The 72,089-nt window shown below is 42.7% G+C and overlaps 1 protein-coding gene across 1 annotated transcript; it reads left to right on the top strand.

The window, feature by feature from the left end:
* Positions 1-46,815: 46,815 nt before the first annotated feature.
* On the top strand, positions 46,816-70,463 carry LOC139158848 (vomeronasal type-2 receptor 116-like). Its single transcript, XM_070736189.1, has 4 exons — positions 46,816-47,344; positions 52,046-52,102; positions 53,484-53,702; positions 70,431-70,463. Exons 1-4 carry the CDS (start codon positions 46,856-46,858, stop codon positions 70,461-70,463), a joined length of 798 nt encoding a protein of 265 aa, XP_070592290.1. The 5' UTR covers positions 46,816-46,855.
* Positions 70,464-72,089: the final 1,626 nt, after the last annotated feature.

Below are 72,089 nucleotides of genomic sequence, written 5' to 3'. Positions count from 1 at the left end.
TGGTGATGATGATGATGATGATGATGATGATGTATTAGATTTCTATGCTGCTCCTCTCCGAAGACTCGGGGCGGCTCCCAACAGGATGGGGGTCAAGAGGCTCAAACGCAACCACAACAAGACTCAGTGACTGTAGGTCCTGTCTCTCAAGGACCAGTCCATCTGTCCATTTATTACTTTGGAGGGGGGAATTCTGCAACTTGGGAGTTCTCCTGGATCTGCAGCTGAGGTTAGAACATGATCTTTTAGTTGTGGCTAGGAGGACTTTCGTATAGCTTCTCCTGCCAGTTGTGGCCCTATTTGGTTAGGGAGTCTCTGCTCACAGTCTCTCATGCCCTCATGACCTCGAGGCTCAATTACTGCAATGCGCTCTACATAGGGCTACCCTTGATGAACGTTTGGAGAATTCAACTTATCCAGAATGCAGCCATGTGAACAATTAAAATTTATAAAATTAAATTAAATTAAATTAAAATTATGGGTGGGCATTCATGTATCTCAATCATTCTGTGAGCTACACCAGCTTCCAATTGGTCTCCGAACACAATTCAAGGTATTGGTTATTACCTATAAAGCCCTACATGGCTTAGGACCCGATTACCTGCTAAACCATTGGCCTTTTGAAGGGTCCCTAAAACATGGTTCTGTCGATAGGCCTGTGGCCGTTGATCATCATACTCTGCTCCGGCCTGCTCCTATGAATGTATGAAGAATGAATGTTTATTATTGGGGTTTTATACTATATATTATTATTGTATTTTATTATTGTGTTTTTTTACCCATGTAAGCTGCCCGGAGTCTGCTTGGAGAAGGGCAGCCTATAAATTTAATAAATAAATAAGTAAGTAAATAAACAAAAAAACAAAAAAACAAAAAAACTTCTGGGGCAGGTTCTTCTACTGCAGGGTTCACAAATTTCTAACGGCAGTTTATCCCAGCATTTTCTCAAATAGCTTTGCCAATCACTAACTTCAGAAAACAAAGGGAGGGCAAGCCAAAACCAAGTGGGCCACTGCAGTGGACAATGGCATGTCAGGAAGCTTTTGAAAAGCTAAAGAGACTGTTTCGGGTGAGCCCATCCTCAAACATCCAGACTTGGAGTGTCCGTTTGTGGTCAAAGTTGACGCTAGTGATTTGGCCATGGGAGCAATATTGCTACAAGGAGACAAGGAACAGGGCCTCCACCCCTGCGCGTACACTTCTAGGTAATTAACTGAGACTGAGCCCAGGTGGGCAGTGTGGGACAAAGAGGCATTACCAGTGCATTGGGCCCTGCTAACTTGGAGATTTTATTTATTTATTTATTTATTATTTAGATTTGTATGCCGCCCCTCTCTGCGGAGATATTTTCTGAAGGTGGCTAACCAACCTTTTGAGGTGTGGACTGATCACAAAAATTTTGAGGCATTGCAAATCCCCCGGAAGCTGTCCCCCAAGCAACCTTGGTGGTCGCAGCATTTTGGCTGGTTCAATTTTTCACTGCAGTACATCCCTGGGGGAAGGAATTTTATGGCCAATGCCCTTTCATGTTTACCTCAATATAATAGTGCAAGGGCAGAGGTAATCCAGTCAGTTATTCCAGCCCAACAGTGAGCGTGCCCTGCAGTGACCAGAGAGCAAAAATCCAGGGCAGCAGACTTACTGGAGAACTTGAACACGAGAATAAAAGTGGCCCTAAAAACAGATGACTGGTTCCTGGCTCATCAGGTGGAGTGCACTCGGCGAGATGAGCTAGCATGGATAGGGTCCAGGTTGTATGTCCCAGCCTCCTTAAAAATGACAATATTGGAAAGGAGCCATGATTCTAAAGTGATGGAACATTTTGGTTTCCTGAAAAATCTGCACACCTTGAGAAGGCAGTTTTGGTGGCCTTCCATGAAAAAGGACATTGAGACTTAAGTGGTCAGTTGCCCATCTGTGCTGCAGCGAAACGACTCCCTGGCCGCCCACAAGGACTGTTGCAAAATGTGACAAGACCCGGGGCAACCTGGAAGGAAATATCTATGGATTTTATTGTGGAATTGCCTGAGAGTGGGGCGAATATGGTTATTTGTGTGGTTGCTGACCTTTTTTCCAAGCAGGTTCATTTTGTAGCTTGCCTGAAAATCCCCTCTTCCAGAACTTTGGCAAAGCTGTTCATTCAGCATGTGTACCGACTCCATGGAATTCCTGACCAAATCATCTTGGACTGAGGGGTCCAGTTCACTTCAGATTTTTGGAAAGAATTTTTGGGCCTCTTAGGCACAAAGCAGGGGTTAAGTTCTGCCCATCACCCACAAACTAACAGGGCGTGTGAGATGGCCAACTCGGTGTTGGAGCAATACCTCCGGTGTTATTTAAATTATCAGCAGGAAAAGCAGAGTGAAGGTGGCTGTTTAAATTGATTTATGGACAGGATTGATTTATCCCTGAGTTGAGATAGGATGAGCCTAAATACCCCACTTTAAAAGAATGGGTAACTCAGTTAAAGGCGAATTGGCCAGTAGCTCGTAAAGCTCTCGATGAGTCTCATAATGCCCATATGGCGCAGACCAACAAGAAGAGAGCTTGGCCACTGAATTACGAAGTAAGAGACAGAGTCTTCTTGACAACAAAGTTCTTACAGACCACTCAAAAATCTAAAAAGTTGGGTCCAAATATGTAGATCCTTTCCCTATAGTGCAAGTGATGAATTCAGTAGCTATGAAACTAGACTTACCAAATATCATGGAGTATTCACTTGGTATTTCATGTCAGTCTACTCAAGCCTGAGCACACACCAGAGCTATGGCCTGCCCAAGCAGCCCCCACACCACCTTTGCTCATTGAGGGGGAACAACATTTTGAAGTCAAAGAAGTTCTGTATTCTAGGAGGTGAAGAGGGAAACTGCAATATTTTGGAAACATTTCCCTCCATCTCATGCAGAATGGGTTGAGGAGAGGCACATGAACGCCCAGAGAGATATTGATCGCTTTAGAGTAAGATACCCTGATAAACCTTAATGCATAACATTGTCTGTTCTCTTTTCTTCTAGGACTGACATCCCTGTTTTGGGGGGGTCTAAAAGTCAGCCTCGCTATGTTTCATCTCTCCACATGCTTCGGCTGCCACGAGTAACGGGAGTGGGGTATGGGATATTTGGGAGGGGGAAGATTCTGGAGGGCCCAGATAAGTTTTGCTTTCACAGCAAAGGCCAGTAGATGCATCCACCTGACAAAGATGGACAACGGGGATTGGCTATTTCCCAATTAAATTCTGATTGAAGCTAACCTGACACCCATTGTAGAAACATCATGTTTGAAATATTTTGGTGGAGCATTTCAGGGTTCAACTAAGGGTACAGGATAGATAACCAACCTACTCAAAAGAGTTAAGAGACCATATTTCAATTTTATGGACAAGGATAGAGGACACTATTATCTGATTGTACTTTAATTTTTCCAAGCAAAATGATAAGCCCACACAGACATGGAGAATATTATGCATCATATTCAAGGGTTGGACTCAATTTTTTCCTGTCTCACATTTCAACATTTTGTCTGCTCATAAGCTGCTTTTTTGTATTCAGGTCTGGCCTCAGAATGATAATATAGCACTTGGGGAGGAAGATGCAGCCAAGTAGACTCACACTGGAGGCCAAGATGGAGAAGACCTGTACAGCCACCATGTATTTCCCTTTGGTGCTCAGATAAGTGGGCAGGAATGAGATCCAAACACTGCAGAAAACCAACATACTGAAGGTGATTAGTTTGGCTTCATTGAAAGCCTCAGGCAAATTCTTGGCTAGGAAAGCCACTGTGAAGCAGATGGCAGCCAGAAAGCCCAGATAGCTGAGGGTGATGTAGAACATGACAACAGATCCTTCGTTGCATTGCAGAATGATCACTCCAGGCTGGGAGTAGAGGTCAAAGTCAGGGAATGGGGGAGAAACTCCCAGCCAGATGGAACAGATGACAATTTGGACAGCAGAACAAGAAAGGATGATGGAGTTGGCCAAGCCTTTCCCCAACCACCTCTTCACCTGATTACCTGGTTTTGTAGCAAGGAAAGAGAGCACCACTGTGATTGTTTTGGCCAAAAGAGAAGAAATGGTAACTGAAAAGATGTTACTGAAAACCATTTGTCGGAGGAGGCAGGTGACTTTCCTTGGTTGACCAATGAACAGAAAAGGAGACAAGAAGCAAAGCAGGAGGGAGACCAAGAGGATGTAAGAGAGGTCCCGGTTGTTGGCTTTGACAATAGGAGTTTCTCGGTAGTGAATGAATATAATTAAGACAAGGACTATGGTTAGGAAGAAAAGTAAGGCAAAAGAGACAAGGATGGTGCCCAGATGTTCTTCATAAGACAGGAAGGTTATAATTTTGAGGATACATTGAACTCGTTCCTCATTTGGATATTGATCATCTGGACAATTGGTGCATTTTTCTGCATCTGAAAAAATAAAAAAACAATATTTTTTTAACATTCTGTCATTTACACATCAAGCAACATCTTTTTGGGATAACCGATGATACCAGAAGCATTTTGCACAATTTATTTCTTAATATCAGCTCAAACAGAAGATAGGAAAATATCATTTTCTAAAGCATACATAGCCAACATTTTTTAAACTGGGGGGGGGGGGGGCAACTAGGATCAAAATGATTTTCTGTGTATTCTGCAGAATTTTCATGGTAATCCAGGTTATTAGAGGTAAATTATGAATCCATTTATCTTAAAAGGCCCTTTTTATCCTTCCAGATGGATCCAAATAATGCCTATCTTCTGGAATTTAGTTGGATGAAAGTGAAAGATAAGATCTTGCAAATAGTCTGGAATGAACAAATAACTAAAGGTAAAAGGAAGAAGAAACCGCTATGGTTTAGCAATGATGTAAGGGCTATAGTCAATGAAAAAAAGGCTGCCTATAGGAGGTATAAAGAGTCTGGAAGTATAGCTGATAGAGAGGTGTATAAAATGAGACAGAAGGAAGCGAAACAGATAATATATGCTGCTAAAGCCTCAAAAGAGGAAGAAATTTCAAAACCAGTAAAGAAGGGGGATAAAACCTTCTTTAGATATATTAGTGATAGGAAAAAGAAAAACTGCAGCATCACGAAGCTTAGTACCGGGAATAATAGATGCATTGATGGGAATAAGGAGATCGCTGACCATTTCAATAGCTACTTCTGTTCAGTTTTTTCAAAAGACACCTTACAAAATAATACTATAGAGGGATATAGCATTGCTTCCAGCTGTACGGATTCAGCTCCAGTGATCTTAGAAGCCAATGTCTTAGAAGAACTTGAACGATTAAAGATAAATAAGGCAATGGGTCCAGATGGCATCCACCCCAGAGTTCTTAAAGAACTCAGATCTTTGTGGGGGAAAAGTCCTCCCTCTCAAATGCTTACTCCAGTCTGCTCCGTAACAAAGCTCCATAATTAAACAAAGCAAAGCCTTTGAGGGGGAAAAGCTTAAGTAAACTACAGCTTACTTTGGATCCACCGTGGTCTATCTTCTTGCTTACTGCATGTTTATACAAACTCTGGACTAAAATATTGTTTATTACTAATTGTTGAATACTGTTGCTATACTGTTGAGTAGCTGATTTAGGACAATCATTCCTTCTTCTTCCAACCTTTTGCCTGAGTTTGTTGCTCACAAAGGAACTGTTAACATTTCATTTCCTTCTCCCTCCAACCTTCATGCTATAAAGCAATAAATTCTTGTGACTTGACATGCCAGGCAACACCCGCCCCCCAAAAAAACTCCAAGTAAAAAATCTTGAAAACACTTCCAGTTGTGACATTGCCCTGGTGCCCTGCTTCTCTCGACTGCTCTGAGAAAGCTGGGCTTTTGAAGGATTTTTTTGGCTGCCAAACGGGCGATCGGGGACTGCGATCAAATAGGGGAAACTCTAGTGCAGTTGAGGGTGTGATCGGCACCCCCCTAGACATTGGGGAACCCCCTTTGCCAACCTTCAAAGAGATCGGCCTTCCCAGACTGATCCAGAAGCGCGACTTTTAATTCTCAATAATCAGGACTCCACAACATACAAAAGATGGACTATGAACTATTCCACCATAAATGAAAAACACTTTAAAACTAAAATAGAAAATGAACTACCACCTTTTATAACGACCAACTGTGAAGGAGACACGACACTACAGGTAGTTTGGGATACAATGAAAGCCTATATACGTGGAATATATATATCTTATTCAGCCTACATCAATAAACAAAAAAAAAGAGAAACTTAACAAACTTAACACTTAACACAGGAATATGACAACAAGATGGTGGATGAAATTACCCAAATGGCAGTAAAGGGAGATATTGTGGTTATGGGTGATTTCAACATGCCTGATGTTGACTGGAATATCCCCAGTGCCCTTACATGCAAAAGTAAGAATATAGTAGAGGCCTTTACAGGAGCAGCTCTGGCACAGCTGGTTAAGACACCAACTAGAGGGGAGAATATTCTAGATTTAGTTTTTACGAATGGGAATTGGGTTTCAGATGTCAAGGTGGGAGAAAATTTAGGTTGCAGTGACCATCTATGTTTGTGGTTTGATGTAAAAACTCATTGTGAGCAATCCTATAATGCAACCAAAGTATTGGATTTCAGAAAAACAAATTTTAATGCAATGGGAGAATATTTAGATAATGAATTAAAGGGGAGGGATAAAATGGCAGGAGCGAGCATCCAGTGGACTATATTAAAAAAGGCCATCTTAAAAGCCACTGGACTGTATGTAAGACAAATAACTAAAGGTAAAAGGAAGAAGAAACCGCTATGGTTTAGCAATGATGTAAGGGCTATAGTCAATGAAAAAAAGGCTGCCTATAGGAGGTATAAAGAGTCTGGAAGTATAGCTGATAGGGAGGTATATAAAATGAGACAGAAAGAGGCGAAACAGATAATATATGCTGCTAAAGCCTCAAAAGAGGAAGAAATTGCCAAATCTGTAAAGAAGGGGGATAAAACCTTCTTCAGATATATTAATGATAAGAAGAAGAAAAACTGCGGCATCACGAAGCTTAGTACCGGGAATAATACAAGGATCTGTTCTGGGTCCTATTCTTTTTAATATATTTGTGAGTGACATAGGGGAAGGTTTGGTAGGGAAGGTTTGCCTATTTGCCGATGACTCTAAAGTGTGCAATAGGGTTGATATTCCTGGAGGCGTCTGTAATATGGTAAATGATTTAGCTTTACTAGATAAATGGTCTAAGCAATGGAAACTGCAGTTTAATGTTTCCAAATGTAAAATAATGCACTTGGGGAAAAGGAATCCTCAATCTGAGTATTGTATTGGCAGTTCAGTGTTGGCAAATACTGAAAAAGAAAAGGATTTAGGGGTAGTGATTTCTGACAGTCTCAAAATGGGTGAACAGTGCAGTCAGGCGGTAGGGAAAGCAAGTAGGATGCTTGGCTGCATAGCTAGAGGTATAACAAGCAGGAAGAGGGAGATTATGATCCCACTATATAGAATGCTGGTGAGACCACATTTGGAATACTGTGTTCAGTTCTGGAGACCTCACCTACAAAAAGATATTGACAAAATTGAACGGGTCCAAAGACGGGCTACAAGAATGGTGGAAGGTCTTAAGCATAAAACGTATCAGGAAAGACTTAATGAACTCAATCTGTATAGTCTGGAGGACAGAAGGAAAAGGGGGGACATGATCGAAACATTTAAATATATTAAAGGGTTAAATAAGGTCCAGGAGGGAAGTGTTTTTAATAGGAAAGTGAACACAAGAACAAGGGGACACAATCTGAAGTTAGTTGGGGGAAAGATCAAAAGCAACATGAGAAAGTATTATTTTACTGAAAGAGTAGTAGATCCTTGGAACAAACTTCCAGCAGATGTGGTAGATAAATCCACAGTAACTGAATTTAAACATGCCTGGGATAAACATATATCCATCCTAAGATAAAATACAGAAAATAGTATAAGGGCAGACTAGATGGACCATGAGGTCTTTTTCTGCCGTCAGACTTCTATGTTTCTATGTTTCTAAATTACAGGAAGCAGAAACAACATTACAACAACATCCGGATGACACAACAACACTACTTAAAATTAAAACTATAAAAATGAAATAAACCTAGAAGCTCAACAACAACTTACTGCCAAATACAAAATTTTAAAAAAACTAAACTTTGAATCCGCTAATAAACCTGGTCGATGGTTGGCTTTTAAATTAGCGCAGCAAAAAGCCGACAAAGCCATAGAATCTCTTTACGATAACTTGGGCCTACTGAAAACAAACACAGAGGAAAAGAAAAACATAATACAACAATTTTACCAGGACCTATACAACTCAGACAAACCAGATAACTCCGCAATTAAGAAATACTTAGCTCTAAATGAAACATTTCAGATAACAGAGGAAGAAAGAAAAAAACTAAATAGGAATATCACTTCTACAGAAATTAAATTGGCCATTGCAAAACAACATAATAACAAAACCCCAGGACCTGACGGTATTCCTTCGGAATTTTATAAACGTCACCAGGACATACTAGAACCAATAATGCTAAATTTATATAATCAGGCACTACAACAAGGCAAGCTTCCGAAAACATGGTCTGAAGCTTACATTACTATTATACCAAAAGAAAACAAAGATAAAAAAATATTTAGATAATTACCAGCCAATTTCACTACTAAACACAGATTACAAAATTTTTTCATCAATAATTGCAGAACGCTTCAAAAATATATTAAACAATATCATACATCCGGATCAAAACGGATTTTTACCAAAAAGAAATATAAGTAACAATACCCGAACTATACTCAACACCTTAGAATACTATAATGAAAATCGTGATAAACCAGTGGCGCTCATGTTTATAGACCTGAAAAAAGCCTTTGATTCCCTCTACTGGGAATATTTTATTACACAAATAGAACACATGAAATTTGGAGACAACTTCATTAACTTAATAAAATCTATTTACTCCCAACAAACAGCAAAAATACTTTTTAACAAAACCATCACAAAAGAAATAACAGTAATGAGAGGAGTATGCCAGGGATGTCCCTTAGCACCTCTAATTTTTATATTAGCTATAGAAACATTTTTAAAAAATATAAGAAACAATGAACAAATAAATGGACTTAAAATAAAAAAGGAACACTTCAAACTCCAAGCTTTTGCAGACGATATAGTATTTACAATTCAAGACCCCCTTAAATCAGCCCATATTCTAATGAGTGAAATCCATAGACTTGGGGAAATAACTGGTCTTAAAATTAATCTAGACAAAACCCAAATTATAACCAAAAACATGACATCAGAACAAACCTCTATATTAGAACAAGCCCTTAATCTAAAAATAGTGAAAAAAACCAAATATTTGGGCATCACGATTTCAGCAAACAACAGTACTTTGAAAAAAGATAACTATGACAAACTTACACAGAACATACAGAAGGATTTAAATAGATGGACAAACCTAAAATTATCACTGATGGGTAAAATTGCTGCAATAAAATCAAACATTTTTCCTAGATATCTATATCTATTTCAGGTAGCTCCGATTAAATTAAACAAATCATTCTTTGAACACTTACACAAACTAATTCGGAAATTCATTTGGACAAAAAAAAAAGACAAGAATAAAATTAAAAAATCTGCAAGACCACAGATCAAGGGGAGGCTTTGGCCTCCCCAACTTTTATCTCTACTACCAAGCCACTAATTTAATTAAGCTTAAAGATTGGATAACACTACAAAACACAAGATTGCTTTCTCTAGAAGGATTTAACTTACAATCAGGATGGCACACATTTCTAATGGTAGAATCAAATAAAATACCAAAATACTTTAAAAATCATCATATCAGAAACACATTAATATTGACATGGCAACAGATAAAAACAAAATTACCTAGCAACCCCAAAATGGTTATCCCCAAACGAATTTCATACGTACCAGACCCCTCTTTCAGTACCGAAAATAATAACTTACTCTAAATTACTAGACTCTAACGATAATATTCTTACCAGACAACAACTAGAAGACAATGGAGTACCAATAGACTGGTTCACATACATACAAATAAACACAAAATACAAACAACACAAAAGTACATTTGGCTTTCAAAACACAAATCCTCTCGACTTAATTTATTTATTTATTTATTTATTTATTTATTTAGATTTGTATGCCGCCCCTCTCCGCAGATCCAATATAAAAATGATCTCTAAACTATATAGCTATTTGTTAAAGCAGGATACTATAGAAGAGCAAGTGAAAGGATCTATGATTGCATGGACACAAAATTCTGGATACACAATAAGACTCACAGAATGGGAAAAATATTTACAATTAATTATAAAATGACACTTGCTGTATCTTACAAGGAAAATCTGCACAAAATGATATACAGATGGCACCTTCCACCTGCTAGGCTTTCTAAAATGTACCCAAACGTATCATCTTCATGCTGGAAATGTAAAAAACACCAGGGAACATACTATCATATGTGGTGGACTTGTACATACGCCCAAAAATTTTGGACACAAATTAAAAAAATAATGGATCAAGTCATATTGACAAAGATAATAACTAAACCAGAACTATTCCTTCTGGGCATTTTTAGACAGGAACTAAGTAAAGAATACCTTATTATTCAAATACTAACGGCCGCCAGATTAACATACGCACAGCACTGGAAAAAAGAAGACACACCAACAAATTTAACCATCATTAGTAAAATTATGGAATGTGCCAAACTATCAAAATTAACAATGGAAATTCAAAAGAAAAATGATTCAGAGTTCTACAAGGCCTGGGAGAAATGGTTCAGATGGCTATCCAGCTTTAAGGACAATAAAACAAAAACCAATTAAAATCTCTTAATAAAAATCAAAATAAAGATATATACAATAGAAATTCGGATCAAAATCAATACAACCCTTCTCTGGGTTCAATCCATTTGATAATTATCAGAAATTCACTAATGTCGCAACCTACAATTACTTCTCCCTAACAAAAATAATAAATATAATCAAACTAAGTCATCATAATCCAAATGCCTGCTAGTTTGCAGGTACCACCCCTCCCCTTTTTCTTCTTTCCCTAGCTTCATCTTTTCTTTCCATTCTCTTTCCTTTTCTATCCCACCTCCAACCACCTCTTCTTTCTACGCTATTGTTGGACCATTAAATACTACAGCTATAAGATTATCGAAATAAGAATATTGAATACAAAATACCTACATATAGACAAATATTTGGAATGTATATACAATAATATATATAAGTCGCTGTATAAAAATACTGTTTACCCCAACCCCAACCCCCTCCCACTTCTCTTTTTTGTATTCCCATCCCCCTTTTCCCTGTTTTCTTTTTTTATAATCTAATAAAGTATATTTAAATTTAATTTAAATTTAAATTACTTCATTTCAGTCCATCCTGCACTCCTAAACTTGATATTCTCAACAGCATGTCTGACGAGATCCACACCCTAAAAGCAACAACAAAAATCTAACAAGCATACACTGAAAACCTAGAACCACATCTTGCATCCATGGGAAAAAATATCAAAGTACTGAAAAACACAAACTCATCAAACCAAATACCCTCGGCCACTCCTCCACCACCTGTTTATACTCTACCAAGACCACCTCAATCACTACCCCTACCACAAAGACCCACCAACTCAACCACTGATATCCCCACCCTCGTCAACGATGCCATGGAGCATGAACAAAAACGTCACAATGAAATCCTTTTCAGACTAGAACAAAATGATGAATCTGACTTATCAAAAGTATGAAATATCATCCATTACCAGCATACACAAATAATTTCCCCTGAAGGTATCATAGAAGTTACCAGTAATGGCCCTGAGCACAGGTATAGCGATGGCTTGGTGGCCCTACCGTTTCTGCAGAGTGGTATGCAAAAATGAGCCTACCAAACAACAATTCATCAAGACCATAAACTCCATCCCCAGAAACATTATTAATTACAATAACTTAGATCCAGACCAGATCTATCTCTTCTACAACGTGCCTGCTCCCATGAACTATGGGCAGAACTTTGTATATCACAATATGTACATGACAAAACAAACAAACAAACAAACAAACAAAAAACTAAAAAGCACTATTCTCTCTGACAATAGCAAAACCTGTCCAATATGCCATACTCTCCAATCCCTATCAAGATCTTTACTATTTTTCATTTTCATGATAAATCACGCAGTTTGAAAATAAACAAAAATCTGTTGTGATTCATTCTGTCCTTTAACTTTCACTTTTATGAAAATTGCCTTGGATGAATCCACTTCTGCAAGGCCTTCCCTTTTCTTTGGTGTCACCCACCTTCATGGATGGAAATGGTCCCCTCAGGACAAGGAACACAGTTGTAGCAGCAAAATGGCTCTCCTTCTCGCTTCTCCTTGAAAAATCCAGGATGACATTTTTCCGCACATTTGGACTGTGGCAGAGACTAAGCAGAAAAATAAGAAATTCCAAATAATATCTGTTAGCACTAACCATCCTGACATGCTGATGTACCTTTGAAATAAAAATGACCACTGAGTTTCTAGAACTGTGTTGAGATGAGGTAAAATCATGAGAACATGTCCCTCAGAAAGTGTTAAGTCAGGAATCTTTTCCTACAGAATGTATGAGATATGGGTGTGAACCTCTTAGGCCCAGCTAGATATCCAAGACAAATTCCCTATAATTATATTTCATTTATTTATTTATTATAAGATTTAGAAGGGACCTTGTAGATCATCTCATCCAACTTCCCCACTCAAGCAGGAATCCCTACTGCATTTCAGATAAGTATCCATCCAATCTTCTCTTGAAAGTCTCAAGTGTTGGAGCTCTCACAATCTCTGCAGACAAGCTCTTACTGTCAAGAAATTTCTCCTTATTTCCAGGTTGAATCTCTTCTTGGTCAGTTTAAGGGGCGTACATAAGTGCACTGGTGTGCCTTTCGTCCCCTGTCCAATTGTCTTTCCTTTCTCTCACTTATCATATATATTCTCTTTCTTTCATACATCCTCTCCTCTAAGTTCAATTTACCCTTATATATATTACTACATGTCTATTTTTCTTCCTATGTATTTGTGTATTGGACAAATAAATAAATAAATAATAAATAAATAAAGTTTCCATCAATTATTCTTTCTTCGGCCTTTTGATACTTTGGAAAACAGCCTGACCCCTTCCTCTTTGTGGCTGCCTTCCAAGTATTGAAAGTATCATGTCTCCCCTGGCCCTTCTCTTCGCTAGACTAGCCATGCTCAATTCCTGCAACCACTATTCATATGCATCATCCTGTTGCTCTCTTCTGCACTTTCTCTAGAATTTCAAAGTCTTTTTTGTAGTGTGGTGACCAAAACAGGACGCAGTACTCCATGTATTGTGAGTGAGCCTAGATCAACTTTGATAATGTCAGATGATGAAGACGAGAAAGAGCCAACGCCACCTGGGTGCACTGGCCCCATGGCCTTGCCAGCTGAGGCAGAATGTGAAGGGGAGGAAGATGAAAGTGGAGAGGTGTTAATGCAGACTATTTCTGAGTTTTAGGCGGAGGAGGGAGATCTTATGGAAAATGAACCTCTGTTAAATCCTATATTCATAAGATTCCATAGCAGGTAGCAAGAAATTGTATGGGAAAAGGAAATGATTCTGTACTATGTGTAGTTTAGAGGGCTGTTTCCTCAATAGAGCTATAAAAGAATGGGAGTCCTGGTAAACTCTTTGTGGTGATCCCATCAAATCCTCCTTGATCCACAGCTGACTTTGGAACATCATCAATCAGGTTGCAGTATATTTAGTTGACTCACAATGATTCAGCATTCTTTATGTATAATAGCCATTACATTGACTACAGACCTTCCTCCTCTACTGGGATATTATATGAGCTTAGGCTTAATCCTGACATAATTGCCCCAAGCCTGGCAGCATAAATGTGTCTTAAGACACTTGTGGAATGTGGGGGGGGGGCAGTACAAATCTCCGGGGGGAGCTGGTTCCAGAGGGCCAGAGCCCCACAGAGAAGGCTCTTCCCCTAGTCCCCACCAAGCAACATTGTCTAGTTGATGGGACCTGGAGAAGGCCGACTCTATGAAATCAAACCGGTCACTGGGGCTCATGCGATAGAAGGTGGCCCCATAAGTAATATGGTGCGATGCTATGTAGGGCTTGGTATAGTCATAACCAACACTTTTAATTGTGTTGAGAAGCCAATTGGCAGCCAATAAAGCCCCCGGGGTACTGGAGAGATATGGGCATACCTGGAAAGGCCCATGACTGCTCATGCGGCTGTATTCTGCATGAGCTATAGTTTCCAAACACTCTTCAAAGGTAGCCTTATGTAGAGAGCATTGCAGTAGTTGAACCTCAAGCTGATAATGGCATGAGTGACTGTGAGTAGAGACTCCCTGTCCAAATAAGGCCTCAACCTATGCATGAGGTGAACATGGGCAAATGCCCCCATCGCCACAGCTGAAAGATGATGGTGTAAGGTCAGCTTTGGATCAAGGAGAACACCCAAGTTGCATACCCTCTATGAGGGGATCAAAACTTCCCCCCAAAAGTTTAATTTGTACACACTAAATGGTCACCACCATATGTAAGTTACACTCAAAATGGCTGCTGCCTTTATCAGTCATTCAAAAGGGCTGCCATCGGCCTTGAGAGGCATTCAAAATGGCTGCCATTGGCCTAGAGAGGTATACAAAATGGTTGCAGAGTATTTCCCTTATTCAAAATGGCTGCCATAACCTTTGTGCTACTCCCAAGATGGCCACTGGGCATGTGACACAATGGCAGAACTTGATGCTCTCAAAATGGCTACTGCCCACATGGTTTTCCAGTACATGTAAAGTGGGCAATTAAAAATGGCTGTTGATCACATGGGCCATCCAAAATGGCGTTTTGTCAATCAGAGGATGCATTATAGCTTTCCGGCATGCTGAGAATGGCCCAGAGGCCTGAATCAAGACAAGTAGCAGGTGAAGGGAGAAGTAAGCAGTTGGAGAAGGTAACAGGAACATCAGATCGAGCTATTGAAGTTGGCATGAAAGGCATCCAGTCAGATCAGTCGGGCGTGGTAGTGGGTGCTTTATCGAGCAGCACAGATGGCAGGCGGCCTTCTGAGGGGCTGTGGAATCGGCGCTTTGCATTTGAAGTCCTCAACTACTCAGCGGCATCGGAACAGCATTACAATTGAAAAAGGCAATAGTGACAGAGCACAGTAGTCTACAAGAGGATTCTTATTTTGGGGTGGACTAGCCAATTGAAAGGAGGGCTTAATAAATCTACCATGGCAAAAGTGACAAAGCACTGTAGCCTGCCTGTATAATACCCTCCTTAATAATCAATTGCCAGCCTTATTGAGCAACCTTTCTCTCAGAAACTCCATTTCCCCTCTCTCTCAGCCAGAATACTGGCAATTAACAGGATTTGGGGCTTACGGCTGGAGGCACAAGCGGAAGCATTGGAGCAGTACCCAATAACTGCCTTCAATACAACCTAGTCGAGATGTTGGGGAACTTGCAGGGGGAAGGATCACAATCAGCAAGATGGATGGATGGTAGTTGAATGGATAGATGACAGATGGATGGATGGATAAATGGATAAAAGATGTCAAGGCTATTTGACAGGATGTTGCAAGCAACAGCACACGTCCTGGACTTGGACTGAGTTGAAAGAGGGTGAATCCAAGATGAAGAGCACTGTTTATACTTTTTTAGACTCAGTCCTGATTGGTTGGGGACAAGGTCAATCCATTTTTGGAGACTAACTCCTCCTACTATGGAGAGTACAAGCGCACTAGAGTGCCTTCCGTCCCCTGTCTTATTTATTTATTTATTTATTTATTTACTTACTTACTTACTTACTTACTTACTTATTTATTATTTATATTTCTATGCCGCCCCTCTCCGCAGACTCGGGGCAGCTCACAACAAAGTGAAACAATTTACAACAAATCTAAATTACAGTTTAAAAATATTTTAAGAAAACCCATTTTCTAAACAAACATACATACAGACATACCATTCATAAATTGTATATGCCCGGGGGAGATGTCTCAGTTCCCCCATGCATGACGACAAAGGTGGGTCTTAAGGAGCTTACGAAAGGCAAGGAGAGTAGGGGCAGTTCTAATCTCCAGGGGGGAGTTGGTTCCAGAGGGTCGGGGCGGCCACAGAGAAGGCTCTTCCCCTGGGGCCTGCCAACCGACATTGTTTAGTTGACGGGACCCGGAGAAGGCCCACTCTGTGGGACCTAATCGGTCGCTGGGATTCGTGCGGCAGCAGGCGGTCTCGGAGATATTCTGGTCCAGTGCCAGGAAGGGCTTTAAAGGTCATAACCAACACTTTGAATTGTGACCGGAAATAGATCGGCAACAAATGCAGACTGCGGAGTGTTGGTGAAACATGGGCATACCTAGGTAAGCCCATGACTACTTTCGCAGCTGCATTCTGCACAATCTGGAGTTTCCGAACACTTTTCAAAGGTAGCCCCATGTAGAAAGCATTACAGTAGTCGAACCTCGAGGTGATGAGGGCATGAGTGACTGTGAGCAGTGACTCCCGGTCCAGATAGGGCCGCAACTGGTGCACCAGGTGAACCTGGGCAAATGCCCCCCTCGCCACAGCTGAAAGATGGTTCTCTAATGTGAGCTGTGGATCGAGGAGGATGCCCAAGTTGCGGACCCTCTCTGAGGGGGGTCAATAATTCCCCACCCAGGGTAATGGAAGGACAGATGGAATTGTCCTTGGGAGGCAAAACCCACAGCCACTCCGTCTTATCCGGGTTGAGTTTGAGTCTGTTGACACCCATCCAGGCCCCAACAGCCTCCAGACACCGGCACATCACTTCCACTGCTTCATTGACTGGACATGGGCTGGAGATGTAAAGCTGAGTATCATCGGCGTACTGATGATACCTCACCCCATGCCCTTGGATGATCTCACCCAGTGGTTTCATGTAGATATTAAATAGCAGGGGGGAGAGGACCGACCCCTGAGGCACCCCACAAGGGAGAGACCTCGGGGTCGACCTCTGGCCCCCCACTAACACCGACTGCAACCGACCGGAGAGGTAGGAGGAGAACCAATTGAGAACAGTGCCTCCCACCCCCAACCCCTCCAGCCGGTGCAGAAGGATACCATGGTCAATGGTATCGAAAGCTGCTGAGAGGTCAAGAAGCACCAGGACAGAGGATAAACCCCTGTCCCGGGCCCGCCAGAGATCATCCATCAACGCGACCAAAGCAGTTTCCATACTGTAACCGGGCCTGAAACCCGACTGCTGGGGACCTATATAATCGGCTTCTTCCAAGGACCGTTGGAGCTGCAGTGCCACCACCTTCTCAACAACCTTCCCCATAAAGGGAAGGTTGGAGACTGGACGGTAGTTATTGAGTATGGCTGGGTCCAGGGAAGGCTTCTTGAGGAGGGGGCGCATGAGCACCTCTTTATAGGATGATGGAAAGGATCCCCTCCCCAAGGAAGCGTTGACAATCTCCTGGACCCAGCTCCGTGTCACCTCCCTGCTGGCCGAAACCTGCCAGGAGGGACATGGATCCAGTAAACAGGTGGCAGAACTCACAGCTCCCATGGCCTTGTCCACTTCATCAGGTGTCACTAGATCAAACTCTTCCCAGACAGGTGGACAAGGACGGGCCCCAGTCACCTTGACTGACTCGGTGTCAGCCGACTCTGTTTTCCAATTGGAGTCGAGGTCCGCCCCGGATCTAAGTGATTTTATCAGCGAAAAACATGTTAAAATCCTTGGCACTACTCTGTAAGGGCTCCCCAACTTCCCCCTGGTTGAGAAGGGAGCGGGTCATCCTAAACAGAGCGGCTGGGCGGGATTCTGCTGATGCAATCAAGGCGGCATGATACGCACATCTTGCCGGCTTGAGCACCACTTTGTAAGTCTTAATAAAAGGTCTTACAAGTGTTCGATCGGATTCAGACTTACTCTTCCTATTGCTCTCCTATATCTCCTATACCTTTCTTCTATTCCTATATCTCTTCTTCTATTCTTTCATTGATATATTCTATTACTATATCTTCTTTTCTATGTGTACTATATCTACAGCAGCACGAAGCTTACAACTCCCTTAATTTTAAAATTTCAGCTAAAAATATTTTTATATATATATATGTATGTATGTATGTGTGTGTATATATATATATATATATATATGTATGTATGTATGTATGTGTGTGTATATATATATATATATATATATATATATATATATATATATGTATATGTATGTGTGTATATATATATATATTCGTAGATTTTCACGGGTACAGGTATGACGGTCTTGGTATATTCGGGTTTCTTCCCATCTAGGATTTGGAAATTTCTGGCGACGTTTCGATGAGGTCCAACTACTCAGGATATCACGCCTAATCTACAACCATTAACTAATCAGCATACCTCAGCTACATCAACGACCCCAATTGTTACCCCACTGACTCACCAGGAAGTTTCTACACAGCAGGCAATTGCTGAGCCATCAAACCACACCCAGCCACCAGTATTTATAGAAGGAATGCAGCTCAGGTCTCGCAGTGTTCGCCTGAGAACAAGGACAGAAACACCAGCCTGAAGATGACGAGTGAGACCTCTGTTTTGAGTTCGGGTTTTGCCCCGTGTAATATTTTGAGTGTCTATGCGATGTTTCGGTGAAATCACATTCACCATCATCAGGCTGAAGTTTCAAGCTTCGTGCTGTTGTAAATATGGAATGTTTGCAACTGCCATTTCTTCCTTGTATATAGTGTTAGGGGTGGAGATTTGGTTTGAATGTAGCAAATAGATTGGGTGACTATGTTTTAGTGATCTGATTGGTTATCCAGGACAAACACAAGCCCCCCCCCAAATATATCCTAGATTTAACCAACCACTGCCTGACTAATACATACTTCATCTATAACGAACAAAGATATAAACAGATAGAGGGAGCCCCCATGGGATCACCCCTCTCACCTGTCATCGCCAACCTCTATATGGAATATTTTGAAAATAATGCATTAGAGCAATCCAAACACAAACCTAAACTTTGGCTGAGATATGTTGATGATACTTTTGTAATTTGGCCACATGGAAGGGAAAAACTAGACAATTTCCTCACACATCTCAATAACCTACACCCCAAAATACAATTTACTATGGAAACAGAAATCAATGATCAACTTCCCTTTCTAGATGTACTGGTCTATAAAAAACCCAATGGCACCCTAGGACACACTATCTACCAAAAGAAAACCCATACGAACCGTTATCTAAATGCACACTCCCACCACCACCCCGCACAGATCACCTCAGTGGCCAAAACTCTCATCACCAGAACCAAACGCCTAGCTGACCATGAGCACTTAAAAACTGAATTGGACAAACTCAAAGATGTATTAATTTCTAATGGATTCGAAAGGAAAGCAATCACAAACCTAATCAAAAAAGAGACACCCCCAAAAAATCAAGATCAAGAACAGGACAATGGTACCACCCTCCTCCCTTACATCAAGGGCACCACAGACAAAATTAGTAAAATTCTGCACAAACATAACATCAAAACTTCATTTTTCACTAACCAAAAAATATCAAATATCCTAAGGAACCCAAAAGATAAAATCCAATTAGAACATAAAGAAATCTATGAAATCCCTTGCAAAACATGTGCAGCCACATACATTGGACAAACCAATCGAAGAGTAAGTGCACGCATTGCAGAACATAAGAATGCAGTTAAAAAAGAAGAAAAGACTTCCTCCCTTGTCCAGCATATTAAAAAACAGGGCACGAAATTGACTTTGAAAAAACTAAATTACTTTCCAAAACAGAAAATTTATATAGAAGAATTACTTTAGAAGCTATAGAGATTGAGAAACACCCCCTCTGCATGAATAAAAGGGATGATACGTCCCGCCTACCAGAGATTTGGAAACCAGCCTTAAACAAAAAAACACTTCATAATAATCACCATGTCAATCCTTCAAGTAATTATGATTCCACCAACCAATCAGATCAAAATAAATAAATAAATAAAATACATTCCACCAGATTTGAAATTACGGACTTAGAAAACCTTGAGATAGGCCTCCTTCGATCTGATCTAAATGTAGTTCATAAAGTCATCTACCACAATGTCCTACCAGTTAATGAATACTTAAGCTTCAACTCAAACATCATATGCACACAAAATAGATTCAAACTCAATGTAAAATGCTTGAAACCCGATTGCAGAAAATACAACTTCAGCAAGAGAGTGGTCAATGCATGGAATACACTACCTGACACTGGTTTCTTCCCCAAACCCCCCAAAAATTAATCTTAGACTGTCTACAGTTGACCTCACCCCATTCCTAAGAGGTCTGTAAAGGGCGTGCATAAATGCACCATTGTGGCTACAGTCCCTGTCTGTTGTGATTCCGTTGTCAGTCGACTCTGTATTCCAATTAGAGTTGAGGTCCGCTCGGATCTGAGCGATTTTATCAGCGAAAAACGTGTTAAAATCCTTGGCACTACTCTGCAAGGGTTCCCCAACTCCCCCCTGATTAAGAAGGGAGCGGGTCACCCTAAACAGAGCGGCCGGGCGGGATTCCGCTGATGCAATCAAGCGGAATGATACGCACATCTTGCCGCCTTGAGCGCCACTTTGTAAGTCTTAATATGTGCTCTTACAAGTGTTCGATCGGATTCGGACTTACTCTTCCTCCATCGCTTCTCTAGACGTCTCTTCTGGCGTTTCAACTCCCGGAGCTCCTCGTTGAACCATGGAGCTCTACGGGGTCTAGTGCCACGGAGAGGTCGCAACGGCGCAATTCGGTTAAGAGCCTCCGCTGCAGCCTTGTTCCAGGCCTTAGACAGAGACTCTGCTGAACTGTGTACGAGTGTATCTGGAATAACCCCAAGTGCCTTCTGAAAGCCCTCTGGATCCATCAGGCGTCTGGGGCGAAACAGCTTAATCGGTTCCACCTCCCTGCGGGGAAGGATTGGAGCCAGGAAGTCAAGCCGCAGTAGAAAATGGTCCGACCATGACAAAGGCAACACTTCTAAGCCCCTTAGTCTCAGACCATTACTCAGTTGCTCAGAGAGGAATACCATGTCGGGTGCATGCCCCCCCTCGTGAGTCGGACCCTGTACTACTTGGGTCAGGTCCATGGCTGTCATGGTGGCCATGAACTCCTGTGCCAGTCCAGAGGTTTCACCAAGCGACGGCAGGTTAAAGTCCCCCAAGACAATAAGTCTGGGGAACCCCACCGCCAACCAGGCTACCTCCTCGAGTAGCACAGGCAGGGCTTGTTACACGCAGCTGGGAGGCAGGTACATGAGGAACATGCCCACCTGGACCCCTAAGTCCAACTTCACCAGGAGGGACTCGCAACACGCAATCTCTGGAGCAACGAGTCTACGCAAGCCAAGGCTCTCCCTGGCTATAATAGCCACTCCTCCCCCCCTTCCCTGGGGTCGAGGCTGATGCCATATCTGAAACCTGGCTGGGCAAATTTCAGAGAGAGGAACTCCTCCCTCTGGGCCCAGCCAGGTTTCAGTAACACATGCCAGGTCAGCCTCCTCATCCAGGATCAGATCCCGGATGAGGAGAGCTTTATTTACCACCTACCTGGCATTGAGTAGCAGCAGCTTGAGCCCAGGGCCAGAATTACACTCATCACCAGCACCCAGGATTGGGTTCACAGAGCCAGAACAAGGGATCGTTATTAAGCAACGATCTCTCGTTCCCCTGGAACGGCTAGCTCTGTGACCCCCGCCATATCTGCCTCTCCCCAGCAGGACCGGGATATTCCGACCCTCTCCCACCCCAGACATCAGTGCCCCCTCCCCTCCTGCCTCTCCAGTGTCAGGTAGGCTAATCCGATCATTCATACCATTTCCATTTATTTCATCCATACCAGAGTCCCACCCATCCCACCCATAACAATCATTCATTTCATACATATCATCATACCCACCCCAATAATTCATTAGTTTAAAAAAAACCCTTCTAATAAATTAGCTAAAATATTAAAATTCCATATAAATTCAATTAAAAAACAATATAAAAAATCACTTGCACTAAAATAGGATACCAATTAACACTAAGTTATTCTCAGGATCTTAATAGAATAACATATAATTATTTAAAAATCGTTAAGTTATAAAGTGCTAAGTTATAGAGTGCAAAAGATATATAGCACCTAAGATCTAAAAAAAAAAGTCAGTTCTGGGGATATTCAAGTTCTATTTCCCAGACTCTCTTGTGCCAACCGCTGCCACCGTCCGGCCCTCCTGGTCTTTTCCTCTGTCTTCAGCTCCTCCATTTCTACAGAACTCCCCGATTTCCGCTGGTCCCCCTGGTCGCCATCCAATACCTCTATAGTTATAGGGGAACTTCCAATTCACGAGCCTCTCCACGATGTCATGCAGTCTGCATACGGACTCCATGGCCTTTAATAGAGTCTTCCAGCTGCATCGACGTTTTTTCCACAGTCTCCGCCTTGCTCTCTCGGCCCTCTCCCTCACAGCAGCCGCCGGTCCAGGTAGGCCCTCTACCCGATAGACTTTCCGACGCCGAGCGCTCCCGCCATATAGCTCTCGGCATCTTAGGTCTGTTCGGGGGCCAGGACTGTCGTGGTGGTAATGCTCGTTTATTTCCTCTCTCGCCTCTCCCTCACCCCTCTCGATCTCTTTATTTCTCGGGCTCCGTGCAGCATGTTATTGCATCAAACAGCATCCTGAATCTGTTCGGGTGGGGAGGGCTACTGTGGTGTCGATTCCTCCGATTCCTCTCTCGCCCCTCTCTCTCTCACCTCTCAGGGTCGGTTTGCGGCCGGATTCTCAGTCCCTCGGTCTTTCCTCGTAGTATGATCTTGCAGAAAACAGAGTCAGATCCACAGACGCCATTTCCGCAGTTCCGTGTCTCAGCTGATCAAACCCCGATGTGTCCACAGGTCAGCAATGGATCTCCCCCAATGTGCAAATGCTCGAAATGGTGGTCTTTGGAGGCAGGGACAATTTACTTCATTGAATAGGTCGAGCAAAGTTTGAAACTTGACTGAAAAAAGCCTATATTCACGATGTTACACCGTAGTCCGACGGAGCTGCGGCTTCCACCCACCACCTCGCAACCCCACCGGAACCGGAAAAAAAAGTGTATAGGCTTAACCCAATGATGTGGGTCAGAATCTTTTTGAAAATAGAGAAAATACATCAATTTTGCTTCTACCCTATTATGCAACTGTAGCCATGACAGATGATGTTGGTTGATAATAACAGTCTGGTTTTCAATAGTCACCGGGTTTTTTACAGCTTTTCTCTTGTTGGGGAGAAACACCAAGGCAGCGAAACTCAAGTCAGCCTTTAAGTCTCCATTTTTGTCCAAGTACAGTTTGTATTCAGAAAGATTGCAAAACTCATTCTTCTCCAAAAAAGGATGGAACTAGAATGGGAACATCCAGGCATTACAATTATAAGAAATCTCAATGGCATGACAATTATAAAAAACTTTCTAAAATGTGTCATAAACTGCACAAAGAAAATACTCATAAATTCCTTGACAAGAACAGGTACTTGTCATAAAGCATGGATTTGTCAAGAAAATTACCAGGTTAATCTTTTCCCAGATAGACAACATTAGAATAAATAGAATAGAATAGAATTTATTTCTTGGCCAAGTGTGATTAGACACAAAACATAGAAACATAGAAGTCTGACGGCAGAAAAAGACCTCATGGTCTATCTAGTCTGCCCTTCTACTATTTTCTGTATTTTATCTTAGGATGGATATATGTTTATCCCAGGCATGTTTAAATTCAGTTACTGTGGATTTATCTACCACATCTGCTGGAAGTTTGTTCCAAGGATCTACCACTCTTTCAGTAAAATAATATTTTCTCATGTTGCTTTTGATCTTTCCCCCAACTAACTTCAGATTGTGTCCCCTTGTTCTTGTGTTCACTTTCCTATTAAAAACACTTCCCTCCTGGACCTTATTTAACCCTTTAATATATTTAAATGTTTCGATCATGTCCCCCCTTTTCCTTCTGTCCTCCAGACTATACAGATTGAGTTCATTAAGTCTTTCCTGATACGTTTTATGCTTAAGACCTTCCACCATTCTTGTAGCCCGTCTTTGGACCCGTTCAATTTTGTCAATATCTTTTTGTAGGTGAGGTCTCCAGAACTGAACACAGTATTCCAAATGTGGTCTCACCAGCATTCTATATAGTGGGATCATAATCTCCCTCTTCCTGCTTGTTATACCTCTAGCTATGCAGCCAAGCATCCTACTTGCTTTCCCTACCGCCTGACTGCACTGTTCATCCATTTTGAGACTGTCAGAAATCACTACCCCTAAATCCTTTTCTTCTGAAGTATTTGCCAACACTGAACTGCCAATACAATACTCAGATTGAGGATTCCTTTTCCCCAAGTGCATTATTTTACATTTGGAAACATTAAACTGCAGTTTCCATTGCTTAGACCATTTATCTAGTAAAGCTAAATCATTTACCATATTACAGACGCCTCCACGAATATCAACCCTATTGCACACTTTAGAGTCATCGGCAAATAGGCAAACCTTCCCTACCAAACCTTCCCCTATGTCACTCACAAATATATTAAAAAGAATAGGACCCAGAACAGATCCTTGTGGCACACCGCTTGTAACCTGACTCTGCTCAGAATACTCGCCATTAACAATAACTCTCTGATGTCTACGCTTCAGCCAGCTGCAAATCCATTGAACTATCCAGGGATTAAGTCCAATCTTCACTAATTTATCTATCAGCTCTTTATGTGGAACCGTATCAAAGGCTTTGCTGAAGTCCAGGTAGGCAATATCCACGGCACCACCTTCATCCAACACCTTTGTGACATAGTCAAAGAAATAAATGAGATTAGTACGACATGATTTGCCTTCAGTAAAGCCATGCTGATTTGGGTCTAATAAGTTATTGTTTTTTAGGTGCTGATTTATCCTCTTTTTGAGTAGAGTCTCCATCATTTTAACTACAACTGATGTCAAGCTAACTGGCCTGTAGTTACCAGCTTCTTCTCTACTGCCCTTCTTGTGAATAGGCACAACACTGGCCATTCTCCAATCCTCAGGAACTTCTCCTGTTAACAAGGATTGGTTAAACAAATCAGTCAGGGGGGTAGCAATGACAGATCTGAGTTCTTTAAGAACTCTGGGGTGGATGCCATCTGGACCCATTGCCTTATTTATCTTTAATCGTTCAAGTTCTTCTAAGACATCGGCTTCTAAGATCACTGGAGCTGAATCCGTACAGCTGGAAGCAATGCTATATCCCTCTATAGTATTATTTTGTAAGGTGTCTTTTGAGAAAACTGAACAGAAGTAGCTATTGAAATGGTCAGCGATCTCCTTATTCCCATTAATGCATGTATTATTCCCGGTACTAAGCTTCGTGATGCCGCAGTTTTTCTTCTTCTTATCATTAATATATCTGAAGAAGGTTTTATCCCCCTTCTTTACAGATTTGGCAATTTCTTCCTCTTTTGAGGCTTTAGCAGCATATATTATCTGTTTCGCCTCCTTCTGTCTCATTTTATATACCTCCCTATCAGCTATACTTCCAGACTCTTTATACCTCCTATAGGCAGCCTTTTTTTCATTGACTATAGCCCTTACATCATTGCTAAACCATAGCGGTTTCTTCTTCCTTTTACCTTTAGTTATTTGTCTTACATACAGTCCAGTGGCTTTTAAGATGGCCTTTTTTAATACAGTCCACTGGATGCTCGCTCCTGCCATTTTATCCCTCCCCTTTAATTCATTATCTAAATATTCTCCCATTGCATTAAAATTTGTTTTTCTGAAATCCAATACTTTGGTTGCATTATAGGATTGCTCACAATGAGTTTTTACATCAAACCACAAACATAGATGGTCACTGCAACCTAAATTTTCTCCCACCTTGACATCTGAAACCCAATTCCCATTCGTAAAAACTAAATCTAGAATATTCTCCCCTCTAGTTGGTGTCTTAACCAGCTGTGCCAGAGCTGCTCCTGTAAAATTCCTGTAAAGGAATTCATCTTGGTGCACAGGCTCTCAGTGTACATAAAAGAAAAGAAAAATTCATGAAGAGATATTATAAATATATCCAGATTAACTAACTGCATGGCTATATTCTTTCTGTCTGTCTACGTCATCATCATCAACAAATTTAGGCGCTTTGTAATAACAATATTGTACCATAATCTCATAAAAACGGATAAGTTAATGGAAAAGTCAACAAGATGTATGTGTAACAATTAACAAGGGAAAATACTGCTATAAATGAATAAGCTGCAAAATCAATTATCCTGCCACTTAGCAGGTGTAAATATTAAGCTCTGATACCAAAAATAACCCATGTATAAAGCATAATGCTTTATTTTTGTTATGAGTGTATATATGTTATTATTCTCTTACTTGCTCTCCCTTTCTTTTCCGTTTCTCTTCTCTACGGATTCCTATGTATATACACTCTGTAAATGTCGTATTGTTGTTTTGTCTTCTGTCTTTTTTAATGTATATAATTAATAAATTACAGCCCAGGAGACCATCTCATTGGTGTAGCCTGCAGTGCAGAAGAAACGTTGCATACAAAGTTGCTTTTCAACGTGGCTCCTTCTCTTCAGTTTGTTTTCGGTTTTGAGTAAGTCATTCAGGGTGATGGAGTTGCACTCCCTCTGTTCTAACACTCTCCTTATTTTATGTTTTTTCCTCATTTATTCCTATATTGTGAAAATGTCTAATTTCCTGACTGATTTTGATATCCATGTCTTCTCATTTTTGTCTGATTTTGTGAACGAGACTCAAAAAGGCATCTGAGAAAAAGCTGAAAGGGCTGCAGATAATTTTCCTCTCTCTGTTCAATCCTTAATTTATCATTTGAATAATGAATTTTATTTGAAGTAATTGGGGAATCAATTGTAGTTGCCGCACCTTATCCGATTCACATATTTGTGTAACTGTTCATTGCTTTTGGTTCAGTAGGCATGTAGAAGATTATACACTGCTCCAAAAAATAAAGGGAACACTGAAACAATAGAATATAACTCCAAGTCAATCAAACTTCTGTGAAATCAAACTGTCCACTTAGGAAGCAACACTAACAGTTCTGGAGACCTCACCTACAAAAAGATATTGACAAAATTGAACGGGTCCAAAGACAGGCTACAAGAATGGTGGAAGGTCTTAAGCATAAAACGTATCAGGAAAGACTTAATGAACTCAATCTGTATAGTCTGGAGGACAGAAGGAAAAGGGGGGACATGATCGAAACATTTAAATATATTAAAGGGTTAAACAAGGTCCAGGAGGGAAGTGTTTTTAATAGGAAAGTGAACACAAGAACAAGGGGACACAATCTGAAGTTAGTTGGGGGAAAGATCAAAAGCAACATGAGAAAATATTATTTTACTGAAAGAGTAGTAGATCCTTGGAACAAACTTCCAGCAGACGTGGTAGATAAATCCACAGTAACTGAATTTAAACATGCCTGGGATAAACATATATCCATCCTAAGATAAAATACAGAAAATAGTATAAGGGCAGACTAGATGGACCAAGAGGTCTTTTTCTGCCGTCAGACTTCTATGTTTCTATGTTTCTATGCTGTTGTCAGCACATTCAACTTTGTACAGAACAAAGCGTTCAATGAGACTATTTCATTCATTCAGATCTAGGATGTGTTCTTTGAGTGTTCCCTTTATTTTTTTGAGTGGTATATATTAAAAGAACTATTTGTTGTTGCTGTTGATTATAATAACACATTTTTTACAATAGGGATATTTATGGTCTTTTTTTGGGCTTAATATTAATTTTCAACATTCAACTGATCAACAAGAATTCCCAGTTCATGGACAACCTCACACTTGGCTACAATATCCATAACAACTATATGAGCACTTTCCACACTTCAGATGCCTTGCTGGACATTGTCTCCACTGGAGAAGCCAATGTCCCCAACTATGGCTGTGGAAGGAAGGACAACCTTCTGGCTCTTCTTGATATGGCTGGAATAGAAATCTCCACTGAGATGTCAACAATAGGAGGCACCTACAAAGTCCCACAGGTTTGTTTGTGGTTTTCTCCATCTGGTAAAAATAAGTGGTGAGTGATGGTAGATGAGCAACAAATGCAATCATGTTTTCTGCATGAAATTCGGGAACTGATTTCCTCCATATTAGCAAAAATGTCAATGTTCTACCCCATTATGTTCATGTTGAGATTAATCATAAAATGCCTGAAATGCAAGCAATACCTTACCTGGAGAAGACATTCTATCAACTAGTTAATTGATCCAAAAATATCATTAGTTGTTGGGGCCCCTATTGGCATCTTCATTTTAGAAGACAAGACCTGCCCTATCCACTCAGATTGAAGTTGGCAATAGTTGCATTTTATGTAACTAGAATATGGAATAAAAAGGACTCTGGCAATTATAGACCAAATGGACTAGCAGATATTGAGGCTAAAATTTATGGCACTATCCTCTTAGTTAAACTTCAGAAAAATGCATTCCTTGCAGAAGAACCAGAAGGTTTTAAGTAGTTAGAAGCTAAGTAGATTTTAGAAGAAACAATGCATAAGTTAATGATCATCTATTGGCTCAAATTGGTCATGAAATATCTAACCTATATCTGTGAGAGGGAAAAAAAGGTTTACAGGCTTTCTAGATTTTAGTGCAGCATTTGACTCAATGAACAGAGAAATAGGATGGAGAAAATGGATTGCCCTTCAAATGGAGCTCAGCCTGTTGACCCTGATCGAAGCCCTTGTTGGCGAGGGATGTTTGGGCTCAATGGAGAAGAAGGATCTATGATTATCCAACAGGGAAAGGAAAGATACATATTTGAACCCTTGTTATTAAGTATAGATATGAATGACTTACTAGGACTAATACAGGATAAAAAACAGATCATAAATAAATGTTATTTCATTTACTAAATTAGTGGACCAGTGAAAGTCAGTATACAGTATGCACATAGTATACAGCATTTGGACTTCAGAAAGGCTTTGACAAGGTAAACCACAACATATTTCTCGGTAACCTAAAACTATATAGATAGGCAGCCTGATGCCCAGATGGAGTCAGCCGGTGGTCCTCAATGAAACTAGGGGGCTGCTGGCGGAGGGGGCTGATGGCGGCTATTTAAGATCCTAGGACACCAGAAACACCGAGGAACAACTGAGACGCTCAGCGTGGGGGCGGGTGAGAGCCGCTGCGACCTAGGCGTCTCCCGAGGAGTCCAGCCCAGCTGAGAAACCGGAGGGGGCTGCTGGCGGCTATTTAAGATCCTAGGACGCCAGAAACGCCGAGGAACAACTGAGACGCTCAGCGTGGGGGCGGGTGAGAGCCGCTGCGACCTAGCCGTCTCCCGAGGAGTCCAGCCCAGCTGAGAAACCGGAGGGGGCTGCTGGCGGCTATTTAAGATCCTAGGACGCCAGAAACGCCGAGGAACAACTGAGACGCTCAGCGTGGGGGGCGGGTGAGAGCCGCTGCGACCTGGGCGTCACCCGAGGAGTCCAGCCCAGCTGAGAAACCGGAGGGGGCTGCTGGCGGCTATTTAAGATCCTAGGACGCCAGAAACGCCGAGGAACAACTGAGACGCTCAGCGTGGGGGCGGGTGAGAGCCGCTGCGACCTGGGCATCTCCCGAGGAGTCCAGCAGAGCTGAGAAACCGGAGGGGACTGCTGGCGGAGGTGGCCTGGATCAGATCAGACACCTTACCGGACAAGGCAGACCTCAGACGCCAGGACGCCAAATGGTGGGGGCACCTGGCGTCGAAGAGGATGCTGCCTGGCAGTGGAACCTGAATTACCAACCATTATGGGGATCATCTGTGTCGGAACCACCTCTGCCGGGATCATGTGGAGGCTGCTCAGAAGAGGTTTGAGAGTCGTATGGAGCCACGGAGGGTGTGGGAATTCGGAGATGTCGCCCAATAGGACTATTAGCACTTGGGGGGAGACTGGGACAACCAGCGATTATTGGGACTGTTACAGGGAGAGAACTTGGAATAATCCCAAATAAGGCAAGAGACAGATCCTGAAGTGCTGGCCAATGGCACCTGCCAGCACTGAGAAGTCCATTTTATTATTGCACTTTAAGACTAAGACATTGGCTTTAAGACACTTTAAGGCACTTTAAGACAAAGACACCAGCCAACCTGGAGTTTGGTTCCCCCGTGCTGCTGTATTCCCTTCATCAATTTATATTTTCTATTTGATACTATTTTTTAGTGTTTTTAGTGTTTTTAAGTTGCTTAATTGCTATTTTAAATTGTTATTAATTTAATCAATTTTTAATATAATTGGGAGTTCTAGATTAATGGATGATTGGGATAAATATACTTGTGGGTATGAATGGAATGACTGGTATGATTGGGTTGGTAAGGGTGGGTGGGGTTATGGTATGGATGAGATGATTGATAATAGTATGAATGGGAGATTTGGCCCACCTGACGCTCGGGAGACAGGAGAGGAAGGGGCACTGATCTCTGGGGTGGCAGAGGGTCGGAATATTCCAGTGTTGCTGGGGAGAGGCAGATATGGCGGGGGCCACAGAGTTAGCCATTCCAGGGGAACGAGGGATCGTTGCTTAATAACGGTCCCTTGTTCTGGCTCTGTGAGCCCAATCTTGGGTCCTGGTGATGAGTGTAACTCTGGCCCTGGGCTCAGGTTGCTGCTGCTTAATGCCAGGTCGGTGGTAAATAAAGCTCTCCTCATCCGGGATTTGATCCTGGATGAGGAGGCCGACCTGGCATGTATTACTGAAACCTGGCTGGGCCCGGAGGGAGGTGTTCCTCTCTCTGAAATCTGCCCAGCCGGGTTTCAGATATGGCATCAACCTCGACCCCAGGGAAGGGGGGGAGGAGTGGCTATTATAGCCAGGGAGAGCCTTTGCCTGCGTGGACTCATTGCTCCGGAAATTGCGGGTTGCGAGTCTCTCTTGCTGAAGTTGGACTTAGGGGTTCAGGTGGGCTTATTTCTCACATACCTTCCTCCCAGCTGCGTGTCAAAAGCCCTGCCTGTGCTACTCGAGGAGGTAGCCGGGTTGGCGGTGGAGATCCCCGGACTTATTGTCCTGGGGGACTTCAACCTGCCGTCACTCAGCGAAACCTCTGGGTTGGCACAGGAGTTCATGGCCACCATGACAGCCATGGACCTGACTCAAGTAGTACAGGGTCCGACTCACGAGGGAGGGCACGCACCTGACATGGTATTCCTTTCCGAGCAACTGAGTAATGGTCTGAGACTAAGGGGCTTAGATGCATTGCCTTTGTCATGGTCAGACCATTTCCTACTACGGCTTGAATTCCTGGCTCCAATCCTTCACCGTAGGGAGGCGGAACCAATTAAGATGTTCTGCCCCAGACGCCTGATGGACCCAGAGGGCTTTCAGACGGCGCTTGGGGTTATACCAGAGGCACTTGTCCACAGTTCGGCAGAGTCCCTTGCGGAAGGCTGGAACAAGGCCGCAGCGGAGGCTCTTGACCGGATTGCGCCTTTGCGACCTCTCCGAGGCGCTAGACCCCGTAGAGCTCCATGGTTCAACGAGGAGCTCCGGGAGTTGAAACGCCAGAAGAGATGTCTAGAGAAGCGATGGAGGAAGAGTAGGTCTGAATCCGACCGAACATTAGTAAGAGCTTTTATTAAGACTTACAAAGTGGCGCTCAAGGCGGCAAGATGCACGTACCATGCCGCCTTGATTGCATCAGCGGAATCCCGCCCGGCCGCTCTGTTTAGGGTGACCCGCTCCCTTCTTAACCAGGGGGGAGTTGGGGAGCCCTTGCAGAGTAGTGCCGAGGATTTTAACACGTTTTTCGCTGATAAAGTCGCTCGAATCCGGGCCGACCTCGACTACAATTGTAAAACAGAGTCGACTGACAACGAGTCAGTCGAGGTGACTGGGACATGTACTTGTCCACCTGTCTGGGAAGAGTTTGATCTAGTGACACCTGATGAAGTGGACAAGGCCATTGGAGCTGTGAGTTCCGCCACCTGTTTACTGGATCCGTGTCCCTCCTGGTTGGTTTCGGCCAGCAGGGAGGTGACACGGAGCTGGGCCCAGGAGATTACCAATGCTTCCTTGGGGAGGGGAGTTTTTCCATCACTCTATAAAGAAGCGCTCGTGCGCCCCCTCCTCAAGAAGCTCTCCCTGGACCCAGCTGTGCTTAACAACTATCGTCCAGTCTCCAACCTTCCCTTTATGGGGAAGGTTTATTTATTTTATTTATTAGTTGGACTTGTATGCCGCCCCTCTCCGAAGACTCGGGGCGGCTCACAACAAGTAAAAACAGTCACAACAATCCAATTAATTAAAATGTTTAACGATTTAAGAGAAACCCCATGTAATAGCAAACACACACACAAGCATACCATGTATAAATTAACGTGCCCAGGAGAGATGTTTAGTTTCCCCATGCCTGATGGCAAAGGTGGGTCTTAAGGAGTTTTCGGAAGGCAGGAAGAGTAGGGGCAGTTCTAATCTCCAGGGGGAGTTGGTTCCAGAGAGCCGGTGCCGCCACAGAGAAGGCTCTTCCCCTGGGACCCGCCAACCGGCATTGTTTAGTTGACGGGACCCGGAGAAGGCCCACTCTGTGGGACCTAATCGGTCGCTGGGATTCGTGCGACAGGAGGCGGTCTCGGAGATATTCTGGTCCGATGCCATGAAGGGCTTTAAAGGTCATAACCAACACTTTGAATTGTGACCGGAAATTGATCGGCAGCCAATGCAGACTGCGGAGTGCTGGTGAAACATGGGCATACCTAGGTAAGCCCATGACTGCTCTCGCAGCTGCATTCTGCACGATCTGAAGTTTCCGAACACTTTTCAAAGGTAGCCCCATGTAGAGAGCATTACAGTAGTCGAACCTCGAGGTGATGAGGGCATGAGTGACTGTGAGCAATGAGTCCCTGTCCAGATAGGGCCGCAACTGGTGCACCAGGCGAACCTGGGCAAACGCCCCCCTCGCCACAGCTGAGAGATGGTTTTCTAATGTGAGCTGTGGATCGAGGAGGACGCCCTCTCTGGCCGGTCGCAGTCGGTGTTAGTGGGGGGACAGAGGTCGACTCCTAGGTCTCTCCCTTGTGGGGTGCCTCAGGGGTCGGTCCTCTCCCCCCTGCTATTTAACATCTACATGAAACCGCTGGGCGAGATCATCCAAGGACATGGGGTGAGGTATCATCAATATGCGGATGATACCCAGCTTTACATCTCCACCCCATGCCCAGTCAATGAAGCGGTGGAAGTGATGTGCCGGTGCCTGGAGGCTGTTGGGGCCTGGATGGGTGTCAACAGACTCAAGCTCAACCCGGATAAGACGGAGTGGCTGTGGGTTTTGCCTCCCAAGGACAATTCCATCTGTCCATCCATTACCCTGGGGGGGGAATTATTGACCCCCTCAGAGAGGGTCCGCAACTTGGGCGTCCTCCTCGATCCACAACTCACATTAGAACAACATCTTTCAGCTGTGGCGAGGGGGGCGTTTGCCCAGGTTCGCCTGGTGCAGCAGTTGCGACCCAATCTGGACCGGGACTCATTGCTCACAGTCACTCATGCCCTCATCACCTCGAGGTTCGACTACTGTAATGCTCTCTACATGGGGCTACCTTTGAAAAGTGTTCGGAAACTTCAGATCGTGCAAAATGCAGCTGCGAGAGCAGTCATGGGCCTACCTAGGTATGCCCATGTTTCACCATCACTCCGCAGTCTGCATTGGCTGCCGATCAATTTCCGGTCACAATTCAAAGTGTTGGTTATGACCTTTAAAGCCCTTCATGGCATCGGACCAGAATATCTCCGAGACCACCTCCTGCTGCACGAATCCCAGCGACCGATTAGGTCCCACAGAGTGGGCCTTCTCCGGGTCCCGTCAACTAAACAATGTCGGTTGGCGGGCCCCAGGGGAAGAGCCTTCTCTGTGGCGGCACCGGCCCTCTGGAACCAACTCCCCCCGGAGATTAGAACTGCCCCTACTCTTCCTGCCTTCCGTAAACTCCTTAAAACCCACCTTTGCCATCAGGCATGGGGGAACTGAAACATCTCCCCCTGGGCACGTTTGATTTGTGCATGGTATGTCTCTGTGTGTGTCTGTTAGCATATGGGGTTTTTAAATATTTAAATATTTTAAATTTGTTTGATTGCTTATGATTTGTTTCTACATGTTGTGAGCCGCCCCGAGTCTTCGGAGAGGGGCGGCATACAAATCTAAGTAATAAATAAATAAATAAATAAATAAACACTAAAGTGGCAGGAATACCCAAACTCCAGAAGATAAGGTGAAGATCCAGATGGATCTAGATAGACTTGAACCATGAGCCTAAATTAAATTAAGTATAGAGAAATGTAAGCTTTTACACTTAGGCTACAAAAACCAAATATACAATTACATCTTAGGTGAAACCTTTCTCTATACCAGTAACTATGAGAAAGATTTTCAAGTCTTAGTGGTCAATCACATAAAAATGGACCAGCAATGTTTGGCACCAGCCAAAAAAGCCCAAAACATTTGCATTAACAGATGGATAAAATCAAAGCTCTCCTCATCCGGGATTTAATCCTGGATGAGGAGGCCGATCTGGCATGTGTGACTTAAACCTGGCTGGCCCCAGAGGGAGGAGTTCCTCTCTCAGCATTATGCCCAGCTGGGTTTCAGATATGGCTTCAGCCCTGACCCAGGGAAGGGGGAGGGTGGATATTGTAGCTAGGGAGAACCATCACCTGCGTAGACTAGTTGCCTCTGAGATTGCGGGTTGTGAGTCACTCCTTGTGAAGTTTGAGTCAGGGGTTCAGGTGGGCTTTTTATTCATGTACCTGCCTCCCAGCTGCATGTCAACAGCCCTGTCTGTGCTGCTCGAGGAGGTGGCCGGGTTGGCGGTGGAGTTCCCCGGACTTATTGTCCTGGGGGACTTCAATCTGCCATCACTCGGCGGTTCCCCTGGATTGGCACAGGAGTTCATGGCCACCATGACAGCCATGGACCTGACCCAAGTAGTTCATGGTCCGACTCACGAGGGTGGACATACAGCCGACATGATATTCCTCTCGGAGCAATTGAATAATGGTCTGAGACTAAGGGGCTTAGAAGCATTGCCTTTGTCATGGTCAGACAATTTTCTACTGCGGCTTGATTTCCTGGCTCCAATCCTCCCCCGCAGGGAGGTGTAACCGATTAGGAGGTTCCGCCCCAGATGCCTGATGGACCCTGAGGGCTTTCAGAAGGTGCATGGGGTTTTACCAGATTCACTGGTCTGCAGCTCAGCAGAGTCTCTTGCTGAGGCCTGGAACAAGGCTGCAGTGGAGGCTCTTGACTGAATTGTGCCAATGCGACCTCTCTGTGGCACTAGACCCCATAGAGCTCAATGGTTCAACGAGGAGCTCCGGGAGTTGAAACGCCAGAAGAGACGTGTAGAGAAGCGATGGAGGAAGAGTAAGTCTGAATCTGACCGAACACTTGTAAGAGCTTTTATTAAGACCTACAAAGTGGCGCTCTAGGCGGCAAGATGCGCGTACCATGCCACCTTGATTGCATCAGCGGAATCCTGCCCGGCCGCTCTGTTTAGGGTGACCCGCTCCCTTCTAAATCAGGTGGGAGTGGGGGAGCCCTTGCAGGGTAGTGCTGAAGAATTTAACTTGTTTTTCGCTGATAAAGTCACTCAGATAGGGCTGACCTCAATTCCAATTGCATAGCAGTATCGGCTGACAATGAGTCAGTCGAGGTGATTGGGGCTAAACGTCTTTGTCCATATGTCTGGGAGGATTTTGACTTGGTAACACCTGATGAAGTGGACAAGGCCATTGGATCTGTGAGTTCCGCCACCTGTCTACTGGATCCGTGTCCCTCTTGGTTGGTTTCGGCCAGCCGAGAGGTGACACGGAGCTGGGCCCAGGAGATTATTAATGCCTCCTTGGGGAGGCGGTCCTTTCCGGTCCTTTATAAGGAGGGACTTGTGCGCCCCCTCCTCAAGAAGCCTTCCCTGGACCCAGCCGTGTTTTATAACTACCATCCAGTCTCCAACCTCCCCTTTATGGGGAAGGTTGTTGAGAAGGTGGTGGCACTCCAACTCCAGAGGTCCTTGGAAGAAGCCGATTATCTAGGTCCTCAGCAGTCTGGATTCAGGCCCAGATGCAGCACGGAAACTGCTTTGGTTGCGTTGATGGATGATCTCCAGCAGTCCTCTGTCCTGGTGCTTCTTGACCTCTCAGCGGCTTTCGATACCATCGACAATGGTATCCTTCTGCGCCGGCTGGAGGGGTTGGGAGTGGGAGGCACTGTTCTTCAGTGGTTCTCCTCCTACCTCTCCGGTCAGTTGCAGTTGGTGTTAGTGGGGGTCAGAGGTTGACCACTAGGTTTCTCCCTTGTGGGGTGCCTCAGGGGTCGGTCCTCTCCCCCCTGCTATTTAATATCTACATGAAACCACTGGTGAGATCATCCAAGGGCATGGGGTGAGGTATCATCAATACGCCAATGATACCCAGTTATACATCTCCACCCCATGTCCAGTCAACGAAGCAGTGGAAGTGATGTGCTGGTGCCTGGAGGCTGTTGGGGCCTGGATGGGTGTCAACAAACTGAAACTCAACCCAGAGAAGGCAAGTGGGTCTTGCCTCCCAAGGACAATTCCATCTGTCCATCCATTACCCTGGGGGGGTACTACTGACCCCCTCAGAGAGGGTTCGCAACTTGGGCGTTCTCCTCGATCCACAGCTGACATTGGAACATCATCTTTCGGCTGTGGCGAGGAGGGCATTTCCCCATATTCACCTGGTGCACCAGTTGTGGCCCTATTTGGACAGGGAGTCATTGCTCACAGTCACTCATGCCCTCATCACCTCGAGGTTCAATTACTGCAATGCTCTCTACATGGAGCTACCTTTGAAAAGTGTTCTGAAACTTCAGATCGTGCAGAATGTAGCCGCAAGAGCCATCGTGGGGATTCCAAGATTCGCCCACATTTCTTCAATACTCCGTGACTTGCATTGGCAGCTGATCAGTTTCCGGTCACAATTCATGACCTTTGAAGCCCTAAATGGCATTGGACCAGATTACCTCTGGAACCGCCTGCTACTGCATGAATCCCAGCGACTGATAAGGTCTCACAGAGTTGGCCTTCTCCGGGTCCCGTCGACTAAACAATGTCGTTTGGCGGGCCCCAGGAGAAGAGCCTTCTCTGTGGCGACCCCGTCCCTCTGGAACCAACTCCCCCTGGAGATTAGAACTGCCCCCACCCTCCCTGTCTTTCGTAAACTAAAGACTTATGCCGCCAGGCATGGGGGAGTTGAGATATTCCTTCCCCATAGGCCATTACAAGTTATACATGGTATGTTTGTGTGTATGTTTGGTTTTATAATAATGGTTTTTAGTTGTTTTATTATTGGATTGTTATATGCTGTTTTTTATCATTGTTGTTAGCCGCCCCGCTTCTGCAGTGAGGGGCGGCATACAAATCCAATAAATAAATGAATGAATGAATGAATGAAAGAAAGAAAGAAAGCAAGAATGAATGAATGAATGAATGAATAAATAAATAAATAAATAAAGATCATATGAAGAAAAAAGAAAGAAGAAGGGGGGGCGAAGTCAACCTATTTTCCAAAAACCAGACAACAAGACAAGAAACAATGGATTGAAACTAATCAAGGAGAGAAACAACCTAGAACTAAGTAGTACTTTCCTGACACTTAGAACAATTAATCAGTGGAATAACTTGTCTCCAGAAGTTGTGCGTGCTCCAACACTGGAGATTTTTAAAAAGAGACCAGACAGCTAATTGTCTGGAAGAGTATACGGTCCCCTGATTCAGGAGGAGGTTAGACTAGAAGACCTCCAAGGTCCCTTCCAATGCTTTTATTTTGTTTTAAGTTCTGTTATAGGTACACATGTTGAGCATGCTAAGTACCTATTGGGACTCACTAATTTACACTAACAAAATGATAGGATTATACTTACACATTGGATTGTATACCCGATGAACAAGACTTGGATCCTTTTGTCATAATAATTATCTGATAATTAATCAAGTTCAGAATTTATGGTCTTTAGGAAATGGCATAGTAGCCACAGCTGGACAGCCAATGGAGCATGTAACAACTTTTCTTACCTGGGGTTGTTTTCTCTGAGACTGAATCTGGGACCCTCATCATCAAAGGAGTTCAGTTAGAGAAACGGCAGCAGTGAAAGTGGTGCTTAAATGGAAACCTCATAGCTCTCCAGCTTCCTCAACCACAACTATCAAAGCATAAGAGGCCAAGGTTTCCCCCCTGTTCTTATATCCATCTGATGTTTGGGGCTTCAGAGAGAAATCTCTATCTGAACCAACCAAATCACAGCCTCTGAGTAGTATCTTGGGGTGAGTAAAAGGACTCCAGCTGATGCCCGTAAAGTTGTTTTGGGAATTTATACAATTTCTGCTTTGTCTAAATTCAGAAAATATGGATATCGCCATAAATTTTAATCTACGAAAACTGACAGACTCTGAAAACAGACAAAATTTCAAATAAAGAGAAATGTTGGATTATACAACTAAAAAATCATATTAGGAACTGAGGTCTCCCTGTTTCTTGTATAACTGGAGAAGAAGCTAAAAAAAGTCCTTCAGAAAAAATCTGGGATACAGAAACAGAAAAAGATGCACCAATCCTCAAAAATTATAATAGGCCCTGTTAATAGGCCCGAGTCTTCGGAGAGGGGCGGCATACAAATCTAATAAATTATTATTATTATTATTATTATTATTATTATTATTATTATTATTATTAAATCAGTGCACCGGAGACTGCTTCAATTCAACAGGTTTATTTCGTTGGGCATAATCTGAGGAACAGCTCTCTTCAACAATCAATTCCCAACAAGGGCAACGGCTAATCCGTTGCCCTATTTATACATTTCTTTTACGCGGGAACATTTTCTGACAACCGTTTATTTTTGGCGGCATTCTAACTCAAGCCGCGTTTTAGCCAATCAGTGATTTTGCCGTTTATTTATTTTTATAGACACAACAGGCCCTTTATTGGAATATAATACTTCAGTCATCATTTCAATGTGATAATCTAATTGTGGTAAATTGTAAAGGTGGTACAGTAATATTATTCACAATGCTTATAGTTTTTAAAATTTATTCTTTTCCATTTTTTATGATACAATCTTGCTAATATTCTGTTTTTAATATTTCAAACAATGTCTAATTACAAATTGTTGTAATACATTCATGAGAAGCAGGTTGGATTTATTAAAATCTAATATTTTGGATTTGATCTGACCCCAAATATGACACAGCATTTTCATTGCTTTTTCAGATCAAATATGGAATAGCTTCAGAGGCTCTGAGTGATAAAAGCAAATTCCCCTTTTTCCACCAGACGCTCCAGAAAGAAGGGATCCAGTACCCAGCCATTGTCCAACTGCTCCTCCATTTCAGATGGACCCTGATTGGCCTCTTTGCTTCAGACACAGAGCAGGGAGAGAATTTCATGAGGACTTTCCATCCTGTGCTTGTCAGGAATGGAATTTGTGTGGTTCTATCACAACAATTCTCAACAACAGGATATACAGTCTATCTCAGGGATGCCCTCTCTAAGTGGAGACAAGTCAATGTCTTTGTTCACTTCATGGAATTTGATTTCCTTTGGAGAAGAATTCTTCCTTTCCATTTAACATTTCTGCGCTTGCCGGGACTCATTGAAGGGAAAGTCTGTATCCTCACAACTTTTGCAGGATATAGAATAGACAAGCGCAGACTTCTCAAATACATCCACAGTATTTTGAAGTTTGCTAATCTGGCCAAAGAAAGGCCAAAAGATGAAGCCTTTGAACCCCATTTATTTGTGAAAGAAAAGTTTCAAGATCTTTATTTTCTCTGTTCTCTTTCAAAGAACGTCTTTTCTTTCAAAGGCCACAGGAGATGCACCCAGAAAGCCCAACTGGAGACCCAGTGGAAAAGGAACAGAAGAAGGATCAGAAATTCCTATGACATTTACAGCCTCACAAAGACTCTGGCCCATGTCTTGAATGCCGCCTATTCCTCCAGATCGAGGAGGAGAAGGAAGGAGGGAGAAAAGAGGTTGGGGTCTCCAAGGCTGCAGCCGTGGCAGGTGGGGGGTCCCGATAGGGATCCATGAATCTCAGATCCTTTGGAAGAGGAATCCAGAGGAGAAGGATCCTCAACAGATCTGCCCAATTTAATTACTCAGGGAATAATGGTTCCAAAGCTCTCTCTCTGTGTGTGTGTGTGTGTGTGTGTGTTTCCCAAGTATTTTACTAGCACTCTGTGGGTGTGGCTTATTTTGTGGCTGTGGCTTGATGGTCATGTGATTGGGTGGGAGGGGCTTACTAGCCATTTGACCAGGTGGGGGGTGGCTTCATGGTCATGTCATTCAGCAGGTGATGCTTGGTGGTCATGTCACGGAACCATTAAAAATAATAGGATTTTTCTCTTTCTTTCTTTCTTTCTCTCTTTCTTTCTCATCTATTTCTTCCTTGTTTCCTTCCTTCCTTTCTTCCTCCCTCCTTTTTTTCTTTACCTCCCTATCTCCCACCTACCCACCCAACCAACCTTCGTCTTCACTCCTTCCTTCCTCCTTCCCTCTCTCCCTCCTTCCTTTCTCTCTCTTTCTCTTTTCCTCTTTCTTACTTTCCCTCCCTCCCTCTTGCCTCCCCTCTTCCCTTTCTTTCTTTCTTTCTTTCTCTCTTTCTCTTTCCCTCTTTCTTACTTTTCCTCCCTCCCACCCACCCATACAACTTCTTCCATCCTCCTTCCTTCCTTCTTTCCTTCCTTCTTTCCTTCCTTCTTTCCTTCCTTCTTTCCTTCCTTCTTTCCTTCTTTCCTTCCTTCCTTCCTCTCTCTCTTCCTTCTTCCTTTCTTTTTCCTTCCTTCCTTCCTTCCTTTCTTTCTTTCCCTCACTCCCGCCTACCCATCCAACTTTCCTCTTCCTTCGTTCCTTCGTTCCTTCGTTCCTTCGTTCCTTCATTCCTTTGTTCCTTCGTTCCTTCGTTCCTTCATTCCTTCGTTCCTTCGTTCCTTCGTTCCTTCGTTCCTTCGTTCCTTCGTTCCTTCGTTCCTTCGTTCCATCGTTCCAACCAAAGCAGTGGGTGAATTCTCTTTCAGGCATTATAGTGCGTTTGCACTTGGAATTAGCGTTAGCCAACTTCAACTGATTTTGAAAAAGTTAAGAGACATGGAGACATGTCTCCCACCCACCCACCCACTTTGAAAGGGCTACTTTTCAAAGCAGCCCCTCTCCTACTCATCCACCGGCAGCAGCTGTGTCATCAGAAGGGCAGCTCAAGCAGTGAAAGAAGCGCCACTGGAGTAGATGGTCATGGAAAGATAAGGCCAATGGTGAGGGGCGGGGCAAAGGGTGGGGCTTAATTCCATCACTCCATGCACCGGATACTTTGCACTGGTGGGCCATATCCAGTCCACGAACCTTAGTTTGAGGATCCCTGTATTAGAACATAGAATAACAGAGTTGGAAAGGATGTTGGAGGTCTTCTAGTCCAACCCCTTGCCTAGGCAAGAAACCCTACACCACTTCAGATAAATGGTTATCCAACATCTTTAGAACTTCCAGTGTGGGACTATAAGATGCACCTGTGCATAAGACACACCAAGATTTCAAAGAGGTAAATAAGAAAAAAAGGTTTTGCCTTCCCTCAGCCCCCAGGATCATTTTCAGACCTCCCAAACCCTCTACTCACCAGTTTCCACATGTGGCTGGTCTTTAGGGAGGCCAAAAATGGCTGTGTTCAGTGTATAAGATGCACCAACGTTTCCACCCACTTTTTGGGGGGAGAGGAAGTGTGTCTTATACTCCAAACATATGGTATTTAGAAAGTGGTATCTGAGAATGACTTTAGGGATGAGGAGAAGAGAGGCTGCCTAGGGAAGGATCGGATCAGAGGGGAGAATCCTGCAGCTGCAAAATGGGAGAAAAAGAAACTCAGAAAGGATCCTGGGTAATTTTTCAGGCTGAGAAAACAGTTGGTGGGTGATTTGTTCTTTCAGATTTGCAACATTTGGTTAATGTCACAGTATCATCAAGTAGAATTAGCACATCTGGAGGTGTTTTCCATCAGGATGACCAGGGAGAAGATTATCCTCAAACATTTTTCTTTGATAAACCCATGTGTTCTAGGAATCTACCTGTGGTTTCTAAAGCATTTATGAATCATCTTTTTTTCTGTTCATTTTATTTGTCATCTGTTCTAGAATGTTCCCTATAATTGACCAATTGTGTCAATTATATTTTCTCTATATTTTGTCAGTATAAGATTGACTATTTTTCTCAAACTTTTTCATTCACTTTTGAAGATAATGGCAGTACAGTGGTCCCTCGAGTTTCGCGATCTCGATCTTCGCGAAACGCTATATCGCGAGTTTTCAACCCGGAAGTAAACTCCACCATCTGCGCATGCGTGCCCTTCCACGCATGCGTAGATGGTGGAGTTTCCCCGCCGGGCAGAGGCTTCCCTGGGTCTTCCCCCTCTTGCCCCGGTAAGGCGCGAGCAACGGCGTGGGCGGGTGGGCGGCACACGCGCGGGGAAACCCCAGGGCCGCTTCTCAGCTGAGAAGCGGCCCCAGCAACAGCGCGGGGGGCGGGCAGCACGCGCGCGCGGGGGGAAACCCCAGGGCTGCTTCTCAGCTGAGAAGCGGCCCCAGCAACAGCGTGGGGGGGGCGGGCGGCGCACGCGCGCGCGGGGAAACCCCAGGGCCGCTTCTCAGCTGAGAAGCGGCCCCAGCAACAGCGCGGGGGGGGCGGGCGGCGCGCGCGCGGGGAATCCCCAGGGCCGCTTCTCAGCTGAGAAGCGGCCCCAGCAACAGCGCGGGGAAACCCCAGGGCCGCTTCTCAGCTGAGAAGCGGCCCCAGCAACAGCGCGGGGGGGGCGGGCGGCGCGCGCGCGCGCGCGGGGAATCCCCAGGGCCGCTTCTCAGCTGAGAAGCGGCCCCAGCAACAGCGCGGGGGGCGGGCGGCGCGCGCGCGGGGAAACCCCAGGGCCGCTTCTCAGCTGAGAAGCGGCCCCAGCAACAGCGCGGGGGGGGCGGGCGGCGCGCGCGCGCGCGGGGAATCCCCAGGGCCGCTTCTCAGCTGAGAAGCGGCCCCAGCAACAGCGCGGGGGGCGGGCGGCACGCGCGCGCGCGGGGAAACCCCAGGGCCGCTTCTCAGCTGAGAAGCGGCCCCAGCAACAGCGCGGGGGGGGGGCGCCACGCGCGCGCGCGGGGAAACCCCAGGGCCGCTTCTCAGCTGAGAAGCGGCCCCAGCAACAGCGCGGGGGGGGGGGCGGGCGGCACGCGCGCGGACAAGCAGCAGCAGCGAGGCGGCGGGGAACCCCAATCTTCGGCTCCTCGCTGCTGCGGTGGAAATAAAAACACCATCTGCGCATGCGCAGATGGTGTTTTTACTTCCGCACCGCTACTTCGCGACAAATCGATCATCGCGAGGGGTCCTGGAACGGAACCCTCGCGATGATCGAGGGACCACTGTATTATTGAACCACATTTGGAGATTAGACAATTCTAGAAGAAAGATTGAATGGGGGATAAGAAACAATGCTTTCTGTATTTCAAATTCCTGGCTGTTCCCATTCTAGATTCATCCCTTTCTGGAGAAGAATGAAATTGGAATATTTCACACTTTGAACTGTACTTGGCCCAAAATGGAGAGATAAAAGCAGATCTGGCCATTGTCAGCAACTTGGTTCTCCCCAAAAAGGATCCCAGGAGAGAGGATCTGGCATATTTTGAAAGAGAGATACTTTATATCGACCAAGATGTTCTTTCACGGCTAAAGTTGCTCAATAAGGTGGGAAAAATTTTGCTGTCTTTTCTCTGTTTTTCAAAGCCTGAAGTCCCATTTCAAGTGGGGAAAGCCTAGCATCTCCAGGGAGGATGGCCTTCCATGCCAGTTGGTGTCATTTAATGGAGGTACTTCAACAGACAGGACCTAAGTGGAACAGCTTTGCCATTTTTTATGGAAATCTTTCAAGATCTTACTCGTCAGAGGTTTCTTTCTTTATCACAGTTTTATTCTACATTAAAAAAACTGAATGAAATAAAAGTTTCCTAACCCTTTTACAGTAAACTTTATTCTCAGATTTAATATGAATATATCATCATACTTAAATCTTTTTTCTGCAATTCCACCCCATCAGACTTTATTAAATAGAAAAGTACTTTATTGTAATGTTCAATTCCAAAAGCAAAAGGGGGGATTTAAATGAAGAATCTGCCACTTGTTATACCTCCTACATCTGCTTAGAAGAAGTCAGAGATGTTTACTTCAGTGAAGACCAGAGGCTAATTGTCTCCTGCCATTTTTACCTCCATTTTCTATAGATGGAGAGTCCTAACGTATTTCCTAACACATTCTCTTTTTTCTGCTCAGTCCCTGCTTGAGTCCAAATGTGTGGAAAGTTGTCATCCTGGATTTGTCAAGAGGGCTCGAGAAGGAGAGCCAGTTTGCTGCTATGACTGCGTTCCTTGTCCGGAGGGGACATTCTCCACTCAGGAAAGTGGGTGACCCTGAGGAAAATGGGAGGCTTGGTGGAACTGGATCCATCCAGAACATTTTCATGAAAGTGCAAGTTAAAAGGCAGATTGAAGCAAACCTGGTTTTTTTTTCCTTATTTGTAACCTACACAATTTCTTATCTAAAAGGAAGTAAATCAAAAAGACTTTGAAGGAGGGCTGGGAAGAGATGGGAGGAGGGGGTGGCCGACTGGTCAATCTTTACTAACAGGAGAAGAAATATCTCTTCTGCTTTTTAGTTTGGAGAAGTGCTGCTAAGTTTACCTTTTTAGTTTGGAGAAGTGCTGCTAAGTTTACCTTTCTAGGAACATCTGAGATATTTGAAACTTGATGAATTCCTTCAGGTCCACCTTCTGAAAGACCTGGCAATTCACTGTATTTTGGCCTCCCCTTGAGGATCACTGAGAAGGTCCATCATGTGGTGTTGTGGATAGTTTTGGGGGGAACTCCTTACACAAATATTCTGCCCATGATATCGATCCATCAATCAATGCAAATAGAGCTGGGAGGGACCTTGGAGGTCTTCTAGTGCAGCCCCCTGCTCAAATAGGAGAACCTATACCACTGATGGTGAACCTTTCTGGCACCAAGTACCCAAACCAGAACATGCAGATACACATGCTGGAGCATTGGAAACTCAAAGACTAGCTGTTCAGCATGAACATGCCTGTTTTGGCCATTTGTCGGGCCATTTTCTGGCTGTTTCTGGTTGGTTTTCAGGTCATTTGTGGTCCAAAAACAGTGTGAAATCTATCTTTCTTTTGGCTGTTTCCTGGACCATTTGTATGCCGCCCCGAGTCTTCGGAGAGGGGCGGCATACAAATCTAAGTAATAAATAAATTTTTCAGGCTGTTTTCAGGCTGTTTCTCAGTGTTCCACTGCCTGCACTGGAAATCAGAAGATCAGCTGGCAATGGCACACATTCCCAGAGTGAGGGCTCTGCGTGCCACCTCTGACACCCGTGCCGTAGTTTGCCATCATGGATCTATATCATTTCAGAAAAGTGACTGTCCAATATCTTCTTTAAAACCTCCAATATTGAAAGACACAAAACCTCTGGAGGCCAGCTGTTCCACTGGTTAATTGTTCTCACTGTTAGGAAGTTTCTCCTTAACTGCATATTGCTTCCAGATGTTATAGGATACTCTAGGCCAGTGACTTTCAACCTTTTTTGAGCCGCGGCACATTTTTTACATTTACAAAACCCTGGGGCACATTGAGCGGGGGGGGGGGGGGGCTAAAAAAAGTTTGGACAAAAAAATTCTCTCTCTTCCTCCCTTTTGCATTATTTCTCTCTCCCTCCCTCTTTCTCTCTCTCTCTCTCCATCCCTCTTTCTTTCTCTTCCTTCCTTCCTCTCTTTATTGCTCGCTCTCTCCCTCCCTCCCTCCCTCCATGTCTTTCTCTCTCTCTCCTTCCCTCCCTCTGTTTCTCTCTCTCTCTTGCTTTCTCTCTCTCTCTTGTTCTCTTTCTCTCTTGCTTGCTCTCTCTCTCTCTTTCTTTCTCTCTCTCTTCCTTTTTTTCTTTCTCTGAGCTTCACGGCACACCTGACCATGTCTCACGGCACACTAGTGTGCCCCGGCACACTGGTTGAAAAACACTGCTCTAGGCATTCTCCAAGTCCCTTTAACTTCCATGGGGCAGGACTCAGGATATTTGACTTTAAAAATGTCATGGTTCATTATTAACCTCTAATAATGTAGGTTCCTATGAAGATTCTACATATTACACAGAAAATAACTAACATCCTAGGACTCCCCTCACCTTGATATACCTAGCTAATTTTTAAAATATCCTTTTTACCTCTTTAATGGAATTGTTTAGATATACATCATGGAAAATGTTCCTGGAATTAGGTGTTGTCCAAAAACATTATTTCTTGTAATTTAAAAAACCAAAATATTAAAGAAATATTGCTTATTTTTCAGATACTAAAAAATGCACAAAGTGTCCAGATGATAAATATCCTAATGAGTACAGAGTCCAATGTATCCCCAAAGTTATAACCTTCCTGTCTTATGAAGACTTTCTGGGCATCATTCTGGTCTCTTTTGCCCTACTGTTGTTCTTAATCACAGACCTTGTTTTAATCATAAATATCGAGAAACCCCCATTGTCAAAGCGAACAACCGGGACCTCTCCTACATCCTCCTGGTCTCCCTCCTGCTTTGCTTCTTGTCTTCTTCTCTCTTCATTGGTCAACCAAGGAAAGCCACCTGCCTTCTCCGACAGACAGTTTTCAGCATCATTTTCTCAGTTGCCGTTTCTTCTCTCTTGGCCAAAACTATCACAGTGGTGCTGGCTTTTCTGGCCACAAAGCCAGGAAACCAAATGAAGAGATGGTTGGGGAAGAGTTTGGCCAACTCCATCATCCTTTCTTCTGCTGCTGTCCAAATTGTCATCTGCTCCATCTGGTTGGCAATTTCTCCCCCCTTCCCTGAATCTGATCTCCACTCTCAGCATGGAGAGATCATCCTGCAATGCAACGAAGGGGCTGTTGTCATGTTCTACATCACCCTCAGCTACATGGGCTTCCTCGCTGCCATCTGCTTCACGGTGGCTTTCCTGGCCAGGAATCTGCCTGGGGCCTTCAGTGAAGCCAAGCTCATCACCTTCAGCATGCTGGTCTTCTGCAGTGTCTGGGTGACTTTTGTGCCCACCTACCTGCGCACCAAAGGGAAATACATGGTGGCTGTGCAGGTCTTCTCCATCCTGGCCTCCAGTGCTGGTCTGCTGGGTTGTATCTTCATCCCCAAGTGCTACATTATCCTTCTGAGGCCAGACCTGAACACAAAGGAGCATCTCACAGCCAAAACAAATGTAAAAACATGATATATTACACCATTGTGATATTGAAAAAAAGTTAATGTGACTTTTATTTTATTTCCATTTAGATAGTATGCAAGAGTCAAATAAAACCATGTTTAGATGTTTCAAAATGGGAAATTGTTGAACAATGGGAATTCTTGCAGCTCCATCCCCTTTCAATAAATCTTGCTAAAGAAATCTTTCAAAAATTCAGAGGAATTCAGCTGTTCAGCAACAGCTGCTGAATGTGAACGCTTATAGATAATAATGTGGGCACTTCTGTTTGTGAGAGAGAATGAGCAGGAAAAGAGGTGAGGACGAAGTTGTTGGGACCAAGTACCAGTCTGGTTGCCTGATCCTCTCCGTGAGAATGCCAGAATGATGTGAAATGCCATGTTTGATCAGTTCTCAGCTTGGAAGGGAAATCTTCATCTCTCTCATATAATTATTTCTTTCTTTAGGATTTCAATTTGGCATTATTATTTTTTGTTCCTGTACTTCACACCAAAATAAATAAAAAATAAAAAAAATAAAAAACAAAGTTTCTAATGAAATTTCCACTGTGTTTTTTTCTTTCAAGCAGAGAAATAAAAAAGCAGTTTTCCGGTGCTTTAATTTTCCACTCTACAATTTCTGCCTAGAGCATTTACTCTGCTCCTCTTCCAAGCTTGTCTTGTCTGTGAAGGGCTGGAGAAGATGTGCAGAGAAAGGAGACCTTCAGACTCTTCCCAGGAGGAGCTTGAAGGGATCCTCTCTAAAGGCAAGTCACAAAAGTTCAGTCCTGCATAATATTCATCCAAGTCCAAAAAGGGGGTGAATAAGTGTGGGAACCAGTGAGCCAATGGGAGCCCAGGAATTGGTGCTGCCAGGAGGGGGATGTGGGGAGCCAGAAACGGGGGACACCCCGATAGAGGCGTGGAGGAATGAGGGGCCTTCAGAAGATGCAGGGAGCCCTGGAGGATGAAGAAGGGAGGGAAGAAATATCAGTGCCCAAAACGTGAGAAGTCCTCCAGTAGATAATCCAATCTCCACAGACATCTAAGGATCCACTCAGGAGAGTAACTGAATAAATGCCTGGAGTGTGGAAAGACATTCAGTCACACAAGAAGCCTTTATATACACCAAAGAATCCACATGGGAGGAACTGCAGCACAGTTGTGATGGAGTCCAGTCCAGTCAAGTTCAGTCTAGTCCACACTGCAGAACAATTATAAAAACGCCTGCAGGATAGGATAGAATAGAACAGAATGGGATAGGAATATTTAGGAAAGGTAGATAGGTGGGTGGGTGGATAGGATAGAATAAAATAGAACAGAATGGAATAGGAAAGAAAGGTAGGTAGGTAGATGGATGGATGGATAGAGGATAGGATAGGTATGGCATGGCTTAACATAGTATAGCGAAGAATAGAATGAAATAGGAATAGCATAGCATAGGATATTGGATAGGATAGGATATAGGATAGGATATGATAGAATAAAACAACGGAATGGAGTAGAAATTGGAAAGGTAGGTAGGTAGGTGGGTGGGTGGATGGATGGATAGAATATAACTGGCATGGCTTGTATTGGCATATGATAGTATAGCATAGAAAGAATGGAATAGCATAGCATGGGATAGGATAGGATGTTGTTTAAGATAGAATCTGGAGTGTGGAAAGGGCTGCAAGATAGGATAGAATAGAACAAAGCAGAATAGGAATATTTAGGAAAGGTAGGTAGGTAGATGGATGGATGGATAGGATGGGAATGGCATGGCTTAGCATATTATAGCATAGCATAGAAAGAATGGGAATAGCATAGCATAGCATATTGGATAGGGTAGCATATAGGATAGGAAAGAATAAAACAACAGAACACAATAGGAAAGAAAGGTAGGTAGGTAGATGGATGCCTGGATGGCTAGAGAGATAGATAGATCCAATAGTTGGGTGGGTGGGTAGGTAGGTAGGTAGGTAATCATGGCTTAGCATAGCATTGCATAGAAAGAATAGAATGGAATAGGAATAGCATAGGATAGAATAAAGCAGAACAGAACGCAATAGGAAAGAAAGGTAGGTAGATAAATAGATGGATGCATGGATGGATAGAGAGATGGATAAATTAATAGACGGATGGGTAGACAGACAGACAGACAGACAGACAGACAGACAGACAGACAGACAGACAGACAGACAGACAGACAGATAGATAGATAGGCATGGCTTAGCATAGCATAGACAGAATAGAATGAAATTGAGTAAGAATAGCATAGCATATGATATTGGATTGGATAGGATATAGGATAGGATAGAATTGGATAGTTATGGCATAGCAAAGCATAGCATAGCATAGCACAGCATAGCATAGCATAGCATAGCACAGCAAGAATAGAATGGAATAGAATAAGAACAGCATAGCATAGGATATTCCCTTTTTCTTTCCCTTTCCTTTCCCTTTCTTTTTTCTTTCCTTTCCCTTTCTTTTATTGTCCTCTTTATTCCCACCTTTCCCCACTGCCATTTTCCTCCTTTCTTCAGTACTTTTATTTTCTATTTTTGGCCAGGATAATAAAAATACTAAAAGGGAGCCATGGTTGGAATATGCAAATTACCCTGGGGGAAAATGGTTGCACATCCAATTGGAAGAGTGTTTCAAGTGGAGTACCAAAAGGGTCTGTCCTAGGCCCAGTGCTATTTAGCATATTTATAAATGGTCTAGATGAAGGAATTGAAGGAAAACCTATCAAATTTGCTGATGACCAGTCCATCTCTCCATCCATTACTCTGGAGGAGGGGGAAAATTCTGACTCCCTCAGAGTGGGTCCAGAACTTGGGAGTCCTCCTTGATCTGCAGCTGTGGTTAGAACATCATCTCTCAGTTGTGGCTAGGGGGACTTTCATTTAGGTTCTCCTGGTGTGCCAGTTGCGGCCCTATTTGGATAGGGAGTCTCTACTCACAGTCTCTCATGCCCTCATGACCTTGAGGCTTGATTACTGCAATGCGCTCTATGTGGGGCTACCCTTGAAGAACGTTTGGAGACTTCAACTTATCCAGAATGCAGCCATGTGAGCAATTATGGGTGTACTTAGACACACCCATGTATCTCAATCATTCTGTGAGTTGCATTGGCTTCCGATTGGTCTCTGAACACAATTTAAGGTGTTGGTTATTACCTATAAAGCCCTACATGGCTTAGGACCAGATTATATGCGGAATCATTTTCTGCCTCATACATCCCAGTGGCCGATAAGAGCCCACAGAGTAGGCCTTCTACAGGTTCCATCATCCAACCAATGTTGCCTGGAGGGGCCATGGGGAAGGGCCTTCTCTGTGGCTGCTCTGGTTCTATGGAACCAATTTCCCTCAGGGATTCGTATGGCTCCCACCTTCATGGCCTTTAGAAAGGCCCTTAAAACATGGTTCTGTTGATAGGCCTGGGGCTGGGGCTGTTGAGCATCATACACTACTCCGGCCACCTGCTATGAATGTATGAAGAATGAATGTTTATTATTGGGGTTTTATACTATATTTTATATATATATTACCTTTGTAAGCCACCCTGAGTCTTCTGGGAGAAGGGCAGCCTATACATCCATCTATCTATCTATCTGTCTGTCTGTCTGTCTGTCTGTCTGTCTGTCTGTCTGTCTGTCTGTCTGTCTGTCTATCTATCTATCTATCTATCTATCTATCTATCTATCTATCTATCTATCTATCTATCTATTTATCAGATTTGTATGCCACCCCTCTCCGTAGACTCGAAGCGGCTAACAGCAATAATAATACAATGTAAACAAATATAATATTTAAGTTAATTTTAAAAAACCCAATTTAAGAAACCAATCATACATACTGACATACCATGCATAAATTTTATAAGCCTAGGGGGAAGGGAAAGTCTCAATTCCCCCATGCCTGGCGACAGAGGTGGGTTTTAAGGAGCTTACGAAAGGCAAGGAGGGTGGGGGCAACTCTGATATCTGGGGGGAGTTGGTTCCAAAGGGTCAGGGCCGCCACAGAGAAGGCTATTCCCCTGGGTCCCGCCAAATGACATTGTTTAGTTGATGGGACCCAGAGAAGGCCAACTCTGTGAGACCTAACTGGTCGCTGGGATTCGTGCGGCAGAAGGTGGTCCCCGAGATATTCTGGTCCAGTGCCATGAAGGGCTTTATAGGTCATAACCAACACTTTGAATTGTGACCGGAAACTGATCGGCAACCAATGCAGACTGCGGAGTGTTGGTGTAACATGGGCGTATTTAGGAAAGCCCATGATAGCTCTCGCAGCTGCATTCTGCATGATCTGAAGTTTCCGAATACTTTTCAAAGGTAGCCCTGTGTAGAGAGCATTACAGTAGTTGAGCCTCGAGGTGATGAGGGCATGAGTGACTGTGAGCAGTGACTCCCGGTCCAAATAAATGCATAAATAAATAAACTATACTACACAACCCTGCCCCAAGGGGTCTATCTGTGATTTTTCAGTAATATACTCCACCTGCCCCCATGGAAAAAAGTTCAGGATCCCAAAAGGACAAGTTTCTTCTCATTGTAATTATCACCTCAGAGGTCTTGAGACTTCTTCTCCTCTTTTTCCTATGACTGCCTTTGATGTAAACATCAAGTGACATGGAAGTGATCTTGCATTAGAAAAGGATAATTGTCACAGGTTATGCTTTTTGTAGACCAAGTTAGGCAGGAGCTATGATTTTCAATGTACTTTCTCTCTCTTGCAGATGAATCTTGGTTTGTCTGTGTTTGAATCAGGAAAGACATTGGATATTCCATCCTGTGTGAGTGCTTCCAATTATTTCAAGTGTTCTTTAGAAACAGGAAAGAGATTGATTCAACCCCATGAATTATGGACCTCCTGCTTCTGCTTCTGATACTGCTGGTACCTCAGTCAGTCTCTGGGAAACAAAGAAAGAAATGCCCGCTGAATTTGGACCACCAGGATGGAGAAAAGCCATGGAGCTATTATAGGCCAGGAGATCTTCTCATCGGTATAGTCGTCTCTGCATCAGAAATAACACCTGCAACATCACTTTTCAACATGGCTCCCTCTAGTCAGATTCAATTGTAAGTCATTCAGTGATTGAGTTTCAATCCCTCCATTTTCAAGTCAAATACCTTATTTTCTTCTTCTTTAATTACTTTTATATTGCAGGACCTGTCTAATTTATTGAATTGTTTTGATTTCCACACTCAATTTTGTCTTATTTTGTAGGAGAGGCTCAAATCCAAATTATGAGGAATATAAAACCTGAAAGAAAGCTACATTATTTTCCTCTTCCTGTTCAATCCTCAGTTCATGACTTGAATGCTACGTTTTCTTGAAAATAGGGATTGTTGTTGTAGTTTCCTCCAGCCAGGTCATTTCTATATTTGTAAATACTTGTAGATTGATATTCAATGCCTCATGTTTAAGGAATAGAAGGTTACATCTTTTAGGACAGCTTTTCTGAATCACTTAATAAAATCATCTTCCATGTATCATGCTTTTGTTTTAATAACTGAAATATTCTGCAACTTGATTACTGGGCTGATGAAAATTATATCTGCTACAAATAGAGAGCTATTTCTAATTAATCCTTTTGGAGGACTATCTCCATCCTATTTTCTGAATATTCATAGTATCAAAAAGAGTTATGGGTTACTATAATTTGTCTCTGATTTGGATTAATCTTGGTCCGCTTATGGAGGAAAAGAGAATTAAATAGAGAAAAAGTATTTAATTTTTGCTACTGATGATCCTAAAGTTAATATGTTTTTATTTTATTTATCTATCTATCTATCTATCTATCTATCTATTTATTTATTTATTTATTTATTTGTCAAACAAGTATAGTATTATAGTACATATTAACATAACATAACATAAGTAGAACATAGTAAAAGAAAAGATAATAAGACAGTAAGACAGGGACATTACGCACAAAAGTGCACTAATGCACGCCCCTTATAGACCTCTTAGAAAAGGGGAGAGGTCAATTGTAGATAATGTAAGGTTGAAGATTTTGGGGTTGGGGGAAGCAACAACAGAGTCAGGTAATGAGTTCCAGGCGGTGACCACTCTATTGCTGAAATCGTATTTTCTGCACTAGTTTACCTGGTGGAAAGGAGAGGATACTACGAATGGCTTTCAATATTGAGGTGTTTAACAAAAATTCTCAGCTCCTACAAAATCTCACTCTTGGTTACAACATCTATGACAACTATGATAACATCCTCGGTACTTTGGATGCCTTGCTGGACATGCTCTCTACTGGAGAAGCCAATGTTCCCAACTACAGCTGTGGAAGAAAGGACAACCTTTTAGTGATTGTTGATGGAGCTGAGAGAGATATCTCCATCCAGATGTCAACATTAGTCGGCCCCTACAAAGTCACCCAGGTTTGTGTTTGTGTTTCTCTATCTGGTAAAGTGAATGGGTTGTTGGTGTGTACGTGAGTTAGTGAATGATAGATCAAACCATTTAATATCTATGAGATTCAAACTCTGTTTTTCACTGTGACATTTCAGGGACCATGACTCAGATTGGGATAACAATGGGGAGAGAGCAATGTTGAAAACAGAAATATTTACCATTCCATCCCCATTGTTTTGAGGGCTTCTGTTGCATAATTGTGAAGGCTGGGAGAGGTCATTGCTACCCCCCCCCTGACTGATTTGTTTAACCAATCCATTTTAACAGGATATGTTCCTGATGATTGGATAATGGCCACTTTTGTGCCTATCCACAAAAAGGGCAGTAGAGAAGAAGCTAGCAACTACGGGGCAGTTAGCTTGACGTCAGTTAAAGTTAAAATGATGGAGACTTTACTCAAAAAGAGGATAAATCAGCACCTAAAAACCAATAACCTATTGGACCCAAACCAGCATGGCTTTATTGAGGGCAAATCATGTCAGACTAACAATTTCTTGTCTGGTTGACAAGAACACAGTTATCCAATCATGAAGGAGACCAGCGATGCCATACCATTTTTGGGGTTTGAAGTAGTTTGTCATGTACTACTGAATCAGCCGCCCCCTTCCCCTGTAGTATTGGAATGGTTTATTGCATTTTTATCATTTGACACAGTAAACAAAGGAATATTATGGTATAAACTGATTGCCCTTAAATGGAACTCAGAATACTGAACCTGCTCAAAGCCCTTTCTGAAAGCTCTGACAGTGACAACAATTAATCAGTGGAACAGCTCGCTTCATGAAGTTGTAAACGCTCCATTACTAGAGGTTTTCAAAAATAGTGGGACATTTATTTTCTCTGGGATGGAATACAATCTCCTCTGTAAGCAGAGGGTTGGATTAGAAGAGACCTCAAATATGTCTTTTTGGCTAATTATTCCATCTTCAATTTCATTTGTTTGTGAGAGTGCTTTAGGAAATACTTCCCCAACCTTTCTAGCTTTGGACACAAGTGGGGGGTGGATGGGTAGAAGGGATGGTTCCATAATAGGGGCTGGCTTAAATGGACTGTGAGAATGTGTGTATGCACATTTATTTATTTATTTTATTTATTTATTGGATTTGTATGCCGCCCCTCTCCGTAGACATGCACACTTGACGGCCATTTCTGTGGTCTGGTTGCAAACCCCTGATGGCTCACTAGTGGGGACCCATGTTAGGATCAATGGAGCCCTAAGAAGTAACACTGATCCTTACCAGAAGGTAACACATATTTGCTGCAAATGTGACATCAAGGGTTGCATGTGCAGTTAAGTGACTTGGCTCCTACTTTCATAAAAATTATCTGATTATGAAACATAGAAACATAGAAAACTGATGGCAGAAAAAGACCTCATGATCCATCTAGTCTGCCCTTATACTATTTTCTGTATTTTATCTTAGGATGGATCTCCTGTTTATCCCAGGCATGTTTAAATTCAGTTACTGTGGATTTACCAACCACGTCTGCTGGAAGTTTGTTCCAAGGATCTACTACTCTTTCAGTAAAATAATATTTTCTCATGTTGCTTTTGATCTTTCCCCCAACTAACTTCAGATTGTGTCCCCTTGTTCTTGTGTTCACTTTCCTATTAAAAACACTTCCCTCCTGAACCTTATTTAACCCTTTAACATATTTAAATGTTTCCATCATGCCCCCCTTTTCCTTCTGTCCTCCAGACTATACAGATTGAGTTCATGAAGTCTTTCCTGATAAGTTTTATGCTTAAGACCTTCCACCATTCTTATAGCCCGTCTTTGGACCCCTTCAATTTTGTCAATATCTTTTTGTAGTTGAGGTCTCCAGAACTGAACACAGTATTCCAAATGTGGTCTCACCAGTGCTCTATATAGCGGTGTGAGAAATATATAGAAGATAGGACCTGAAAATCTTATGTTATAGATGTATTCTAGAAGGAGAAGTGAACTTTTAAACCTTGGCACTCCTAGATAGTTAGGAAGTTGCACAAGACAGGGAAAAACATATTTATTGAGAAACAGTATGCTGACGATGCCTGTTATGGGCCAGAAACCTATCAGAAAGTGGACAAAACAAGTATAATCTATGATTTCGGGGAAGCATTGAGAAATAGGAAGTTGGCTTTGAATAATATGCCCATATAAGGATAGTGGGAAGAGGGCGGTCGATATTCAATACTATAAATATATCATTGTATTTGTAGCTAAGTTATTGCAAATCTTACTTTGCGATCCCATATATGGTCGCCACATATATATTCTTACTGTGTGGTATTTTACAATAAATTTTTATATTTTACCCAGAGCTCTGAGTGTATTTTTCTGCTTTTGTGATTTTTCTGACAAGCGGGATCACAATCTCCCTCTTCCTGCTTGTTATACCTCTAGCAATGCAGCCAAGCTTCCTACTTGCTTTTCCTACCATCCGACCACACTGCTCACCCATTTTGAGACTGCCAGAAATCACTACCCCTAAATCCTTCTTTTCTGAAGTTTTTGCTAACACAGAACTGCCAATACAATACTCAGATTGAGGATTCCTTTTCCCCAAGTGCATTATTTTACATTTGGAAACATTAAACTTCAGTTTCCATTGCTTTGACCATTTATCTAGTAAAGCTAAATAATTTACCATATTACAGAGGTCTCCAGGAATATCAACCCTATTGCACACTTTAGAGTCAAATAGGCAAACCTTCCCTACCAAACCTTCCCCTATGTCACTCACAAACACATTAAAAAGAATAGGATCCAGAACAGGACCCGAACCTTGTGGCACACCGCTTGTAACCTGTCTCTGCTCAGAATACTCACCATTCACAATAACTCTCTGTTGTTTGCTCTTCAGCCCACTGCAAATCCACTGAACTATCTTTATGTGGAACTGTATCAAAGGCTTTGCTGAAGTCCAGATAGGCAATATCCACGGCACCACCTTCATCCAACACCTTTGTGACATAGTCAAAGAAATCAATGAGATTAGTCTGACATGATTTGCCTTCAGTAAAACCATGCTGATTTGGGTCCAATAAGTTATTGTTTTTTAGGTGCTGATTTATCCTCTTTAGTAGTAATAGTAGTAATAGTAGTGCAGATTTAGTAGATAGTTTGACAGTGTTGAAGGAATTGTTTAGCAGAGTGATGGCGTTTGGGAAAAAACTGTCCCTCTATCTAGTTGTCTTGGTGTGCAGTGCTATATAGGGACGTTTTGAGAGTAGGAGTTGAAACAGTTTATTTCCAGGATACGAGGGGTCACTAAATATTTTTACAGCCCCCTTTTTGACTTGTGCAGTATACAGGTCCTCAATGGAAGGCAGGTTGGCAGCAATTGTTCTTTCTGCAGTCCTGATTATCCTCTGAAGTCTGTGTTGATCTTCTTGGGTTGCAGAACCAAACCAGACAGTTATGGAGGTGCAGATGACAGACTCAATGATTACTCTGTAGAAAGGAACAGTGTCATCTGTACTGCACTTTAAGAAATGATCTAAGAGGATCCTATAGCATTTTTATTCTTTATGCTTACTTTTTAAAAATCTACTTTTACATGTGATTCTCTTAATGTTTTATATTCTGTATCTTGATATGGTCTTCTGATTAATCAACAATAAACTATTCTAATATGTATATACCCACTAAAACCCTCCTTGTGTATTGGACTAACTAACTAACTAAATAACTAAATAACTAACTAATTAACTAACTAATTAAATAAATAAATAACTAAATAACTAACTAACTGAATGAATGAATGAATGAATAAATTAAAAAAAAATGTGCACGAGAAAAAAGTTGAAATTTATTGGAAGCTAAAAATTTGGACTTGATAAACCTCAAATATAAAAAAGACCTGCTTTTTTTCAGGTCAGTGACAAAATTGCTTCAAACGCTCTTAGTGATAAAAGCAATTTCCCCTTTTTCCACTGGATGTTCCCAAAAAAAGGTTTCCACTATCCACAAATTGTCCAACTGCTTCTCCATTTTGGATGGACCTTGATTGGTCTCTTTGCTCCAGACACGCAGAATGGAGAGAATTTCATGAGAACTTTTACTCCTTTGCTTATCAAGAATACAATTTGTATTGTTATATCACAACAATTCTCAATGACTGGAAATACAGCAGCCCTCAGGGATGCCCTCTCCAAGTGGAAACAAGTCAATGCCTTTGTTCACTTCATGGAATTTGAGTTACCTCTCAATAGAATTCTTCGTTTCCATTTAACATTGATGCATTTGCCAGGACCCATTGAGGGAAAAGTCTGGATCACGACAATGATTGGATTACATTTTTTTGGAAAGGACAGTTGTCTCAAGTATGTTCATGGTATATGGACATTTCCTTTTGAGTGGAAAAAAAGTTGGAAGAAAGATGATGCCTATAAATATAATTTCTTTGTGGAACCTGAATTTCAAGATGAGTATTTTCACTGTTCTGTTTCAAAACACGTCTTTTCTGTGAAAGGCTGGAGAAGATGCACCCAGAAAGCAACACTGGTGACCCAAGAGAAAAAGAATAGGATGTGGATCATAAACCCAGGTCTTACTTACACTGTCATTAAGATTCTGGCCTATGCCTTACATGCCATGTCCAATCCCCACAGGAGAAGGGAGAAGGGAGAAGAGAGGTTGGGGACTCCAAAGCTGCAGCCATGGAAGGTATGGGTTTTCATCATACTAAATTCCTTTTCAGGATATTTGGGGCTCTCCGAGCTTGGTGGTATAAGATTTGAAGCATTTGTACATATAGAATAGAATAGAATTTTTATTGGCCAAGTGTGATTGGACACACAAGGAATTTGTCTTGGTGCATATGCTCTCAGCGCACATAAAATAAAATATACATTTGTCAAGTATCATGTGGTACAACACTTAATGATTGTCATAGGGGTCAAATAAGCAATGAAGAAGCAATATTAATAAAAATCTTAGGATATAAGCAACAAGTTACAGTCATACAGTCAACATAGGAGGAAATGGGTGAAAGGAATGATGAGAAAAACTTGTAGAATAGAAGTGCAGATTTAGTAGAAAGTCTGACAGTGTTGAGGGAATTATTTGTTTAGTAGAGTGATGGTGTTCGGAAAAAAACTGTTCTTGTGTCTAGTTGTCTTGGTGTGCAGTGCTCTGTAGCGACGTTTTGAGGGTAGGAGTTAAAACAGTTTGTGTCCAGGATGTGAGGAGTCAGTAAATATTTTCCCCGCCCTCTTTTTGACTCGTGCAGTATACAGGTCCTCAATGGAAGGCAGGTTGACAGCAATTGTTTTTTCTGCAGTTCTGATTATCCTCTGAAGTCTGTGTCAATCCTGTTGGGTTGCAGCACCAAACCAGACAGTTATAGAGGTGCAGCTGACAGATTCAATGATTCCTCTGTAGAACTGTATCAGCAGCTCCTTGGGCAGTTTGAGCTTCCTGAGCTGGCGCAGAAAGAACATTCTTTGTTGTGCTTTTTTGATGATGTTTTTGATGTTAGGTGACCATTTTAGGTCTTGAGATATGATAGAACCTAGAAATTTGAAGGTCTCTACTGTTGATACTGTGTTGTCTAGTATTGTGAGAGGTGGAAGGGTGGAAGGGTTTCTCTTAAAGTCTACCACCATTTCTACGGTTTTGAGTGTGTTCAGTTCTAGATTGTTCTGGTCACACCACAAGGATAGTTGTTCAACTTCCTGTCTGTATGCGAATTCATCATTGTCTCGAATGAGTCCGATCACTGTTGTATCATCTGCAAACTTCAGTAGTTTTAACAGATGGATCGTTTGAGATGCAGACATTAGTGTATAGAGAGAAGAGAAGTGGTGAGAATACACAGCCTTGGGAGGCACCTGTGCTAATTGTACATGTATCTGATGTGATTTTTCCTAGCTTCACCTGCTGCTTCCTGTCTGTTAGGAAGCTTGTGATCCACTTACAAGTGTGTTCAGGTACTGCTAGCTGATTTAGTTTGGTTAAGAGAATGTTGTACTTATTGGAATAGCACTGCATCCTCCCTTCTAACTAGTGAAGGGCTACCAAAATTTTTACTACCACACTGTGGGCGTGGCTTATGTATTTTCTTTCAACATCTTTCAGTAGAAATTGGATGTTCTGCTGCTACCCCACTGCGTTCCCCACCGTCCAGGCAGTAGCCCACCCCTGCTTCTAACAACCAAGACATTTTACATTGGAAAAAACTTCCCATACTCCTTCTGATTTTAAGCTTTAAGCCACCATGGCTCTTCTCCTTGTTCTCTTTCCTCAAGGCTAAAAGCAGGTCTTTGAGCTTTTCCTCTTTTGTTCTTGGGTAAAACTGATGTATATATTGCACAGTCTTCTCCAAGTGTGGTTCCTATAATATGACCTGGAACGGTTTCTCTGGATCATTAATTATATAATTGTCAAATTAATTATTATATATTATTATATAGAAACATAGAAACATAGAAGTCTGGCGGCAGAAAAAGACCTCATGATCCATCTAGTCTGCCCTTATACTATTTCCTGTATTTTATCTGAGGATGGATATATGTTTATCCCAGGCATGTTTAAATTCAGTTCCTGTGGATTTATCTACCACGTCTGCTGGAAGTTTGTTCCAAGGATCTACTACTCTTTCAGTAAAATAATATTTTCTCATGTTGCTTTCTATCTTTCCCCCAACTAACTTGAGATTGTGTCCCCTTGTTCTTGTGTTCACTTTCCTATTAAAAACACTTCCCTTCTGGACCTTATTTAACTCTTTGACATATTTAAATGTTTCGATCGTGTCCCCCCCTTTTCCTTCTGTCCTCCAGACTATACAGATTGAGCTCATGAAGTCTTTCCTGATACGTTTTATGCTTTAGACCTACCACCATTCTTGTAGCCTGTCTTTGGACCCGTTCAATTTTGTCAATATCTTTTTGTAGGTGAGGTCTCCAGAACTGAACACAGTATTCCAAATGTGGTCTCACCAGCACTCTATTTAGCGGGATAATAATCTCCCTCTTCCTGCTTGTTATACCTCTAGCTATGCAGCCAAGCATCCTACTTGCTTTCCCTACCGCCTGACTCCACTGTTCGCCCATTTTGAGACTGTCAGAAATCACTATCCCTAAATCCTTTTCTTCTGAAGTTTTTGCTAACACAGAACTGCCAATACAATACTCAGATTGAGGATTCCTTTTCCCCAAGTGCATTATTTTACATTTGGAAACATTAAACTGCAGTTTCCATTGCCTTGACCATTTATCTAGTAAAGCTAAATCATTTACCATATTACAGATTCCTCCAGGAATATTAACCCTATTGCACACTTTAGAGTCATCGGCAAATAGGCAAACCTTCCCTACCAAACCTTCCCCTATGTCACTCACAAATATATTAAAAAGAATAGGACCCAGAACAGACCCTTGTGACACACCGCTTGTAACCTGTCTGTGCTCAGAATACTTGCCATTAACAATAACTCTCTGATGTCTACGCTTCAGCCAGCTGCAAATCTATTGAACTATCCAGGGGTTAAGTCCAATCTTCACTAATTTATCTGTCAGCTCTTTGTGTGGAACCGTATCAAAGGCTTTGCTGAAGTCCAGATAGGCAATATCCACGATACCACCTTCATCCAACACCTTTGTGACATAGTCAAAGAAATCAATGAGATTAGTCTGACATGATTTGCCTTCAGTAAAGCCATGCTGATTTGGGTCCAATAAGTTATTGTTTTTTAGTGCTGATTTATCCTCTTTTTGAGTAGAGTCTCCATCATTTTAACTACAACTGATGTCAAGCTAACTGCCTTTAGTTACCAGCTTTTTCTCTACTGCCCTTCTTGTGGATAGACACAACACTGGCCATTCTCCAATCCTCAGGAACATCTCCTGTTAACAGGGATTGGTTAAACAAATCTGTCTTTAAAATATTATCATATATCATAATATTACTGCTACCGTTTTCCCCTGAAAATAAGAAGCGCAGAAGCTCAATCCTTTGCAGAGCACATGCACGCTCCCAGCCCATTCCGATAGGGCTGGGAATGGTAGTTCACCCCTAAATGAGAGACACTCAGAAAATGGTAAGAAAGGGAGGAAGGGGGAGCAGAAGGGAGAAGGAGAAGGGGTGGAAAGAAGTAGAAGATAGAGTTAACAGAGAGATGATGAATGGAGGGATGGAGTAGGGGGGGAGAAGGAGTAAGAAAATAGGAAGAGGGGATGAAGGTTGAGGGAGGGGAGTGTAGAGACAGACTGAAGAATAGGAGCTGACAATAAGTGCAAAATAAGATATTGGTTTAAGAAAGATTGAAAATGAATATCTATGTAATTGATATATTTTAAGGCATATATTTATTGATATAAAAATGGTGTTTGAGGAGAAAAATAAAAACTATAAAAGAAAATGTTCCCAGATTCCTTCAGAATTTAAGCTCTTGTAAACCAACGTGGGTCTTCTAGTTGTCTTTCCGGAAGACTAAAAGCAGCTCCTTTGATCTCTTAGTCTTCTTCGTTCTTGACTAAAACTGATGATAATTTTATGGAATGTCTTCTCCAAGGGTCTTTCCTGCCATGGGATCTGGTATGATTCCACTGGATCATTAATGACATTATTGTCAAATTATTAATATGATTGTTATATCATTAAAATATTACTACTATTTTATTATAATCAGTATCCATTCTACCTATAGAATAATGTGTGAAAAACTACAAATGAAATCTTAAAGAACGATACAGATTGTGGCTGCCTTTCATGTAGATGATAAAATTTAGTAAGTTACTTAACACCTCTCTCTATCACAAAAATATCTGTCTTTACTTTTGGGAAGCTGGGAATATTTTAAAAGAGATAAAAATAATTTTATTCAATGGTTGTTATAATTTTTGTATCACAAAATCATCATCATCATTATTATTATTATTATTATTATTATTATTATTATTATTATTATTATTTAGATTTGTATGCCGCCCCTCTCCGAAGACTCTACTTTCTTTATTGATAAAAATATAGAAGAATGTCTACTTATTTTTCATAACTGAAATTTTAGCAGTAATATTAAAATTATTTGAGTACAGTTAGTTCTCAATTAACTAACTGTCAGAAATGGTATAGAGTCTCCTGTGTCCAATCACACTTGGCCAATAAAATTCTATTCTATTCTATTCTATTCATTCCAGTTTGCTAATCTGTTAAATTATATCCACATTCATAGCATCATGAAGCACTTTGTTAATTCTTTGTTAAAAATAAATTACACCACCAGGATTCACCTAATCTAATAAGTAAGTGAAATGATATGTGGGAATGAGTTTGGTGGACCAGAGAAAGACTAGAAAACAGACTGAGAAAGAAACTTACAAATCTTACAAATTCTGCATAATTGACGATTTCTGTCCATTATATCCTCGTACTATACTCTTTGTCAATATGCTATATGATTGAGGATTATTACTAAACCTCTGATCTAGAGTTTTGAAAATAATGGTAAAAACTGTTCTCCCAATCACAATATTTGCAAGTTAAACAACTGTAGAAGAAAGAATCTAATGTAATAAGATTGAATGGGTCCAAAGACGGGCTATAAGAATGGTGGAAGGTCTTAAGCATAAAATGTATCAGGAAAGACTTAATGAACTCAATCTGTATAGACTGGAGGACAGAAGGAAAAGGGGGGACATGATCGAAACATTTAAATATGTTAAAGGGTTAAATAAGGTTCAGGAGGGAAGTGTTTTTAATAGGAAAGTGAACACAAGAACAAGGGGACACAATCTGAAGCTAGTTGGGGGAAAGATCAAAAGCAACATGAGAAAATATTATTTTACTGAAAGAGTAGTAGATCCTTGGAACAAACTTCCAGCAGACGTGGTTGGTAAATCCACAGTAACTGAATTTAAACATGCCTGGGATAAACATATATCCATTGTAAGATAAAATACAGGAAATAGTATAAGGGCAGACTAGATGGACCATGAGGTCTTTTTCTGCCGTCAGTCTTCTATGTTTCTATGTTTCTATGTAATAAGAGATGAGAGATAACAAAGCATTCTGCTTTTAAAATTCCTGGGTGTTTCCATTCTAGTTCTATTCATTTCTACAGAAGAAGGAATTGTACAATCTTTCCCTTTTGAAAGTGTACTTGGATCAGAATGGAGATGTAACAGCAGATCTGATGATCATTAGTAGGGTGATTCTCCCTAACAACGATCCCTTTGACAAGAAATTGGGAAGTTTTGAAAGACAGAGACTGATAATCAACCAGCATGCTTTGTCACAGTTAAACTGGCTCAACAAGGTGGGGAAAATATTTATGTCTTTTCTATTTTTACAAAGAATTGGGACCCATTGCATATGGGCAAAACCTAGTAAAAAAGGTGGGTAGCCTTTCCTGAGAATTGAATGTGTGGAACAAAACATCTATAATTTTCTTAGACAATAGGGAGGCTTCAATTCTATTAGTATCCTTCAGATGCTGTAATGCTGAATACCACTGTATTTTTTATTTATTTATTATTAGAGTTGAAAGAGACCTTACAGGTCATCAAGTTCAACCCCCTGCCTGAGCAGGAAATCGTACATCACCCCAGCCGAATGGCAGCCCAATCTCCTCTTGAAAGTGTCCAAAGTTGGGGAGTTCACAACCTCCACTGGCAGGCCGTTCCATTGGTTGATCGCTCTCACTGTCAGGAAATTCTTTCTTATCTCCAGGTTGAATCTTTCCTTGGTCAGTTTCCAACCGTTGTTCCTCATCTGGCCCTCTGGTGCCCTGGAAAACAGTGTGTCCCCCTCCTCTCCATGGCAACCCCTCAATTACCTGTATACAGCTATCATGTCCCCCCTAGCCCTTCTTTTTACTAGACTATCCATGCCCAGTTCCAGCAACCTTTCCTCGTATGGCCTGGTCTCTAGTCCCTTTATCATTTTAGTTGCTCTTTTCTGCACCCTCTCTAGAGTCTCTATACCTTTTTTGAAGTGTGGTGACAAGAACTGGATGCAATACTCCAAGTGCGGTCTGACCAGGGCCTTATAGAGTGGTATTATTACCTCTCTGGTCTTGGAGTGTAAACTAGTTCAGCTATATCCCCAATGAGATTTGAATTTGATTTTTTAGAACAAAAATCATCACTATTTAACATCTATTCTGCTATTTATCACCATAAAACTGATGAGAGAGGACTTTGTTTATTTGTTTATTTGTCAGATACAGGCACAAGATAGCAGGTATTGGTATAAGCATAAACATAAGCCAAGTGAATGAATGAATTGCAACCTTCAGTCTTGAAAGACTATGGTATTGTGTTTTGGAAAAAGTTAGTATGGCTGAAAAGGCCAATCCGAGAGTGGGATCTTATTGGCCGCTGGGATTCATGCGGTAGAAGGCGGTTCCGGATGTATTCTGGTCCAATGCCATGTAGGGCTTTAAAGGTCATTACCAACACTTTGAATTGCGACCGGAAACCGATCGGCAGCCAGTGCAGGCCACGGAGTGTTGCAGAAACGTGGGCGAATCTAGGGAGCCCCACGATGGCTCTCGCGGCCGCATTCTGCACAATCTGAAGTTTCCAAACACTTTTCAAGGGCAGCCCCATGTAGAGAGCATTGCAGTAATCGAACCTCGAGGTGATGAGGGCATGACTGACTGTGAGCAATGACTCCCAGTCCAGGTAGGGCCGCAACTGGTGCACCAGGCGGACCTGGGCAAACGCCCTCCTCGCCACAGCCGAAAGATGATGTTCCAATGTCAGCTGTGGGTCGAGGAGGACACCCAAGTTGTGAACCCTCTCTGAGGGGGTCAATAGATCCCCCCCAGGGTAATGGACAGACAGATGCAATTGTCCTTGGGAGGCAAGACCCACAGCCACTCCGTCTTGTCTGGGTTGAGTTTGAGTTTGTTGACACCTATCCAGGCCCCAATAGCCTCCAGGCACCGGTACATCGCTTCCACTGCTTCGTTGACTGACATCCATTTTCACATGCCGAAGCCAGTGAAGACATCATTGTTTCAGTAGTGTATAAATGGTGGAAATTCCAGTACGTTTCAAGACTGAGCTATCTGTATACTTTGCCAAGGATACTTTGGAGACAGTGCATAAGGGAGGTATTCAACGTTCTCTCTTGCTATGCATAAAGGACCCAAGGCTTGATGCAATACAAGAGTGTGCTCAGGACACAGGCTTTATAAACCTGGATCTTTGTATGTTCTGTCAGCTTCTTATTAAGCCATACTCTCTTTCTGAGTCTAGAGAATGTGGAGGCAGCTCAGTATCTAGAGAGAACATGTTAGCGATGGTTAAGCCAAGATACACAAAGTCATGGACAACCTCCAATTCTTGTGCAAAGATTGTATATGGGGAGGTGAATCCATGTCCTGAAACATGACTTGCGGGGAGGTTTTCAGGCTGATTGTTAATCCAAAATCTTGGCAGGCCTTACTAAAACAGTCAATGAGTCATTGAAGATCTTTGGCAGAATGAGCAGTAATGGCAGCATCATCAGCAAACAAGAAATCCTGTAAGCATTTCAGCTGACTTTAGACTTCACTCACAATCTAGAGAGGCTAAAGAGTTTTCTATCTGATCTGGTCTGGAGATAGACTCCCTCTGTTACAAATCCAAAGAGGAGAGATTTATTTATTTTATTTATTTATTGTTAGAGTTGGAAGGGACCATGCGGGTCATCAAGTCCAACCCCCTGCCTAAGCAGGAACCCTATAGCATCCCAGCCAAATGGGAGTCCAATTTCCTCTTAAAAATGTCCAGAGTATTGGAGTTCACAACGTCCGCTGGTAGGTTGTTCCACTGGTTGATCGTTCTGACCGTCAGGAAGTTCTTCCTTATTTCCAGGTTGAATCTCTCCTTGGTCAGCTTCCAGCCATTGTTCCTCGTCGAGCCCTCCGGTGCCCCAGAGAATAAAGTGATCCCCTCCTCTCTGTGCAACTCCTCATATACCTGTAGACTGCTATCATGTCTGCTCTGGCCCTCCTTTTCTCTAGGCTATCCATGCCCAGTTCCCTCAGTCTCTCTTCGTAAGTCTTGGTTTCTAGACCCCTGATCATCTTGGTTGCTCTTTTCTGCACCTTCTCCAGAGTTTCAATGTCTTTTTTGAAGTGTGGTGACCAGAACTGAACACAGTACTCCAGGTGTGGTCTGACCAGGGCGTAGTAGAGTGGTATTAAGTCTTGGAGTATATTCCCCTGTTGATGCAGTTTAGGATTGTATTGGGTTTTTTGGCTGCTGCTGCACATTGTTGGCTCATGTTTAGTTGATTATCCACCAAGACTTCGAGATCTCTTTCGCCATCACTACTGCTGAGAGGGGTTTCTCCCAGGCTGTATGTGTGTCCAGGTTTTTTTTTACCTAGGTGAACGACTTTGCTCTTGTCGATGTTATAGTCGCCCCAGTCACTTTTGTTCTTATATGGTATGATGATATTTGCATCCTTCATGTCCTGCAGTACTCTACCTTCCCTCCAGCAGAGACAGAAGATTGCATGCAGTTCTGTGGGGATGATCTCTTTGCAGCCCTTCAAAACTTTAGCAGGGATATTATCTTTTCCAGGTGCCTTGCCTGAGGCGAGGGAGTCCAGAGCTGCATTTAACTCCCTAAGGTTGGCTTACTGTCAAACTCCTCTAAGATAGGCAAGCACTCAATACCATTCAAAGCCTCATCAGTTATCACATTTTCTCTAGATGCATTTGCTTCAGCTGGGCCTGGGAGCATTTCCTCTAATGCATGTGAAAATTCCTGCACTTTGACCTGGTTGCCGTCTTGCTGATGTCGATGCATGGTCTTCTTTCCTTCTTCAAGTGATGCTGCTCCCTGGGGTTTACCACCACTGACCACTTTAAGTCCCAAGTAGCAGGATATCAGGGCTGCCTTGCACCATCAGCTGAGGCAAAATGCTGATGCCATGCAAATGCAAGTAGCGCATCACTCCTGCAGCTTCCAGCCATTGCAACCCTCTCTTCAGCCAACTTGCGCAGCACCCCACTACCACCACAACAGCAGTGCCAGTATTCATTCCGGCTGGCAAGGGCTGTGCTTGTTTTTGCATGTTACACCATCTGCAACATTGCATTTTGCATGTACCATCCCCTATGGTGGAGATTTCCAGCCCCACCATGGGTCAGTCACATATTAATAATAATAATAATAATAATAATAATAATAATAATAATAATAATAATAATAGCAGAATTGAAAAATCAACAGATGATCCAAAGTGCAGACTCTGTAAAGAAACAGATGAAACAATCGATCACATACTCAGCTGCTGCAAAAAGATCGCACAGACTGACTACAAGCATAGACACGATGCTGCGGCACAGATGATCCACTGGAACTTGTGCCGCAACTACCATTTACCAGTGGCAAAGAACTGGTGGGATCATAAGCCTGAAAAAGTGGTAGAAAATGAGCAAGCAAAACTACTGTGGGACCTCCGACTTCAGACTGACCGAATTCTGAAGCATAACACACCAGACATTGTGATTGTGGAGAAAAAGAGAGTATGGATCATCGACATCGCAATCCCAGGAGACAGCAGAATTGAGGAGAAGCAGCTAGAGAAATTAGTGAAATACGAAGATCTAAAAATCGAGCTGCAACGACTCTGGCATAAGCCTGTGAAAGTGGTCCCAGTGGTACTTGGCATGCTGGGCACAGTACCAAAGAATCTCAGCGGACATTTGAAAACCATTGGAATTGACAAAATCTCCATCTGTCAATTGCAAAAGGCCGCTTTACTGGGATCGGCAAACATAATTCGCCGCTACATCACGCAATCCTAGGTGCTTGGGAAGCGCCCGACTGGTGATGAAATATGATATCCAGCATAGTGATCGCGTTTGCTGTGTTGTACTGACATAATAATAATAATAATAATAATAATAATAATAATAATAATAATTTATTAGATTTGTATGCCGCTCCTCTCCACAGACTCGGGGCGGCTCACAACAGTAATAATAACAGTGTACAAATCTAATATAAAAATTATCTAAAAACCCATCATTTAAAAATCATACAACACAAGCATCTATCTATCTATCTATCTATCTATCTATCTATCTATCTATCTATCTATCTATCTATCTATTTATTAGATTTGTATGCCGCCTCTCTCCGTAGACCATACATAAACTATATAAGTCTCATCCTGGAGCAGTTCCTCTACCTGGATGCAGGAAAAAGAAAAGGAAAGAGAAGGAAAGGAAAGGAAAGAAAAGGGTCCGCAACTTGGACATCCTACTCAATCCACAGCTGACTCTGGACCATCACCTTTTGGCTGTGGTTAGGGGGGTATTTCCCAGGTTCGCCTGGTGCATCAGCTGTGGCCCTATTTGGACAGGGGGTCTCTACTCACCGTTACTCATGCCTTTATCACCTCGAAGTTCGACTACTGCAATGCTCTCTACATGGGGCTACCTTTGAAGAGTGTTTGGAAACTTCAAATTGTGCAAAATGTAGCCGTGTGAGCTGTCATGGGCCTCCCTAGATATGCCCATATTTCTCCAATACTCTGTGAACTGCATTGGTTGCTGATTGGTTTCTGGACAAAATTCAAAGTGTTGATAATGACCTATAAAGTCCTACATGGATCAGGCCAGATTACTTACTTGACTGCCTTCTGCCATATGAGTCTCAGCAACCAGTTAGATTTATTTTTATTTTTATTTATTTATTTTGTCAAATACACAATGATATACAATGAAGGTTATAGAGGATATAGTAAAGAAGATATAGGAGATATAGGAGAGACTATAGGACAGAGGTCGGAAGGCTCTCTAGTGCACTTATGCACGCCCCTTACTGACCTCTTAGGAATCTGGAGAGGTCAACTGTGGACAGTCTAAGGGTAAAATGTTGGGGGTTAGGGGATGATACTACGGAGTCTGATAACGAGTTCCACACTTCAACAACTCTATTACTAAAGTCGTATTATTTACAGTCAACTTTGGAGCAGTTAATATTGAGCTTGAATCTGTTACGTGCTCTTATGTTGTTGTGGTTGAAGCTGAAGTAGTCATTGACAGGCAGGACATTGCAGCATATGATCTTGTAGGCAATACTTAGATCATGTTTAAGGCGGTGTAGTTCTAAGCTTTCTAGGCCCAGGATTGTTAATCTAGTTTTGTACAGTATTCTGTTACGTGGGGTGGAATGCAGGGGTCTTCTGGTGTAGTATCTCTGGACATTTTTGTGGGTGTTAATGTCTGAGATGCGGTATGGGTTCCAAACAGATGAGCTGTATTCTAAGATGGGTCTAGCGAAAGTTTTGTAAGCTCTGGTAAGTAGTGTGAGATTGCCAGAGCAGAAGCTACGTAGGATTACATTAACAACTCTTGAAGCCTTCTTGGCGACGTTGCTGCAGTGGGCTTTGGCACTTAGGTCTTAACTGAGTGGGGGTTATCTGTGATAATTTGATTATTCAGTTTGTATTTAGAGTTCTGATTCTTTTCGCCGACGTGCAGGACAGAACATTTGCTGGTTTTGATTTGGGTGTGTTAGACCAATCAAAAACAGAGTCTAGGCCTTTTTGGAGAGTAGTTGTGTTATTGGTGGTGTTGAAAAGTTTTACATCATCTGCGAAGAGAACACAGTTGCTTGTAATGAGATCACAAAGCTAATTGATGTAGAGAATGAAGAGCATAGGTCCCAGTATGCTATCTCATGGGCCACCACTTTTAACAGGGGCAGGGGTAAATATGGTGCTTCCTATTTTAACCACTTGTTGTCTGTTTGACAGGAATGCTGTAATCTAGCTGTGCAGGGCTCCTGAGATGCCATAGGATTTGAGTTTTAGAAGTAGTTTATCGTGGACCACTGAATCAAAGGCTATGGAGACGTTTTGGTGGTCCCTGAGGCCAAAAGGTTGTGACCCCTGCTCTGATCAATGCACCACATGGTTCATATATTTTGTTTGGCATTTCTTCTTTTTCTTCTTAGTCTCTGCCTCAATCCAAATGTGTGGAAAAATGCCATCCTGGATTTGTTAAGAAAGCTCGAGAAGGAGAGCCAGTTTGCTGTTACGACTGTGTTCCTTGTCCAGAGGGGACCATCTCCACTCAGGAAGGTGGGTCACACCACAGGGAAACATATTGGGTTCACCAAGAGTACCATAATCAATATGCATGTTAAGGACATACTGTATTTTTTGCAGACCCATCTTAGTTTTAAGGGAGCAAAACAAGAAAAAATAAATTCTGGGCATTTAACTGGAGTGGGTGGGGTGGGAAATGATTTTCATGGGGGCAGAAGAAGGACTTGGCACCGAAGGCTCCACTCCCGAGAGCCCCCACCACCATCTTTCTTCCTACAGTCCTAGCCATTGAAAATCTGGCTTTCTTGCAGCAAGGCTTGATAGAGAGGCAGCATTTCAATCCTTCCAGATGCTGCCATCTCATAAACACACTGCTGGGCTTCTGGGCAAGCTCCCTGCACCTTTGCAAAGAGCAACTCATAAGTGACACTATGCCAGCCAATTTTAGTCCCACAAATTCAGCCTCAAAAGCCAAACATCAAAGCTTTCATAAAAATGATGGTGTTGGAAACAACCTACCTATCTACCCATCTACCCATCTACCCATCTACCTACCTACCTATCTACCCATCTACCCATCTACCCTTCTACCCATCTACCCATCTACCTATTTATTTTTTTGTTTGTCTGTCTGTCTGTCTATCTATCTATCTATCTATCTATCTATCTATCTATCTATCTATCTATCTATCTATTTAGATTTGTATGCCACCCCTCTCCGTAGACTCGGGGCGGCTAACAACAGCAATGAAACAGCATAGAATAATAATCCAATACTAAACCAGTTTGAAAACCCTTATTATAAAACCAAACATACGTACAGACATACCATGCATACAATTGTAAAGGCCTAGGGGGAAAGAGTATCTCAATTCCCCCATGCCTGGCAGCAGAGGTGGCTTTTAAGCAGCTTACAAAAGGCAAGGAGGGTGGGGGCAATTCTAATCTCTGGGAGGAGTTGGTTCCAGAGGGCTGGGGCCACCACAGAGAAGACTCTTCCTTAGGGTCCCGCCAAGCGATATTGTTTAGTGGACGGGACCCGGAGAAGACCCATTCTGTGGGACCTAACTGGTCACTGGGATTCGTGCAGCAGAAGGCAGTCCCTGAGATAATCTGGTCCGGTGCCATGAAGGGCTTTATAGGTCATAACCTTCGGTGCCATGAAGGGCTTTATAGGTCACAACCAACACTTATAGGTCACTTTATAGGTCATAACCAACTTCTACCTATCTACCTATCATCTCCAGAGGGATCCTATTACCATTCTGTTGTTAAGCTTGGAAATAAAATGTTTTGAGTAGCTACTTTGACCCAGGAGGAGCCGAAGCAGGATAGAAGCCATCTGGTAAAATGTTTCCCATGAGG

This window comes from Erythrolamprus reginae, chromosome 2, assembly GCF_031021105.1.
Source record: "Erythrolamprus reginae isolate rEryReg1 chromosome 2, rEryReg1.hap1, whole genome shotgun sequence".
In the NCBI taxonomy this organism is placed as follows: Eukaryota; Metazoa; Chordata; class Lepidosauria; order Squamata; family Dipsadidae; genus Erythrolamprus; species Erythrolamprus reginae.
Note: the sequence above shows the minus strand (reverse complement) of the source record. Positions and strands in the feature narration are given on the sequence as shown.

Excerpts from the sequence above, each read along its gene's own strand:
- LOC139158848 (XM_070736189.1), top strand. The coding sequence starts at position 46,856 with ATGAAGAGATGGTTGGGGAAGAGTTTGGCCAACTCCATCATCCTTTCT. Across the intron at positions 47,345-52,045 it reads ATCTCACAGCCAAAACAAAT|ATGAATCTTGGTTTGTCTGT; the intron begins GTAAAAACATGA and ends TCTCTCTTGCAG. Across the intron at positions 52,103-53,483 it reads CATTGGATATTCCATCCTGT|CTCCTACAAAATCTCACTCT; the intron begins GTGAGTGCTTCC and ends AAAAATTCTCAG.